The following is a 72089-nucleotide window of genomic DNA, read 5'->3' as shown; positions in this document are numbered from 1 at the left end:
CCCCCCCCCCCCCTCCCTTAATGCCAACGTAGAAAAATGTCACTCACTACCTTCTCCCAAATTTCGTGCCAATCGGTATGGCCGTTTCTGAGGAAAGTTCGTATGACAGACAGATAGACAGTCACATATTGAACCGATTTTAATAAGGTTTTGTTTCCCCCAAGCGTGCCACTCCTGTGCATGTATAGTATATACATTCATGCGTGCTCTCGGGTATATGAACGTACTCAATGCGAGGAAAAGAAAATTCCAAAAGATCAGCTGCAGTTTAATTAATTGCAAAGTATTAGTTCAGGGTCTTGGAGAAAATGCCAGACCCCTTGCTAGACGGAATTCGACGGAAAGAGTTTCACTTAACCGCTGTAGACATTGAAGTCGATTTTTTTGTTTTTATATGAATTGGTATTGATTGACTCTTTCATTTCGTGAGGATCCTCTGCATCCTTCCGAGAGGTCATCATAGACGGAAGAGACCCGTTTAACTTCGTCCGGAAATGCAAGAATCTTAAAAGTAAGGTTAGTGCAAAAGTTGTGACTGCTCACTACCGGCATCCGCTAATCCTACCATCTCACCGAAAAGCAAAAAAGAGAAAATTCCAGCCATAACGGGGTACAATCTGAATGTGCCCCATTTTCTAAAATTACTTAAGATCAAGGGACTGAAAGCATCCCTTAAAAATACGAGCGCTGATAGGACCCTCCGAGACGGCGGAAGAACACGCCAAGGTCTTCGGGCTCAAAAAAGAGCAAGGGCCTAACGCCACAACAAGGACCCCCCCCCCCCCTTCTCTTCCTAACAAGTCCATTATAATCCGAGGTCTCCACAGAGAAACAGACCCTACGGACATTCGTCAAGAACTCCAAGCTGACCATCCCAAGTTCAAACTCAACACCTCACCTCACCCGCAGAGATAAAGCTCTGCATAAAGAAGTTTCTACCCTCCCGATGAAATCACAATCGGGACTTTTTATTGCCAGTTTCGAGCCCTCTCAAGAGCTCGCCGAGGTGATGAAGGTTAGGTACATCCTTCATCAAAAAAAAAAAACTTCGCAAAAATTTAAGAGCTTCGAAGAAGTGCAGTGTTTTAACTGCTAAAACTTCGGACACAGCCCAAAACTGCACCATTGTGCACAGATGTGTCAAGTGCACAAAAACGCACCCTCGTGGGGAATGCACGAGAACTGCAGCCGAAGGGCCGCTCCGCTGCAACTGCGGTCAAGCAGGCCACCCAGCGAGTTATCGCGGGTGCCCAGCTTACAAAGAAATGGTAGCTAGAAAAGAAGCTGCCAAACAAAGAAGAGCTAATGAAAGCTCCCGGGCCAAAAACGCAGTCACACAGCTATCACAAAGCTTTTCCAATCCCAACGTATCGTACACGCAAGCTGCCAGAAACTCTCTATCAAGAGTGGCAGCACAACTTGCTCCCATCTCCGCACGAAACGCCTTCCGCGAATTGGTGTAATCCCTCGTGTGGGCCTCCACTAATGAGCAGCGGCAATTCGCTGCAATCAAACTCATTATGAACTTATGGAGTTAAATATCGTCACCTTTAACTCCACGTCCCTAATCTCACACGCCCAACGTGCCGCTATCCAAGTGTTGATCGACAGTCTGAAAGCAGACTTCTATTGTGTTTCAGAAACTAAGCCAAATAGCAGGCATAACGTGCAATTTACCGGGTATAATATAATATTATGCGGAATGACAACAACACTGGCGCTGCCCTTTTAGTTAGAAAAGACTATCGATTTGAGGAAGTCGTTATAGAAAACCTGCTGACCTCTTCCGCCGCGGCGGCAGTTGTGATAACCACTGATGGTAGACGGATTTTGGTAGTTTCCGTCTACATCAAATGCAACTCTCTAACTGAGCAACTGAGACAAGATCTTACGATCTTAGGCAATCTCCAGTTAAAATTCCAGTACCTCATTTTCGGTGGCGACTTCAACTCGAGGCACACCTCCTGGGGCGATACGGCAGTCAACGGCCTATTTTGATTTGGTCTTGCCAGATTCCAGTCAATCAACCATTGACTACTTCCTCCTATCGGAGGAAACTTTCCTGAACTTTCAAGTAATATTTTTATGAGAATTGTGGGGTCCTAAGTTCGCATCAACTTAATGCTGGACCGGACCAAATGGGAAGTAACTTACTCTCTCTTTTTTTGGTCCACGAACCCCTCGTTTAGGGCTTAGCACCGAATTCTCAAAAACATATTTTCAGCTCTGATCAATAAGGCGGATTTGGGCTCAATATAATTCGTAGACATATCGTGTTTTGCAAATTATATAAAGGAGCACTCAACATCTGCGAACCGCTTCGGTCACGCTGCTCCCAGGGCAGAGGTGAGGCAGTGTCTGACGATTTGCCTCTGCCCTGGTAAGAAACCTTAAAGCCGTCATCGCCTGACATTTTTCAAGTATATCTTGCAACACTCTACCAGGCGTGTCTGACCATTTCGCAGTACAACTCAAACTTTCCTCGTGCTCCCAACTGCGAAAGCGAATGATGACCACCGTAAGGTCTTTCATCCACACTGACTGGGACAAATTCAAGTCAGACCTTGCACCAAGGCTGAACTTGAAAAAACTCACAACTGACCGCAATCTATCAGACATGGAGATCGACGAAGCCATAACCTTGGCCACAGATGCCATTAATACTGCTACATGGAGAAACACAAAGTTTATCAAAGTCAACGAGTTACAATATAACTCAGCCCCTCACGATATCATGCTCCACGGATTTTCCACAAATACGGAAATAAAGTTAATGCTGAGTTTAAAGTATGGCTTTCCCGGATTAATTGTCTGAGTACAATAATTCGGGAAAGAGTGGCGATTTTCCGCAACAAAGAACTCACAAGGAAACTAGCAAATATTAAGCCCGGGCCAGATATATTTCAGCATATCAATAGGCTAACCAGCAAACATAAATCCGGTAATATCGCTCTTTCCAAGAACGGGAAGCACATCTGCAGTGCCACCAAGAAAGCACAAATTCTCGCGGAATCTTTTGAGACTCAGCTCAACTCCCCTCCGCCTCAAAACAACCCGGCTATATCGTCGATTGTTGATTCAACGGTCAAGGCCTTTGCCTCTCAGAACTCCAAGAAACTTACAAAATTCACCACAACCAACACCTCAGTTAAGCCATCGGACCCGCAACATTTTCTGAGTTTACCTCAACTCACCGACTTAACCACAAACCTTAACGGTAGAAGGTCAACCGGGCCTGATGAAATCCCGAACTTCGTAATTAAGAACCTCCCCAGAGTCTCCTTGAAATTTTTATTAGCAGTTTTCAGTAACTGCATTAATAATGGCTACTTTCCATCTGCGTGGAAAGTTGTAAAAATTATTGCGATCCGGGAAAAAGACATCTCCAACTAGCCAAACAATTTCAAGCCACAACACAGTAACCTCAACAACATTATCCCTGACCACCAGTTCGGATTCCGCTCTAAACACGGACCGACAGTAGCATGTGCGTTAGATTTAGAAAAGGCCTTTGACTCCGTGTGAGTAAATTCCCAGTTCCGATAATTAGAATTGCGTTAAGTTTCTTTGAAGATAGGCATTTTTTTGTCAGCATGGGGAATTCTCCACTCTTTTGCCGGTGACGTCGGGAATACCGCAAAGATCCATTTCTGGGCTAACCTTTTACAATATCTTCAGGGCTGACGTTCCGATCCCCGATGATGGCGTTCATCTGATCCAATTCGCCGATGACACGCTTATCTTCGCATCGAACCTCCACCCCAACAGGGCAACCGAAGTGGTTTAGAACTACTTTGTAGATCTCTGCAGGTACCACCGTAGTTGGGGAATCAAGAAAAACGAGTGAAAAACGCAAATCTGCACTTTTAGGAGAAAATCTAGATAGATACGACCCGTCTTGTCAACAAACAGCACATTAGGCTTGTTGTGTAGTGTACGACGACCAGTTAAAACTTGCCGGTCCCAACACATTCTGTAAGCAGAAGTGCTCATATCTGTAAACCGCACATTTTACTATTGATAGGTAATTACTACATTTTGTACTTTATTGAAGTAGTTACGACTAATATTGTCACTGGACTTTACGGACTTACAAAGAACACGGTTTTTCGCTCTGATCAGTGAATTGTTGTCAACACATTATCTTTACACTAATAGGGGAAAAAAGGTTCCAGCATAACATAGAACTAACCTAAAGCTAAATAACCACTTGTGCAAATTAGATTCATGGAGAAGAACGTATGTTGAAATAATTATTCCCACCAGTGTAAATTATCAATGCTATTCGCACAAACACTTGATTCTTCACAGTTTTTTATCTCCTCAAAGCTACAATTTCTCAGATTCACTATTATCGCCTAGTCCCGACGTTGTAATTACAATAAATTTGATGCAAGATGGTACCTACGTTCTTATCTTCGGTCAACTTTCATATGCACAGCCCAATGTATCTTTCTTTCCTCATAATTTCACCGCCGTAAAGATCCACAACAATCTACCGAGAAACAGACAATTTTTGGTTGAATAGCCTCAGCACAACGCCAGCACGACACTCCTCGCACTTTGGTCTACAATTCGGAATAATTGAGCGAGTTATCTGAGATCTGTACAGATACTTGGATCGATAGCTAAAAGCAAAATGTCCGCTAGTTGCGTTGTAGTTGTGAGGAGCAATTACATCTTTTTTCAGATACTGTAGTTGTGTGTAGTTGAGAACGCAATTTTGCGATTGCGCAGTAGCAAGTATAGTTGTGTGGGTCTATTTTTGACGGTAGTCGTAAGTATACTGACGGACTTTGTGTATAGATATAGTCGGGGTGCGACTAGTTGTGACTGTAACTACAAATACCCTCAGCTTGTGGAAGCAAATTGTCCATCTTAATATTTCTGAAGCGAAATATATATCTAAATCACGTAAACAAGTACTTACAACAGAGTTAAATATTCAACTTAATTACAATCGATATCTGCCAGATTGCAATTATTATAATTTGCATCGAGTTGCTAACTACATAGAACTATAGTATTATAATTAGAGAGGGTATAGTTGTTGTTCACAGTTGTAAATTACTCAGAGTGTGTTGAGAGAGTGTTGAACTTCATTTGTCTCGCTCTAGTTTCACTTTGGCTTGCATTGCAACCAAAAGCACAGCAAACACGCTCCGATGAGAGAAACAAAAGCACAATCAGCTGTGCATGGACGCTATCGGTGAATATATGAAAGCTCTTGCTGGTGCTCTAGTGCCAGAAAAGCAAAATTTCGTTGAACGATGAGAAAATATCATTAAAAAAGTTGCCGCAAAGAGCCGTTAAACCTGTTGCATTTTAGTAAATCAGTGTAAAGTATAACAATCTGCCAAGATTGAAATATTTACAGATAAATTTGGAAATGAAAATGTAATCTACTTTCCATTACTGAATCTATGAGACATTTCAGATGAGTTGCACTTAATTGCTGGCGAACCTGTAAGATCAGTCTAGTAACAATAGGGGGTCAAAATATGGTCTCTGGAACAGCCCATGAAAGGAAGGAAAAGGGGGCAATTCCCACAGACTCCGAGTTTTCTCAGGATCAAGTAGAAAAAAAAATTCAGATTTGGATTTTTGGTATAATTTTCTATCTGAATTTTCTTTTCGCAGCTCTGCGTAGATGATATCCTCGTTGCATTTGAAGAGCAGTTCGACATTATTGGTTTGCAATAAAGCACCAAAAAGGGCATGATTAAGACGTATAGAGGGAAAACACTACTATTGGACTGAACAGGGGAGGGTAAGGAGAAGAAAGAAAGGAAACATATTTAAAGAGATGGTTTATATTCCTGAAATTTGACCAATTTGCAGAATCGTAACAGTACACCACAGGACTACGGTACCGTGTAGGAGACAATGTGGTCAGCATTGTGCTCGTCCGTGTCTATTATCCCGATTTGACTCAAAAATTCACAACTGAGTCGAGTTGTATCCGACATCCAGTCACGATACAAATTCCATTGCCCCCAAATGAGATTTTGCGCGACCGTCCGTGCGGCAACCTAGTCCTCTAAACACTAAGCCGCTCAGGCTGCCTTTTGAAGGTTTTGTTTACAAAACAAGGCCTTATTAAAATCGGTATAAAGTCTATCTGTCTGCCACACACATTTTTCTTAGAAACATACCCATTGACACGAAGTTTGGTGACAAGGAATGTATGTATATGTATATTTACCATACCAAACAACTCACCACATAGCCGTGGCCATACCACCATCATGGTTTGGATTTAGCTAACTCTAGCTTGGTCACTTTTCTTCTCTTCGCTGTTTTCCCTGGATAAGTGCAATCATGCAGTTGATCGCCTCCCAGTCCTTCTCACATGCTAGCATTCTTCACAACAGATTTTCTGGTACCAGCATTTCTCCCAGAGCTTCCTCTAGATTCTTCATTTCTTCTACGAATCTTGGATAGCAGAAGAATACGTGCTCCGGGTCCTCTGGAACTCCATCGCAGTTTGGAAAATCGATGGGATATCCAGTTTAAACCAGTGTAGGTACTGGCGATATCCTCCATGTGGAAAACTGGATAAGACTATATTGGACCTCACCTTGTTGTCTCTCCAAACACTCCTTCATAGGAGGGATCAACCTGTGAACTCTCCTTTTCGGCGTTCTTCGTCTGCGATAAGGAACAGATCGGCTTCACATTGTATATCTTTCTCATCTCATCTGCCACGATGTCAATCGGCATCATTCCCGAGATGACGAACGTTGCATCATCTGAGATAGCCCTGAAGGCAGAACACACCTTCAGGCTGTCCTCGTGTAGACTGCATTCAAATTATGAGCGTTAGCTGAAATCTACAACGACTGTTTCCAAATTGGTGTCGCATAGAGCATTATCGAGCTCACCACCCTGGCTATAAGCAACCTAGGGGTACACCCTGGCCCTTCCACGTTCGGCATTATCCTTGCCAGTGCCACACCTGCAGTGGATGCTTTGTCGCAAACATGCTGTACGTGTTGTCTATAACTGAGCTCCGTGTCTTTCATCACTCCCAGGTATTTGATAGTAATCTTGGAAATGATAATATGATTTCCAATTCCGCTTCGAACAACTCAACGAACATGTCTGGTATGAATTTCACGGCAAGCTTACGACCCTTATTCGGTACTCCGTCCAGGCCCGGGGCTTTAATGAGATATGATATGATATGATATGATATGATATGATATGATATGAAATGATATGATATGATATGATATGATATGATATGATATGATATGATATGATATGATATGATATGATATGATATGATATGATATGATATGAAACTTTTACTCAAAAACCACCTCCTTCTCCTTCGCTTACTCCGCAGGGTGCCATTTCAGATTACGTCGCGGGTAATACTGCGATTCTTGCCGTTATTTGCTATTTTCCTCTAAAGCACCTTCCTCTTCAATAGATTGTGGATCGTCTTCATTAATCAATGATGCTAGATTTATGCACAACCCCGCCTTCCTGCACAAGTTACTAGTAATTCATAGTCCAGCTTCGATTCTGTCACAGAAGATATCCTCATATTTGCCCCTAAAGATGAAAATAGTATCATTAACATAACCATGGACCTGTATTTCAGTGTTTGCTAGCTCTTCTAGGAGTTCATCAACTACCATGATCCACATTAATGGTGATAATACCAGTCTTGTCCGCTTTCATACTCTTGGTTTATATCCCAAGGCTACGCTGCCTCTTACCACTCTTAGAAGGGATCCTAAGATGATTTCTAGGCTCTTCGGAGTATTGCTGCAAAATTGCCAACTACTCCGGGTGACTTCAGTGGTTCAAACATCCCCACTGGAATCAGGATTGTCTCGTTTAGACGGCCAAATTTCAGCAGCACCTGATTACAACTCCACATCAGCTATCTTGATATGTCATTGCTGTTTAGTGCTGATAATGCTGCCCGACTATCGGAAAAGATTCGAATGGTGCGACTCCTCCACTTTGCCCCAAACATTCTTTTGCTGCCAATAAAATGGCTTATATCTCCGCCTGTTCGCCATTTTTCCGAGAGGTCGAGCCAGTTGCATAATCGGATTTCCCGAGAGCACCGCTTCGCGCAATCCGTTTTCCACGACTGACCCGACGGTGAAGATTATTAAGTCTGTAATCCCAAAAGGTTCGTGGACAGTTGTGGACCATTCTTCTCTTTTGGTGATTACGACGAAATATGTCTTTTCAAAAACGAATCTGGAAACCATAGGATCCATGGGCATCAGAGCCACCTGATGTTTGCAAAGAAATTTCCAGATGGACGCATAACCGTGTGATTGGCCGCCTTTCCAAGCGCCAATGGTATCAAGCCTATATGCGTCGTTAGCTGCTTTCCGTTTTATCTCCAAATGGATTGGGGGTAACCGAACCTCTAAATCTGCGTCAGCAGCTTCCTGCTGTTAGCAAAGTTCACTCTCGACCACCAGACAAACATAATAATAATAATATAATAATCGTTGGCGCAACAATCCATGTTGGATCAGGGCCTTGAAGTGTGTTAGAGCACTTCATTCAAGACCGCAACGGTACACTAGGAGGCAATGTGGTCAGCATTGCGCTCGCCCGAGATTATTACCCTGATTTGACTCAGGTACTCATTCACAGCTGAGTCGACTGGTATCCGACGTTAAATCACGATACAAATACCTTCCGTACGACAGCCTTGTGCTCTAACCCCTCAGCTATCCGATCTTAGTGGTCTGCAATAAAACACCATACAGAAAATGATTAAGACGTTTATTCTCGCTTTTCCGGCAGAATCAGCGCTTAAACTGAATGCAAGGGGTAAGGTGAAGATAGACTGGGTAATGTACAGGCAAACATCTTTAAAGAGATGCTTTATATTCCAGAAATTTGACCAATTTACAGAAGAATGCACCAGCGGCAACAGGTCGAAAAGGCGAGTTAATTTTCGACCTGGGCATATATGTTTGAGGGTGGGGAGAAGCATAGCCTCTGAGCGCTTATTCAGTAGCGATTCAAAGTATTCGAGTGACCTATTTTCTTCAGGGTGAAACATAGGTATGGGACAGCGAATCAATGCCTGACGATTTGCAACGAGGCATTATCTGTCTCAGACATAAAAAGGGAGATATCACACAGTGCAGCAATTATAGAGGTATCTCGTTGCTGAGTACCATCTATAAGATATTCTCCACTATCTTGCTAGGCCCGATAGCCCCATACGCCCAGAACATCATTGGCCCATACCAAAGAGACTTCACTCCAGGCAAATCAGTAACAGATCAGATTTTCTCTCTGCGGCAAACGATGGAAAAACTATTGGAATATGGACAACAGTTGCACCATCTGTTCATCGACTTTAAAGCCGCCTATAGCATAGCCAGGGTAAAACTGTACACGGCCATGGGAGAATTCGGTATCCCGACGAAATTAATAAGACTGACTAGGCTGACCCTGACCAATGTGCGAGGCTAGATAAAACCAGCAGGATCACTCTCAAGACCATTCGACATCAACAGCGGTCTACGACAAGGGGATGCGCTATCATGCGTCCTCTTTAACCTGGCCCTCGAGAAAGTGATCCGTGATGCTGAGGTAAATGCAAGAGGTACGATCCTCTTCAAGTCCACCCAACTACTGGCCTATGCTGACGATATCGACATCATGGGAAGAACCACCCGAGACGTACAAACTGCCTTCATCCAGATCGAGCAGGCGGCAATCGGGGCGAGATCTTGGGCTGCACATCAATGAAGGCAAGACAAAATATATGGTGGCAACGTCAGCACCGAAGACGAATCAACCAACAACATCAAACCGCACTGGTCAAACACAAGCACGAAGAAGAATAAGGATAGGAGAATACAACTTTGAGACCGTTGACAATTTCTCCTATCTAGGGTCGAAAGTCACAACTGATAACAACTACGATGATGAAATCCGCGCACGGTTGTTGTCAGCCAACAGAGCCTATTTCAGCTTACAAAGACTGTTCCGCTCGAAACGTCTCACCATAGGGTCAAAGCTCTTACTGTACAAGACTATGATCTTGCCAGTCCTCATGTATTCCTCGGAAACTTGGGTTCTTAGCAAGAAAAATTGCGAACTCTTGGCCGCGTTCGAGAGAAGAATCCTCCGAAGAATTTTTGGCCCCCTACATGAGGATGGACGATTCCGTAGCCTACACAATGACGAAATCTATGAGCGATACCATGACCGTCCGGTTGTGGCTAAAATCCGGCTCAATAGGTTACGGTGGGCGGGTCACTAAATCCGTATGGATAAAGATGATCCCACCCGGAAAGTCTATAAGGGCAATATCTATGGTAGGAAAAGAAGACGAGGCAGACCCTGCCTAAGATGGAGCGATGGCGTGGGCCAGGACGCCAGACAGCTTTTAGGGATATCGAATTGGTGGACCTCGGCGCAAAACCGGGATGTCTGGAGTTCCTTATTAAGGCAGGCCTAGACCGGATACCGGTTGTTGCGCCGTTGATGATGATGATGATGTTGAATTCTGAGCATTTTTCTAGCACCGATTTGACCGTGAATAACTGGTCAATGGTCAATCTCTCAGTCCAAAAAGCTCCTTGGTATTCATAAATTATCTTGTCGCCATACAGTCAAATTTTGTGAAGATTTTATAGGACGTACAAAGTAGTGAGATGCCCATTTAATTGTCGCCACCTTGCATGCGGATAGGGCATATAGCATTTTTTTCCACTCTTGCGAGATCTTTCTATGGTTCTAGAGTCCGGATGACTCAGGTGGTTAGAGCGTTGAGCTGTCGTAGCGGACAGTGCAAATGTCGCTAGTGGTGAAGAGATTTGTTATCGTGACTGGATGTCGGATATCAGTCGACTCAGCTGTGAATAAGTATCTGAGTAAAATCAGGGTAATCATCTCGGGCGAGGGCAATGCAGACCACTTTGCCTCTTACAGTGTAGTACACGGTACACTCCGTTACAATCTTGAATGAAGTGCTCTAATACACTTCAAGGCCCTGATCTAATATGGATGGTTGCGCCAACGATTAATATTATTATTCCACAGTCCATGGACCGCCTGATTTGATGAGCTCAGCAGGAATGTCATCTATTTTTTTTCATCATCATCAACGGCGGAACAACCGGTATCCGGTCTAGGCCTGCCTTAATGAGGAACTCCAGACACCCAAGTTTTACGCCGAAGTCCACCAATTCGATATCTCTAAAAGCTGTTTAGCGTCCTGAACTACCGCATCGCTCCATCTCAGGTAGGGTCTACCTTCTACTTTTTCTACCATAGTTATTGCCCTTATAGACTTTCCCACCTGGATCATCCTCATCCATACGGATTAAGTACCCCCCCCCTTCTCCCACCGCAACCTGTTGAGTCGGATTGCATCCATAACCAGACGGTCGTGGTATCGCTCATAGATTTCGTCGTTATGTAGGCTACGGAATCGTCCATCCTCAGGTGGGGGGCCAAAAATTCTTCGGAGGATTCTTCAAAAATTCGCAGTTTTTTTGCGAAGAACCCAAGTCTCTGAGGAATATATAAAGACTGGCAAAATCATCGTTTTCTACAAGAAGTGCTTTGACTCTATGATGAGACGTTTCGAGCGGAACAGTCTTTGCAAGCTGAAATAGGCTCTGTTGGCTGACAACAACCGTGCGCAGATTTCATCGTCATAGCTGTTATCGGTTGCAATTTTCGACCCTAGATAGTAGAAATTTTCAACGGTCTCAAAGTTGTAGTCTCCTATCTTCATTGTTTTCGTTTGACCAGTGTGACTCGATCTTGTTCGTTCTTTTGGTTCATCATCCTTGCCAACGCCATACTTGCAGTGGATGTATTGTCACAAACATACTGCACCTGTTGCCTATAATTGAGCTTCACGTCTATCATCACTCCAAAGTATTTGATGGCCGGCTTGGAGCTAATGACATGATTTTCAATTTGAATGCAGGCATAATTTGGCTTCCGTTTTTGCCTCCACACACAAGAACTCTTCCCCCAACCCTTAATAGCACTGATTGTTTTGCCTGAATATAACACAGCATGAAGATGTTTTGCGACTACAATCAGTACAATGTCGTCGGCGTAACCCACCACCGTGGCTTCCTCCGGAAGGAGAAGATTAAGTATATCATTGCGCATGATGTTCCATAGCAATGGACCCAATACGGAGTCATGTGGGACACCCGCGGACATTACGTACTCCTGCGGTCTGTCATCGGTATCACATCAGAGCCTGCTTTCCGTTAATAACAATCGACAGTGATTGCCGACAGGCGGGAATACCAATCACCGCCACAGATTTCCGTATTCGATTTCAATTGGCCGAATTGAATACATTCAGGGTCACCACCACGCAATATTTGCTGGTACTATCCTTTTCGCGGATTGCATCTACAGGCAAGCCTGTAACCAATTTGGTGGGATCAATGGTTGATCTGGCTTTACGGAACTCATACTGCCGATCTGGAAGGCCTCCTTGGCTCTCAATAACCGGGGGTAATCTATTATAGATTACCCGTTCTAACATTTACCCCACAGTCTCTAGAAGACATATGGGTCTGTATGAGGATGGTTCACCTGGAGGTTTACCAGACTTAATCAGGAGGACCAGCTTCTCGCGTTTCCATGCCGCAGGAAATATCCCCTCGGACATGCACGCTTGGAACAACTCAGTGGACATATCCGGTATGAATTTCACGGCGAGCTTAACAGCCTTATTCGGTACTCCGTCCAGACCCGGGGTTTTACTGTCGCCTATTCTGCTTCAGATCTCCAGCAACTCGTCTCTGGTGACTGGTAGAATTGCCGTCACGTTTAGAGGTAACTGGAAGCTATCAGCACCGATCTCTTGCTGGGGGAATAACCTCTGGATGATTTTCCGCAAGAGGGTAGAGCACGTGATCTGCAGAGATCTACAACCTCTGAACCATCCCATCACGATTCTATACGTACGCCCCCATGAATTTACGCTTCTGAGCATTAAAGCATTTTCTCTTGCTTCGCTGGATGGCTAGCTTGAGGGTTTTACTAGGCTTACTTATAAGCGTGCTGCTTTTACCCCTAATCGATTCTACCTACCGCCCTCTGAGCCACTCTTCTGGCTCAGTGGCAGGCTGGTCCAAGGCTGGCCAGTACACTATTTTACCAGTAGCACTTCCTAGGTATGGTTGCGTCACACGCTTTGGCGATTCATTGGTTCGAAATCTACTGCAGGCTATGAGATGATATGATATATGATATGATATGATATGATATGATATGATATGATATGATATGATATGATATGATATGATATGATATGATATGATATGATATGATATGATATGATATGATATGATATGATATGATACTTTTACTCAAAAACCACCTCCTTTTCCTTCGCTTACCCCGCAGGGGTGCCATTTTAGTATTATGTCGCGGTGTATGTTCAGTTACGAACTGCGATTCTTGCCGTTATTTACTGTTTTCTTCTGAAGAACCTCCCTCCTCAACAGATTGTGAATCGTCTTCATTAACTTTTCCACCGCCCTCCAAGTTTTTTCAGAGGCTAAGATGTGGTCCACGATATTCTTGGGTGGCAACCGCGCCCCGACATCAATTTCCAGCTCCATACTGTGTGCGGTGTGCGAGGCATTCGCGAAATCCTAGAAAAACAAAGTCTCCGTCTTTCAGAGTAGAATTTGATCTTGTGTGATTCCCAAATATTTGTCTTCTGTTACTTCATTTCTTGTGATCTAATGGCTCTCAAGTGATCAAAATTGCGCTAACTAGTCAATGATGCTAGATTTATGTGTAACCTTGCCTTCCTGCACAAGTTACTAGTGATTTATAGTCCAGTTTCGATTCTGTCACAGAAGGTATCTTCATATTTGCCTCTGAAGAAATCGGTTCCTACTAGATACTTCAGTAGTCTCAATCCTTTTGCATTGATGTTGGAACTTCCCCAGCATATGTGGTGAGCGTTAACATTACACTTCTTTGAAGGAGGAGAAGTACTGTCTAAGCCACTCGTTCGTGCTTTCCTCAGCACAGTGTATCCGTAACATTTTACTGTATATACGTACCGACTCAAAGCGTAGTACAATCCCTTGCAAGGATGTAGCCTTTACAGTTAGGAGCAGTTTCCTCCTAAGTTCCTCACACTGCTCTGTATCGTAACCAGAAGGATTGGTGCCGTCATACAAGACCCATACATCGGCGTCAATAGCCTTGGCTGCAAATGAAGACTTAGCCGTTGCCGGTCGAGCCTTCTTTGCAGCCATTTGAGTCGAAGGTTTAGGATCGTCAGAAGACCGCTTCCGCTTTGGTTTATCCTAAGCCCCAGATGCCCCAGAGGATCCTTACCCTTAAACATTGGCACAACCCGAAGATTGTGTTTTGCCCGAAGACGGTCTGTCCAGTGGCGGTTTGCCCGAGCGCTTTTTTTTCGGAGGCATTGTTTTGCCTGAAGGACGTTCGCCTGGAGGCTGTTTGCTGCCCAAAGACAGATGCTTACCCGTAGGTAAGACTTCAGCCTCAGCAGGTAGCGCCGATTCAAGCCCAGGGTCAGGAATGCTGACAGAAGGTGACTGGTCCGTTAAGGACTGGGTCCCAATAGGGTTGAATAAATAGCGAATTTGAGTCTAGACTCAGGTTCTTCATCGAAGAGCTCAGGGTTGCTCCTTCGCTCAAGGTTGGATCGTCATGATTAAAGTGCTTTTGAATTTTTTATTTTGGTTTTTTAAGTTTTTAGTCTCTTAACAGTTGGCTGTCATAGCCTTTATTTTACCGGAGAAAGTAAGTCGATCTCGGCAGAGCCTCTCTTTGCCGAAACAAGGTTAGTTGAAACTGGGGGCCGCCTGGTACACAGAGTTCACCGTTCACGGCCGCACCTTAACCCCTGTGATCATTCAGCTCTTGGTACGGTAGGCACACCTTGGTTTAGGGTTTTGATTACCGCTTAACCTTCAGGTGTCACTTCTGGTTTCCCGAAGGATCCTCCTTACCGAGCTCCCTTACCACGCCAAGGTGGGTAATAATCGAGGGAGAGCTATTGGAGTATCAGTAGTATTGGTGGTTAAAGCTGTCTCCAAAAATTGGGAACAAATTTCCTATAATGATAAATGGCAGAGTTTTTCCTGTCAGAACCTGCCGAAAAGCGGTAAGACTTGCAGAACTGTTGTGGGTATTCTGGCTGGCCATAATTCACTAGCTAGGGATATGTTCAGCATAGGAGTCATCCAAGATGATATGTGCCCATCCTATAATGAGGAAGCGGGATCCATGGAATATTTGCTATGTGAGTGCCCCGCCTATGGACGCATCAGATATCAGATCTTTTTTGCTAATGTGCTTCAGTTGGAACGGGTAGCATTACATCCACTAACGGAAATCTTGCGATACATAAACGGGATATTCCTTTAGACAGAGGAGTCGAGTGCAATGGGCCGGCTTGAATGTCATGAAGAGGCTATACTTTCTCCCATCATGAAAAAAACATCATCCCCAGTACCTGTCGACAATTTCCTTCCGTCTTAGCAATTTGGGGACAATGGTCCCAAGTTAGTCCACCGTGTCCTCCGTCGCGCAGTCTATCAGTATAATGGCTGGTCGAAAGCGTATGGCGGTAAAGATGAGATTCTTATTCCGACCCTCACACATCTCCATGACGATGAGGTCTTCCTTCTCCTCATGAGTGGGTATTTGCTCTGGAAATGATTTCGGCACTAGGACCAGTCGAATGCTCTTTACCGAATTAGTATAGCTAACGGCGGGTCTGCTGGCACCTGACTTGAACCCCGACTTTCCGGGCCTCGACGGTTTGAATTCCTTGGAAGTATTCTCTTTTTGTGGGCTGATCTCTTCTGCTCCTTGCTTTCTTGGCTCCGAGACTGAAGGCTTAGATCTGTTCTGAGCCTTTTTAAGGTTTCTGCTAGTTTCAGGTCTTTCTTCAGATAGCGTAGATACCATTGCTTACTCTTTTCGAATACAGTCAGTTACCCCCGAGCGCAAACTATCTAATGAGCACGGTTCGCATAACACCTTGAATTGGGGAAGGGATTTTTCGATTCCTCGATGTAGATCCATGGCGTTTTGTTAATAGTAGGGTCATCTCGTACAGAGTGTCGCTATCACCATCCACTAACGGACCTGGTAAACGGGAGGCTTGGCTCCTGAAGAGCTACATATCAACCCCAGCTTCGTTGCACTGTCCAATTCAGAAGGGTTAAGTTACCGTAAATACATCTATGGTTCGTGTCTCCACTAAACAAAGAAGTTCAGTGAATATTCTTTTTCATATTTCAGGTGAATCACAAAGGTTGCAAGAAGTTGCAAAAACAAAGGACCATTAAATAAACGTAAACTTTCCTCTCATTAAATAAAATTTTAATTCATGACTCGTTTCGTCTCAGTTTAAAAAAATCACGTAACAGCTGTTCATGACACCTCCGTCAGCTATCAAAGCACTATCAATTGGCATCTGCCAAATGTGTGTAATCAGTGGGCAGTTGCAGTGGCAAGGGAGTAACATTTACGACGGTCTGAGGTGTTGCAGATAAGGTGTTCGATCGCTTCAGGCAATCTTCCAATCGCCAAGTTCACAGATAAAACGTACAAAACCAATCGAGATAACGCGCGACGAACATGAACGAACTGAAAGCGCCATCGCTCCAGTCACTGCTGGAATCGGACCGAGGCTCGAACGACAGCCTCCTCGCGGAGTCCCTACAGCTCGACATCGAAGATGTACGGGGAACAGTTGATAGTATATCATTTCTTGGGCTGGTCTTGTTCGGAATGTGTTTAATGGATTATCTTGGGTTTGTTTTCAGCTGGACGATGACGAGTACTCGATTCCCGCGCTCGATACTCTGCCCACCCTGGAGAGTGTCCTGAGTGAGCTGGAGGGCGATTCGGACATTGCGTCCGAGGTTCAATTCACTTCTGCAACGCCGACACCGTCTGTGGATGAAAGCAGTCGGGGAGGCTCGATCCTAAGGCATGTTATCCTGCAAGGAATTTCGTCGCAAATATCGTCGGCAGCGGTGAGTTCCATTTTTCTTCATAATTTTTCTTCCGCGGATAATGTACTCTCCTTTTTGACAGGATCGCATCAATGCAGGCTCAGCCACTGCCGTTGCTATTTCTCAAATGATTGCACTCGGTACCTCGCATGGTCACATCCTAAACTTCGACAGTTCACAAACCCTGCGCTGGGCCCATCAGGATCAAACCTCACAAGGTGCCGTCTCGGCACTTGCCTTCAACGAGGATGTCACTCGACTATTAGCCGGTTTCGCCCGCGGTCTGGTTATCATGATTGACACCGCCAGCGGGGACGTCTTGCGCAGCATGACTGACGTGATTACGCCAAATACAGGCGTGTTGAGCATAAAATGGACTGGACGTCCAGCGCTGGCGCTCTGTTCGGACTCCGGTGGCTCTGTGTGGTCGCTGAGCTTCACTAGGAAACTAGGAATTCGAGGGTGCGCCTCTCGGTGCTTGTTCAGTGGTGCTAGAGGAGAAGTCTGTGCGATGGAACCTCTGATTCTCGAGGATGATGGACACGAGCTGCAAAACTATTCCATCATTGCCTTGGCGACTTTGTCCAAGTATCTTGTCGTCACTATCAGGCCTAGATTGCGAGTTGCGAAATTTAATGTCTTGGACGGACCGCGTGATTGCTTACCACTGCTTGCCTGGCAAATGGTTTTGATACAAGCAGCCGACACCAGTCGAACGGTCGATCCTGTGCTTGCCGTGGCTAGGGGGAATCAATTGTTTTTCCATCAGGTAGGAAATTGGTTCACAAACATCATAAATTCGTCAAAATATTCTCAACGTCTCCATTCAGATATTCATCAACAACGGCCGCATCGACTTGCTGTTCCTCCGTAAAGTCCATCTCGGCTACAATTTGCTCGCACTCCATTGGCTCGGATCCAAATCGATAGCTTGCTTGGATACCTCAGAGATGCTTCATCTGGTGGACGTTCGCTCGAGCAAGGAAGTCGAATGCGTCGATATGGCGAACGCTGGTCTAGTCTACAGCTCAGCGCAATTCAAGGGACTCGCGACCGGTGGAAATGTGTCTCCAGCTCTTGCCTTAGCAGGAACCCACGCTTGCTACAATTCAGTCGCCTCGAAAGGCACACAACTCTACATCTTGGGGGCGCGAAGCTTGAATGTTGTTAGTGTGCGCCACTGGAATGAGCGAATATCCTATCTAGTCCACAATCACCGCTGGGCTGAAGCTTGTGAGCTGGCTCTCGACGGGTACAGAGCCGCAGGGGACCGGCCTAGAAGAAAACAGCAAGCACACGACAGAATCGTTGAATTGTTCCATGAATACGTTTCATCCACGAACAGAACTCCTGAATTTTGTCTGGGACCGATAATGAAGTGTCTGATCGAAATCGGTGAATTGGATCTACTATGGCAAGAGCTTTGGGACCGTCTGACGTCTCCTGGACTATTCCTGCAACTCATCACAGAGCACATCGAAAACGACGAGATAAAGCGCATCAATCCGAACATCGCTCAAGCTCTGGTTGACTACTGGGCGAACCTATCTCCCGCAAGACTAGAGGACATCATCCTGAAGCTAGACTGGACTTGTCTGGATCTACATCAAGTTTTGACCGTTGCCAAGGCGAAGAAACTCTACAAAGCGCAAATCTATCTGAACACCCACGCCCTTAGTGATTACACGATTTCTCTGATGGAGTTCATTCCGTTGGTCGAGTCTGAAAGTCGTGATTTGGGAAATTGCCTGTTGGTTTACATTTCAAGTTGTTTGGCCGGCAGAGGGTATCCGGCAGGCGAGATTCCACCCGATCAAGTGCCGAACGTCAAGCATGATGTCTTGCGCTGTTTGACGTCAATTCATTCTATTCGGAGTGACGAGAATGAATTTCATTATCCTTATCTACGCGCGCTGCTTCGGTTTGATACGCGAGAAACGCTGAATGTGATATCGTTGGCATTTCAGGAGAAGGAGTTCAGTGGTGAGCTGGGAATGTCGCACAGGCAGCGGATTGTGAATATCTTGTTGGAGATTATGACATCGGAGAATGCCACGGTAAGTTCGGTTTTGATGTATTTTCCAAATATTTAACCACAACAAAGGAGTGGGTCGCCCCAAGGTCACTTGGCGCAGAACAGTATAGCAGGAGGGCGAGTGTCTCGGCAAGTCGTGGGGGGTGCTGAAGGGCATTTCAGGCGCGTTGGGGTGGTTGACGCGCTCTACCCGACCAAGAGTTAAGAGATATATGGTTTCCTGTGGGATTTTTACTGTTTCCGGGTCAATTCTAGTATGCCTGCTATGTCTGTTACTCTGTTATTGTCTGTTTGAAGAAATCTGCTCCCAGAATAGGCTGCTTCATATCTGCAACAATAAATTTTCACGTGAATTGACGACAAAGGCTGTATTAACCGCGGAAAGTTCCAGCTCCGCTTTTTGAACTGGTTTCGTTGTGGAGGAAATACTGAAAAGTCGGTACTTATACCGACCAAGTAGCTGAGTCCGGTTTTTCTGCACAAAGCAACCAGACGGCTTTTTGTGAAAGGAACGCTCCCGACCGTCTGAATTCGGAGCGATCCAGCTAGTTTCCTTGCTCTTGGATGTTGAACCCTTTGCATGGTTGCCCACATTTTTAGCTCTCTCGCGATATCTATAATTGAAGGAAAAGAATGGAAAGAAAGAAAGGCGTACATTCTTACGATATGTAAGGGAATTTGAGCCCCGTCGCTCACGACATTTGTGTCGGGACTGGGGCGATGTATACTGCTTACATTGGAGCTGACCGAATCGCGGAAATTCTGGAGATAGCGCCATAATTACTTTCTACCGATGTTCTTTCCAACAAGCGTCTCAATTGACTTTGTTTTCTAATTTCGCAAAGGCCTCTCCGTGCCTCGTGGGGATCTGCCTTTGGCGAGCCGTCGGCATTGAGTAGATCTCATTTGCACAGATTCTCTTGCGTGACAGTCACAATTATGGTAATTAAGGACGCGTATTCAATCATATAACCCAGAAATGCTAGGGCGTCCACCTTAATCGACGCGACAGGACGGCTCCCGGTCCTATCGAGAAATACGTAAGGGTTCTTGATGCATTGACGGCGTCAGGACGTAACTAAGTTAATCCGAACAAAACAAATACGTGTCTGCACGCTAAATGGTGGCACCCTCACTCGAAAGACTCAGGAACTCGCAAGCGCCCTTCGGAAAAGGTGCATTGATATCTCTGCTCTTCAAGAAACCCGATGGTCTGGTGCCAAAAGCTGCGAAATAGTCTCGTGTCAGTCCGTCAGCTGTTTCTACGACCATTGAATGCAGCGGTGGAGGCGAACTCATTTTAGCGCTTTGGTTCGCGTCTCCGATGTGCCGCCACATCACTCCGACCCCAGGTGAAACCGCGCGAATCTGACGCTTCGCGGGCGCTTTTTCGAAGCGGCCGCCGGCTCGTCGAAGGTCTCCAGCCTCGACAAGGACATCCACTTGAGCTCACCTTGGACGTCGGGTTTGAACGAGTGCTCGCTTCGTTCCAGTACATTTAAAGGGCCCTCGGTATGGTGGTTGCAGCGACTTCCGAGGGGCGTCCACTCTGATAAGGAACTGGTCACACGTCTCGAGATCCCTGGGGGTGTTGACCTCCAATGTCGCATGTCTGGATGGTGAAGTCGGCCGCATCTTCGAAATCGCGTCCCTTGGCAGACGCAGCATTCCCGAATCGTTTAACCCTGCTCTGATGTTCAGAACAAGTTCGGCGGGAAGACGTAGATTCTCCCCGTAAATCATCTTCGCTGGGCTGGCCGCGAACTCCTCTCGCTGGGTTGTGTGGAGGCCGAGGACGACGAAAGGCAAGGATCGCGACCACGACGGATCGTCGCGGGCCATTAGAGCGGCCTTCAGCGTCCGGTGCCAATGTTCCAGCATACCATTGGACTGTGGATGGTATGCAGCAGTCCTATGCCGTTTAAAGCCAAGGAGCTTTCCTTCGCGTGGAATATTTCCCTGTGAAAATCGGCCGGAATGAATAGCCGGGTCCCTTATTTGAGGTTTCGCAGAATAAGTAAGAGTTTGAGCCGAAAATAGGAAACTATTTTGGAATTTACCTTGAGGCTCTGAAGCTCTGCGTCGTCTTTTTGTGCCTCGGCGGTTGACGTATAATCGACCGAGGCGGGGACTGTGACCTTCGTAATTCGAGACAAAGCGTCTGCAAGAACATTGTCTTTACCAGATATATGTTGGATATCAGAAGTAAACTGGCTGATATAACTCAAGTGCCTAAGTCGGCGAGGGGAGGCTTTGTCGGGCTTTTGTCTAAGCGCGAATGTAAGGGGCTTGTGGTCCGTGAACATGGTGAACGGCCTGCCCTCAAGGGCGAAACGGAAGTATTTTATCGCGAGGTACGCGGGGAGTAGTTCACGATCGTAGGCGCTGTAATTGCGTTGAGCTGAATTGAGCTGTTTTGAAAAGAAGCTCAACGTTTGCCAGATTTGATTCACCCGTGGGTGCAGAGTGGCGCCTACCGCAGTATCTGAGGCATCGACCAACACAGCTAGGGGAGCATCTGGCCGAGGAAATGCCAGCAGTGTTGCCTCAACAAGCTGTTGTTTGACTGTCTTAAACGCATGGGCGGCTCCAGTTGACGACGCAACCTCGCGGGAGTCTTTGGTTTTGGGCCCAGACAAGTAAGCGTTGAGGATCGTTTGGTGATAAACGGTCCTTGGCAAGAAACGACGGTAGAAGTTTAACATGCCCAAAAACCTTCGCAGATCCTTCACCGTGGCTGGTAGTGGAAAACTCTTAATCGTCTCAACCTTGCCTGGGTCAGGTTGCATACCGTCAGGGGTAACTAAGTGGCCGGGAAATTTCATCTGCTTCTGTAGGAATTTGCGTTTTTCTCGTTTAAAACGAGCCTACCCTCAAGGTGACGTTGAAAAATGCACTCGAGGTTTAAAGGCTCAGATTCGGAAGAAGAGGCGACCAAAACATCATCCATGTAACCGAAACAGAAGTTTAAGTTTCGTAGGACAGAGTAGATGAATATCTAAAAAAAAGCCGTCCTTCGAAGAGTCCGAAAGGTTGGCGGCTGACTTGTCTGGAGGATATAAGCAAGGCTCTGACTCAAAGTCCTCATTGCTGGTGTGAAAGTTTGTCTGAACCAGCAGGTTCAAGATTTCACCCGAAGATTTAGTCCTTCTGAGTTTTTAAGAAAGGATGGGCTCTTATGTTCCTTGGGCAGAATTTTACTGAGCCATGCGGATTCGCTGGTGCTTTCAATGTTCTGACAATAGTCCAACCAGGACGCCTCTTGGCCATCTTGATGGTCGACTTGTACTTCTTTAGGCAGTCCTTGTATGGCTGTCAATATTTATACCCGTAGCAGATGTTGAAGATTGGTCAGCTTCCGGAGACCGGAGAGATCTTCCTTCCACCACCGTGCCAGCGTCTTCTTGCTGTATTTAGCAGCACACGAAACTTTAAAGGCGATATCGAATGCCTTTCCCAGAGCCCCGACGACTGACCCCAGTTTGTCTGTCGTGCCAATCTTACCAATTTGCGCACTGAAAAGTTTACGGCCAGATCTAGACTGAAAAGTATCCAACTTTAATAATAGAATCAAAGACCGACTCGCCTCTCTCGTTAATTTCCGAGCTGCGCCAAACCGTATGCTTTGCATTGGCGTCGCAGCCTATCAACAAGTTGGCCTTCTTTGTTGCTATGGTGGGCGTCAAGTTTTGCAGTTCTTATTTTGGAGCTGATCGGTCGTGAACCATGTGAGTCGAGGAAATATACACGTTCTCTGCTTCCGCCTGCTCCAGTTTGATCACAACTGGGTCGCTGGAACTCAGGTCTGGATACAGAAAAGTTTACAGACTCTTCCTCCCGAGGATATATGCTTCTGTTCTGTCCTGATCAGCGTATCCTATGCTGTGGAATAAATTATAATATTGGCTTTGGAGCCCTTTGGTGGTTCGGTCGCCTCTGATTGAATGCTGAAGATTTATCTGCGTTACCTTCAGCATTATCTATCTACTTGGGGGTTCGCCGGTCACCGTCAGGCTGTTGATCCTCATCTCTCCCAGCAGCTTGTTGACGGCGTTAATCGGGTCCAGGTCGTCGTCCAGTTCTGCAAAGTGCAACACTTTTATCTTTGTATTTTATAGTCTATCTTTTCCAGTGCTTCCAGGCACTCTCCTTTTATATGAAGCTCCTCCTTAATAACTACCCAGTCGTCATGAGGATCCTGGAGTTTTCATGGAGCAGGGATTGGACGTGCTTGTCTTTATCCATGCGGATCTTCGGCAACCAGATGCGAGCGACCGGTCTCCTGGGAATCTCGTCGTAGGGGATAACTTTGAGTTTTACGCGCTCCCAGGTGTCGTTGATTTTAGCAGCGCACGAACCGAAAAAATACCTCGAGAATTGGTTCATGGAAGCTATAACGTGGAATCCACGAACCACCTGAGAGGAATCAAAGCAGGGGATGGATCCAATGTGTTCGCCTTAGGGTCCAGAAGATGTGTTATGATCATCTCGGACAGTCTGGCCTCAACGCTGGTTTACACCTTCGGCGCTAGTTTGCCGCTAGCGGAATTGTCATCCGTCACCGCCACACGTAAGTGACTCCTGGTCACGTCGCTGAAGGATTCCGCAGTTCGTAACTCGTTGGCTGGCTGTTGCTGCCTATCTGTCTACAGAGGTTGCTTAGCGACCGAACTCTTGCACACTCTACTCCGTTTTTGTTTTGGTTCGACCTAGGTTTAGTTCCACGAGTAGTCCGGGAAGAATGTTCACCCTGGCTAGCTTCCCCACCAGGGAATGGACCTTATTTGAAACTGAAGATGCCCAGAGTATTCAAAGTTCGCATACTCAAAACCAAGCTGCCCATTGGGCACGAAACCTTCGGCATATGCTGTTCAACCATGGCTTGGGGTCCTTTTAGCACCTTCTCCAGTGCAGGGAGGACGATCCCGGGCTGTTACTTCAACTCATCTCCCCGCCAGAGGCACTTACATCTAACACATGACCACCAGGCAAACAGATCCTTGACAGTTGAATGAGCCTCCTCAAGCCTACTTCCAGCCCGGCCCTACACATTCTTGGCCCGTCTGAAGACGGTTTCCAGCAGCCACCGCGAGGAGGTGATGTGAGGATTTGCCGAATTATGCAACTTTAACCTGAAACATAATCAATGTTGATGGTTCGTTGATGACCTTAAACTATTTGCTTTTTCTTCGTCCCCAATGAACATTAGATACCTTACTCGTTCCAAACCTTACCAACTCTCTTCTCTCATTCTCTCCCCCCTTTCTCTCAATTCCTACAATTATAGTCATGATAACAAATTCATTCTACTTTCAGTGGTCTCAAATCGGTTGCCTTCTAAACTTCATTAGCCAACAAGTATCTGCTCATTGCCTTCCTGACGATGCGTCACTCGTTGAAAGAATCACTGACTACCTCGTTAAAGAAAACATTGACGGCGAAAGTCCTAGAGAACATTCCGAACGTGAACAAGCTTGGCTGGAACTGATCAGTTCCAATCATCTCTCGCACATTCCCTTAGAACAACAGTTGGTCCTGGCAAGCCGCGCTAAATGCTATTGTGTTCGGGAATATCTCCTCGAAAAACTCAATGAATACGATGAAATCCTGGAATGTTATCTGAATAATCCTTACCGTCACTTGGAAGTGTTCATGTACATTGAACAACATGCTGCAAACCCGGAGCGAAAAATCTACTTACAAGTCTTGAAAAATTTCCCTGCGCTCATGCGTATTGACTACGATAGAATGACGAAAATTGTTGTGGATCATTTCAGTGAAAAAGTACCGGAGTTTGTTAGAGCCTTGTCGAATGAGCCGAAGCTTTTATATTTATTTCTTGGGCAACTGTCCAGATACGGGCTAGCGTTGGACGTGGCGCAGAACGAGAAGTATTTGGAGCTTATGTGCCAAGAGAACCCGGAGCAAGTTAAAGAGTTCCTGACAAGTAGCGAGAACTACCGACTGGAGAACGCCTTGGAAATCGTCACAAAATTTCATTTGACCCAGTGCTGCATTTATCTCTATGAAAAACAAGGTGATTATCAAGTTGCATTTAATCTTTCGATGGAATTACTGCGGGAAGCGCCTGAGAGTACTGCCGAAACTTACGCGCATCAGATCATGCTATTGTGTTCGAGAGCTTCCCAGGTGCTATCTGAGAAGCAACGGGAAGATTTCTGGTTCCCTCTCTTAACTCTGGTGCTATCACGCCCAGACCTCTCCTCAATAACTCGCAGTGCACTCCACCTTGCCGGCCAGCATGTTGACCTTTCTAAACTAGTCCAACTTGTCCTACAATGTGGAACGCAATCAGGAAGCTTCGGTGATATAAAGGACCTTCTCGTTGGAATGCTCTCGAATTCGCGATACGAAAACTTACTCCTGGAAACAACAGCTCGAATCCTCGGTCGGGATCTTCACAATAAATTTGCGGTGGAGCGGAAAGCTGCCAATCGGGGACTATGGGTAACTGTGATTAAATGTGTTGTATGTCGGCAACGATTGTACAACCAAATGGATGTGCTGGTGTTCGGTGCGTGTGGGCATTCCATTCATCAGGCGTGTTGCAGCGATCGAATAAGCAAATCGAGTTGCCCCCGTTGCGGGGCTAAGATGGCCAGCGACGAACCTATCGAGCTGGCTAAACCTAAGCTAAGAATTGTTGATATTGATAGTCGCCATAGTGATAGTATTAGTAGCACTAATAATTCCGAAATGCTAAATGTTAAAGCTCCTCCTAGACAATTTCATTGTTAAAATGTTTAGTATTTAGATGTATGTATTTATAGGATTCATATACATATATTTATTAAAAGTATGCATGACTTAGGAGCTGCGTTTCATTTATTTTAGGGGTTTGCTTGGGAGAACTTGCTGTGTAGACATAATCCTTCGGATAAGGATTAGTTTGGCGACCCAATCAGAGCCCCGCCATGACTGGCACAGTAGTATTGATTTATACTTAGTGCTGACTCAGCATTCATATCAGTGGGTGCTAGCCCTATCTAACACATTTGCCGGATTGAGTTCTGCTCGCGATATAGGTGCAATCCAAACTACCTACTTTCTCTTTGACTCCTTTTCTAAAAAAATATATGCTCCTCATACTGCCAAACTGATTATTAGGTGAAACCGCACCGGTGCGGAAAAGTAAAGGGACGACCCTTCTCTCCTTGTGACTCGCGCCGATAATTGTTTTGCCTATAAGCCTGACTTCTTGAGGGGTTGTTACGAGTTTTTGGTGATCCTAGAAAGAAGAGATTTTCTTGTTTCTCCGGCGCACTTTTTTTACCGCTCTGCCTACGTAGTTGATGTTGACGAATCGAAGTTGGCCATAATGATATACACACCCCAACCCCCTCATTTGGAAGTGCCATAAATGTTTAATGCGGGATGATCGTCACGAGATATCAACGGGGTTGGAAAGAAAGGTCCCCCGCTTTTTCCTGCATGTCCTTTATATCTCGCCGGGAGTGGGATTCAGAATTAAATCTTACCGTCAAAATAACCCAATTTTAAGGTGTCATAACCTTATAATGGTCAGATGTTTGCACTATTCGGTAATGGGATTAGAGAGACCTTGCTCTTCCTCCTACATTCCTTCCGCATCCACTCTTGCTCTGGAGATAGGGTTGAAAATTCAGGAGGATCTGAGCTTCGAAATGGTATATAGGTTTGGGGGTCTGAGTGCAGGAAAATTGCTGAGTTTTGGAGGAATCTTGGGAAAAACTTTAAACGCTTATATCTCCGTTAATATTGAGAATTTCGCTAAAAGGAGCTTAATTCGTGATCACTACTATTGGGGGAGGATCTGAGCTTCAAAATGATATCGTAAAAAATCCTACTTTGAGGTGTCATATTCAAAGGAATAACGGCCACAAGTTTTTACGGAAGTTGAAGTGGGGGACACCATCATTGAAGCGCTGCCTGGAATCTTAAGTTGCTCTGGTCCCTTTCAAGACATTTTGAGAAGCTTGCACGCCTGCTACGCTTTTCTGTGCGACGCCTTTCTTCTTTTGTAGACAACAATTGAATTTTTACCATTTATACCTCCTAATCAAAAAGACCACGAGTATCTGGCCCATGTGGTAAGAGTGCATGGAAAAGAGAAATGCCATAGGCTCTTTAACCTTTCACATGCCTAGTCGACAATTTGAAGAATAGGTTGGATAACGAGAAAAAATCGTGCTGGTGATGGAGTGCAGCTTTGATGTACTAAAGGACTTCCCATTACTGCAGTTTACATGCCGATTTTAAGTGGAAGAAAGTGATTTCGACCATTGTTATCCGTGGACTGCACCGACGGCGAATAATGGCGAGGAGCCACAGTCTTCAGTGGCCGTTCGTCATCGTCGACGTTCACACAGCTATTTTGGAAGTAGACGCATTCAATCATCACGGCCTAACCATTGACTTCCGAACTCGACCTCTTCGGGATAACAGCACCAGCTACATTCTCGGCTGTTCCAGGTGTTCATTCATTTAGCGCTCAGTTATCTCCTGCAATCGCAGAGCGTCTCATGGACATCATCTACAAGCAGCTACCCGCCAGATTCTTTAAAACCATCTTCTCATCTCCCCGGTCCAGTCTTTTCACAGACTCGCCCGTGAACGACTCTTCGAGGCAAAGAGGATAAGAGATGATACACGACACATGGTACTCAAGGAAAACGGCGGCTGGTACGCCAATGAGGATTATCGCCAGCTCGTTATCCGCCACCAATAATTGAAGATCTACTCTAAGATGCCAACAGCTCAGTGTGCTCCGTCATCGACCATCAGTGGGCAGTTTATCAAATACTGGTCGCTTCCGAAAAGGCATGCAAGACTGCAGTCACCACGCCTTTCGGTCTGTTCGAGTTTTTGGGCATGCCGCTCAGGCTCCGTAATGCAGCCAAAATGATACAACGTACTCTGAACAATCTGCTGGACAAGCTGCCGTTTGTCTGTCTACCAGGACGATATTTTCTTGTTCTCGAGAAATCACGACCACTATCTACCACATCTCCAGCAGCTTCTGAAGATATTTCATGCATCCATGCTTTGACCACCAGCGCCAAAAACACAAGTCATCTTAGAGGTTCCTAAGCCCGTGGACTCTTCACAGCTTAATCGCTTTCTTGGAATTCTTAACCTTTATCGTCATTGACACTCAGGCTGGATTTTAACGCTGCAAGCGGGCATTCTTACGGCCGCCACTTTGGCTTTCTTGTCACCAACGCTTTCTTTGGTATTTCGCTTCCCACATCCCCATTGGCACGGCTTTGGACCAACAGCGACCCAATGGAATGTGGGTTTCTTCTCATTTGTATTTGCATTAACGCAACGTTCGGATAGACCTCGCTGCGTCAGAGCAAGCAATTCGACTTTATTAGCCGGTTCGCCAATGCTCTCTTTCGTATGAAAACAGTCACTATGCCCACTACTATCAGGTCTCAAGCTACTAGCCAGGCCCAAGTTGAAGGCGACGATCTCAATCATCGACTCTTCGATCGAGATCACCACCGACCATTGGAAACTGTTTAAGTTGGGCCTCATCGATCAGCTGGCTCAACTCGTAAGGCCTCAGCATACCAGCACAGCGTCGTACCACCCTCAGGGAAAGACTATGGTTGAAGGCATGCACTGGACACTTAAAGGCGCCTTTAGGTACAATACGAAGATATTTTGACTCCGGGCACTATCTACTCGGCACGCGTACCACCTTCAAGGAAGACCTCTAAGCTTCACTGGTCGAGATGGTCTTCAGAACTTCGCTGCGTTTCGAGGGTGAATTCTTTGTGAAAAATAATATTATACATTTGCCAATCCACGGGCCTTCACAGCAAACTTAAGTCAGCCATTCAAAGCGATCCGCCTTGTATCGTCGGCCATGAGTGCAACGGGCCACCCATTCCTTTTTTGAAGATCTAGCCACCTACGATTACAGTACGGTAAGAAGTCTTTAGAGAAGTTGCACTTTGGTCCACAGCCTGTGTTTAAAAAAGTCGACTATCGCATCTTCGCATCGACGCCAAAGGGGTTGCTAGAACCCTCTGAACGAATCATCCAAAGCCGGCATGTTTAGAGCCAATGTCAAGTGTCTCTCCAGTACTCGCCGCCTCAGCCTTTGGAGCCATGCAAGAACCAGTCGCCTCGATAGTCACATTAAGGGCAACCAGATTTGCAGGCCGATAACAGACACCCAGGCACTACCTTCTGGTCCCTTAGAACAAGATGTACAACGACATCCGCTCAACGCCTCCACCAAGAGAGTCAGAGAGTCATATTTTCACTTCCCTCGCTATGTGGGATTTCATTCGGTATCGGTCGCCGGTCCTGGAATCTGAGATATTTCCCAGTGAGTGGAAGAAGGTAATGATTATCAAAGTTTCCCCATGTCGGTAGAGGACGGAAATGCTCCGACATTGGAGAAGAGCTCCAAACACTAACGGAGCTGACGACCAGCACTAAAATAGCCAAGAAAAACTTCCACTATGCAAAAGCTGCATCTGCAGTAATTGCCTGCAAGTTCCCAGGATAACGAATAGTGCTGGCGCAAGAACCCTGGGTATACCGGGGCAGATTCGCAGTCTGTAAGGAGGAAACTTGCAAGTAATTTGGGATTTCTCTTGTGAAAAACCAAGAACTTGCATCATTCTCAAAAGAAACTTAAAATACATATGCCTCACAGAGTTTCTAATTGAAGACCACAAGGCTGTCCAATCTCACTGGAAGCCAGTGGAAGAAGTCGAGACACAGTCATTAGGAGATGAACCCGGCTCAAATCGGAATTAGCCATTAGACTGGCGAAGTTCTGCGAGAGGAAGGTGCTACCACTCCTTCTCGGCTGTGATACTAACGACCACCATGAGGTCTGGGAAAGCAGCAACATTAATCGATTCATGCTCAGTAATAAGCTATAAAATGCATAATGTTGGATACACACTAACATTTGTGATCAGCACCAAACAAGAGGTACTAGACATAATTCTAGAGAACACTCTGATGAGTGACTTAGTAAAAAAATGGATCTTAGGCACGGATGGATAGATCCTGGTCGAGGGTGACTTCAATATCAAGGCACTTGAATGGGGCATGCCTCTCTCAGACTCCAAAGGGAAAAAAATTCTCTAAATGGCGGCGAGAACAGAACTGGTAGTTCTAAACACCGGACCCACCCCAACGTTTCGGCCCAGGCCGCGAGGGAAGCATTCTAGACGTAACCTTCGCGTCGAAATCACTGGTGTCACTGGTGTACGGGTGGCGAGTTCTGGAAGACTTCTCGGCAAGCGACCACAACCATCAATACATTGCCTTCGAAGTGGTGTACACAAACTTTCGGTGTGCGCCACCCCAGCGATTTTTCTGTGCATGGAACGTTGCGAAAGTGAGCACCGGGAGGTTTATCGAAATTCTTGGAAGAGGTGGAGCCGCGCTGGAGGGTACTGCTGGGGTTGGTGGCGCTGCAGCTGACACTGTCGTCGTAAATTCAGTTATGAACCTGATAATGACACCTGCAGAGCTTCCATGCCCAGGAGAGTGCATTGGTGGACGGCAGAAATTGCAGAGCTCTGGAAGGAGTGTAACAGGCTCTGTCGCTTAACACAATGTCTAAGCGACCGGAGGAGGCATTTACCATAATGACGGAGGACAAATCAGCTAAAAAGAGACGCCGCAACGCAATAAACAGGAGCAAAGCTTGCTACTAGCAGGATCTGGTCGACGAGGTGAATGGGGAGCCGTGGGGAGTCAATTATAAACTGGTAATCCAACACCGGCCAAAACTACTGCTCGGCGCTTTCAACACTTGCATGAAAGAGGGCATTTTCTCTGCTCATTGGAAGGTGACGAGGCTTGCGCTGATCAGCAAAGCGAAAAGCGACCCCGAGTTGCCCTCTTCATACCGCCAACTTTGTATGCTTGGCATTGCTGGAAAAGTGCTCGAAAAGCTCTTCAGAACTAGACTCGCTGAAGCGATTCTCACTGTCGGAGACTTATTTCCAAGGCAGTTTGGTGTTAGAGTAGAGAGATCCACAGCTGATGCTGTCATGCAAGTCATGGATGCTGTTCGACGAACGGAGGCACAGCTCCTCGTAACATTTAACGTCAGAAACACCTTTAATTCCGTAAGATGGACAGACCTTCTAGGCACACTACACAATACTTTCCACGTGCCGAACTATCTCTTACGGATATTGAGGGACTATCTGAAGAACCGCCCCCTGCTCTATGAAACGCTAGAGGGTCAGAGTAGGATGGAGGTCACGCCGGGGGTAGCACAGGGATCCACCCTAGGGCCGGACCTCTGGAACGAAGAATCGCGCCTGGTCGGTCTAGGCTTGCCTTAATAAGGAACTCCAGACATCTCGGTTTTACGCTGAGGACCACCAATTCGATATCCCTAAAAGCTGTCTGGCGTCCTGACCTACGCTATCGCTCTATCTCAGGCAGAGTCTGTCTCGTCTTCCTTTTTCTACCATAGATATTGCCCTTATAGACTTTCCGGGCTGGATCATCCTCATCCATACGGATTAAGTGACCCGGCCACCGTAACCGGATTTTATCCACAACCGGACGGTCATGGTATCGCTCATAGATGTCGTCGTTATGTAGGCTACGGAATCGTCCATCCTCATGTAGGAGTTTCAACCTTGCATATCGTTCCATATCGTTGGGCGAGTCGATAATCGAGTCAAAACCAGTAGTAAAGTACCTTGGACTGACTCTTGACTCAAAGATGAGCTTTTTTGAGCAACTCAAAGCAGCAGGGAACAAGGTTTTAGCTGGAGTTTCGGCGTTAAGCAGGATAATGGCAAATATTGGGGGTCCTACGTCTAGCAGGCGAGGTCTCCTGATAAGTTTAACGCAGTCTGTCCTTCTCTATGGTGCAGAGGTATGGGTTGATGCTCTTGGAAAGGAGGAATATCGTAAGCGTCTCGCGCAAGTACAGAGACGGGGAGCTTTGCGGGTGACGTCTGCGTACCGCACTGTTTCTGAACTGGCTGTGATGGTAATCACGGGAGTGATCCCCGTTGCCCTTCTTGCTAAGGAGCCATATAAGCCATATACAAGCGCAAGGGATGTGGTTGCTCGTGAGGAACGGGAACGCACTCTAGACGAGTGGCAATTGTCTTGACTGAATCGGAAGCATGACAAGAGACTTTTTTTCTTGAGAAAGGTGGGATGGCAACATAGGGGATCTCTCTCCAGACAACATTGTCGAGAAGAGGCTAAGGGGTACTGACAGGTGGAGCCGTGTTGGCCATTACGTTCAGGTCCTTCTCGTTGCAAAGAAGATAGAGCTCGGTGAAGTAGCCGGATGGAAGAGGGTTCCCTTCCTCCTCTCCCCTCTTGATTTGAAGACTCCGCAAGGCGGGAGAGTTTAGGGATTAGCCCGAAGTAAACGGTTCCACGTTAGTTCTTTGACGATGGGGAGGTGTTTGGAAGTGTTTGGTTAGTTGCGGGAGTCGAAACTCTATGGGTAAATGCATTCACCTGATCCAGGATCCAGTGCCGTGGAGAGAAAATACCGGCCCGGGTGAAAATTATGCGGGAAAAGCGAAACCCGGAGTAAAGATGATTCACGTTTGGGGTGGAAATTATCCTCCTTTTCATTGAAATCTTCTTTTGTGGAACTTGTGATGAAGGATAGAATTTAGTTTTCACTCGAAGGGCCCCAACTCACCAGCTATAATGTTGCAGAAAACCCACTGTTCAGCCTATTTTCTGAGCTGCTTTACATTGCTCAGGGCATACCAATGTGAGGGTGAGAGACTATTTTTTTTAATGGCATGAAGCACGAAAGCATCATAAAATTGGTATCCTTCATTGACGATTCAAGCGTTGACGTCTATATTTAATGTCCGTAAATGGATCTTAAAAAAGTTACGTCCACCACCAAGATAGCGTGGTATCCGTTAAGTTGTTAAGATAAACAACATCAGTAGATTTTTAACGGGCTCGAACATTCAGTTGATTTTCAGTAAAGGATTGCCGTTTTCCGAACGCACTCCAAAGAGTGTCTTCAACAATTGCTTTAATTTTCGATTTCTAAGTAAACTTGTTTTGAGGTACATTTCGGCGTTTCCTTTTACTATAAGGACTGTTCACTCCGTCATTTTATTTCATCCCAACCATTAAAAGGAATTTTGTTTGACAATTTTCCGTTCACAAATTTCAAATTCCATATGATTCCCAGTTGGAAATCCAACTCCAATAAGAAAAATCAATCAGCTGTCACGTACCATCTGACATTTGCACTGTCGTGGTTTTTTGCTAACAAACGTCACAAGTGCTCGTTGCGTTCCGTCATTCTCTTCATATTTCACTTGAAATATCGAATTAGATTGTTGCCGGCATACATTCGCCGTTGTCTCAGAAATACCTTAAGAAAATACGTAATCCATGAATTGCATTTTCGTCGTGTACACGCGCTTCTAACGTTTAATTCGTACGCAATCCGCGGTTACAGGCGAGTTGAATCATCGGCTCGTTCGCGTTGCGCGCAGTGTTTTGTCCCGCGAAACGTCCGGTTTCGCTGTGAATTTCAGTGAAAAATGACAATTTCGCGAGTGTAATTTGTTCTAAATTGGAGTTGTGCAGTCTGTGTATATGATTGTGTGAAAATTCAGGTTCGTATGCAAAATGGAAGTGCATAGTTCGGAATCGAAATCAAACGCAACGGCGGTGGCTGGGTCGACAACAACAGGAACCGGGGAGGCGACGAAGCAGAAGGAAAATGAGAACGGCAATGGAGCTACGACGGCCGTGGTGGCTGCAAATTCCACCGTCGATGATTCAAAAGGTAAGAGAACTGCCGCCTGTTTCCCATGCATTCTTATTCGCAACACTTTGCTAGTAAGTAGGGCTTGCATCCGCAGATTTTTGCCCTCTCAGATCACTCGCAAGCGATTGGAAATTTCTGGCTCGCTCGGGATATCTGACTTCTAACGTTTTATCTTTTCTGTGTGTTTTTGATAAGATAAAGACTTCCAAAGTCAACTGCAGTAGATTTGTTAAGTATTTCGGTGTTAATTTTGAGTTGTTTGTGAAAACATAAAAATCGCTGGCTTGATATCAACCGCGGGAACCACAACCGGTCGCCGGAGGGGCGCGTCCCGGAGAAACGGCGACCGTATGCTAATCAACAGGTGGTTGTTGACAATGTTGCGGTTGAGTTTGAAAAACATCCGAAAAGGAAATTCCACGAGGCTCTGCCCCAGGTCCGTTCTTTCGCAATGGTCCCAAGGAGGCGAGAGTTTTCTAAGGTTTGGGCGGGGAGTACAGGTTTGCCCTTCTAATTCTGAGTCGTGCGTTTATGACGCTATGCCGTTGACTCACCTGGCGAATTAATAGCCTCATTGAGATTGCTGATCGCTCGAATTCTGATCGAGTTTCTTACTTTTAAGGTCATAGTCGCAGCACTAGCAGAGTCACAGAGACTTTGAAAAGCGGTTTTGTTGCTTATGGGTCGTTATGACGACGTTATTGACACAACGTTGAATTAGTTTAGTCGCGATTGAATAGAAACTGTCGATCTGAACGATGTTCTCCTTGAATAATGTACTTCACGTTAATATAGTCCAAGCGAATTTCCTGAAAGTGAAGTTAGAAATCTACACCGCTTAGAAAAGATAAGCGTAATTGTTTTTTTGCGACAAATTTAAATGTAAATCAACAAAAATAATTTGTAATTTTTCTGTGATGCTTCTTTAGTGCTCAATTAGGCTCATACAAAGCTTATGGTATTTGGGCAGCTTTAAAAGACTTCAATTTAAAAATGTGGTTTTTAGCCGTTGAGAGACAACAGAGATATTTGTAAATTTGACCATTTGATCAACAAAAAAAAATATATAATCGTCAATGCCTCTAAGCTCGCACTTACTACTCCCACGTGCCATAGTTCCGTACGATGGAATGCGCTTGAACTCTCTTGCCTCTTACCTTACTCTGACCTCCAACAACTCTCTCTCACTTTTCCCTTCTACTCTCTCTTTCCATCAATTCTCCTGACTCCACTGCCAACTCCCCCTAACAGTCCTGGGACCTTCTCTGTTTTTATTTCTCTTCCGTGTTTACTCCCTCGATTGGATGCATACTGTTCCGAATTTCTGGCCATTCCTCTTCTTACGCATCCCTGAGTTGAGTTCCAGATTGGCAGTCTTGACACCATTGTCTGACCTGGGCCCAATGGATTTCCTAGTCTCTTCCTTGTTAACTGTAAACAATACATTTCCCCATCTTCTGCGTATAATCTTTAACAAAAGTCTTGAACAATGCTACTTTCCTCATCTTTGGAAAGGGTCCTTTATCATCCTTATCTTCAAAAGCGGAGACCTTTCTCTAGCTGTGAACTACCGTCCCATCTTTTTAAGGTTTTGTGTAAACACAAAGCCTTATTAAAATCGGTTTACTGTCTGTCTGTCTGTCCGTCTGTCTTTTTTTTTTTTCTTGGCGTTGGAAGGTGGAAAGGTTCAAAACCTACTGCTGGCTCCTGCCACGCAGTTATGTGAGACTTCTACTCACTAAAACCACCTCCTTCTCATTCCACTCTCCCCACGGAACTCCTATCAAGTATTGCATCGCGGGGCTGGATCAGCTTTTAATTGCGGCTCATTATGGTTCTCTCCCTTCCTTGTTTTCGTCGTAGTTCTTCCTGCCTAAGCTGTTGGTGAATAGCTAGCAGTTCCTTTACAATCTGGTTCCAGGCATCCGTTGACTCCAGCATAAACTCCACAATGTTTTCGGGTGTTAAACGCCTGTCTGCGACCGCTTCCATTCTTGTTCGGTGCGCGGTGAACCTGGGGCAATCAAATATGACATGCTCCGCATTCTCAGCCACGTTACCACATCTTGGGCAGCATGGTGATTCGTCGTGACCAAATCGATGTAAATAAGCACGATAACCTCCATGTCCACTCAAGAATTGTGTTAACTCGTAGCTTAATTCCCCATAGTTTTGTTCAAACCATCTCCGAATATCCGGAATGATGCGGTATGTCCAACGACCAGTTTGGGACTCGTCTCATCGCTGTTGCCACCGTTCGATAGATTCCCACCGTGCCAGCTGCCGTCGAAATGCGCTAGACTCTCCAGCTGCATACGTTTTGTCGTAGAGTCGCCGACTTTCCTTCGCCAAGATGTCTATGGGGAGCATCCCTGCTAGTACATATGCCGCTTCTCCTGATGTTGTCCAATATGCACTGCATACCCGGAGTGCACTTAACCGATACGCCATTCCCAATTTTAGGCAGTTCACTTTGTTATTCAGAGCAGTTGCCCAAACTGGAGCTGCGTAGGGTAGCACGGAGCTGACTACCCTGGAGAGCAGAAGACGCCGACTTTGTCTTGGCCCCCCAATGTTCGGTAGTATCCTCGAGATCGTTGTAGCGATGGAAGACGCTTTAGTTGCGGCGTACTCAATGTGTCTTTTGAAGTTGAGTCTTCTGTCAATAATTACTCCCAAGTATTTGAGCGATGGTTGGGAGTAAATTGTTTTTCCGCCAACTTTGATTTTCACAGTTGTGTTCTTTCTTCTCTTGCTAATGAGAACTACTTCTGTTTTATGCTCGGCAAGTGAAAGGCCAGAATTTCTCAACCAGGAATTGATCTCCCATATCGCTTCATTTGCATAGATCTCGATCTCGTCTTGGTGCTTTGCGACCACCGTTATTCCGATATCATCGGCGAAGCCAATAGTTGTCACGTTGTCTGGTAGGCGTAGCGTCAACACTCCATCGGACATAACTAGCCACAGCAAGGGACCCAGGACAGAACCCTGTGGCACTCCGCAAGTTGTCGGGAATATTTTTAGCCCATCGTCCGAGTCGCAGTAAAGTCTTCTCCCAAGGAGAAACTCGACCACAATGCGTACAATGTACTTCGGGGCTTGTATCTTGTCGAGTGCCTCGATGATTTTTTTCCATTTTGCACTATTGAACGCATTTTTTACGTCGAGGGTTATTACTGCACAGCATTTTCCTTCTTCTATTGCAGCCTGAGCCAAGCCAGTTAGCATGCTGATTGCGTCGACAGTTGATTTTGCCTTACGAAATCCGAATTGTTTGTCGGAAAGGCCTCCTTCCTTTTCCGCAACAGCGAGCAGTCTGTTATATATTACTCATTCAAATAGTTTGCCAATGGTATTGACCAGACATATCGGCCTATATGAGGAGGGGTCACCCAATGGTTTACCTGCCTTCGGAATGAGTATTAGCTTTTGTACCTTCCATTGCTCGGGGAATTCTCCTTCCCTAAGGCATGCCGTGAAAACTTGGGCAAACGTACCTGGTGCTGTCCTGGCGGCTACCTTCAGGGCAATGTTAGGGATTCCATCCGGTCCTGGAGTCTTTTTTTCAATCAATCTTTTTGCTGCGTCTAGAACCTCCTCATTTACCACTATCGGAACTTCGTCGGGATTTAACTGTACTGCAGGCAGACTTGTACCATTCAGATCCACTGGGAATAGAGTGTTCACTATATTCTGCAACAACTCTGGGCAAGTAATCGGTGGGGAGCGCTCGCCTTTTAGTGATAACATCACCGACCTATATGCGTCACCCCATGGGTCAGAATCAGCTTCAGTACACATCCGCTTGAAATGTTCGGATTTGCTCCTTGCGATAGCTACTTGCAATTTTTTCCTTGCATTTTTATATTGCACGTGTAGCTCCTCGAACTCAGGTCGGTTTCTTCTGTGCTGAGAGTGTCTCCTAGCTTTGAGACACTTTTTCAGGCATTCCTCAATTTCGGAATTCCACCAAAAATTAGGATTTCGTCTTCGGAAAGTGCTACGTCGAGGCATAGTGGCATCGCATGCCCGCTGCAATTTTTCCACGACCTGTGAAACTTTGTTTTGTGCGCTTCCCGATAGCAATGTATCTTCCAGAAGTACCTCCTTGAACATTTCTGCGTCGAATTTCTTAGTTACCTAGCTCATCGTTATTCGTGTTAATGGCTTCAAATTATTCCTTTGCGAGGTTTAAAAGATGATAGCCTGATGATCGCTGTGTGTGTACTCCTCGCTGACACGCCACTCCAAGTCCCTGATTAGGGTATCACTGACGAAGGTGAGGTCTACCACCGATTGCAATTCTCCCCTCCGGAATGTGTTGGCTCCCCCAGAGTTGGCAAGTACAACGTTCAAGCGCGAGAATCTCTCCAGCAATATTCGTCCGCTTGCGTTGGTTTCTCTGCTACCCCATTCTTCTGCTCATGCGTTGAAGTCGCCGGCTATTACTTTGGGGTTGTAGCGACTTGCATTGAAGGATAGTTTCCCCAGCAATGACGTGAATTCCTCTAATGTGAGGCTCGGTGCTGCGTAACAGCTATAGATATATATCCCTCCAATCTTGGCACGGGTGAACCCGTCTTCTGGATGTCTTTTCGCATCTACTATAGCTTGGCTTCCGCAGCTCCATATCGCCGCCTTACTGGTTTTGTCTGCTATCCATACTCCGCTATGCAGATTTTCGTATTGTTCAGATACAATCGCAACGTCGACGTTGTTCTCGAATACGCTTTGGGAAAGTAGGTCTTGGGCCGCTCGACAGTGATTCAGATTGAGTTGCAGAAACTTCATTTGGCTTTATTTATGAACGTCTTTCTGAACACTGGGCATTTACTGCTTCCTGCAATGTGGGCACTGTCATTACTTTTTGCTTCCACACAGAATACGCACTTGGGCATTCCGTTGCAGTCCGTTGCCAAATGCTGTCCGTCTGTCTATCTGTCTGTCCGTCACACGCATTTTTCTCGGAGACGGTTATAGCGATTGACACCAAATTTGGTAGAAAGGTGGGAACTGTGAACGCTCACGTATATAGTGAGTTACATCCTTTTACGATGAATTTAAGGGGGGGTCCCCATACATGCAAAAGGGGGGTGTAAATTTTTTTTTCATCAAATATAGTCATGTGGGGTATCAAATTAAAGGTATCGGTTAGTCCTTTTTGAAGCCGGTCTTAGTTTTGACTTTTGTTGAAAAGGTGGGTAGTGCGGGGGTTTGAAAGTGGTAATTTTTTAACGAACCCATTCTCAGCAACTACCAAACCGAAAAATCTGAAAAAAATCAGGAGGCTGCCACTAGGCTCCGAAATACCCTCCATACCGATACCTGTTCAAATAAAGTTAATAATAGTATATTACTATAATTTTTAGTAATTGACAGGAAAACCCCCTTAAGTTCACCCTAGAACCACAAAATTTTGCAGCAATATAGGCTACAGTATAGAGCATAATCTTGCCAAACTTGGTAAAAATCGCACTGTTACTAACAAAGTTATACTAGGTCAAAACTGTCGCTTCTCTGCAAATTCGAGACTATGAATGTCAATATCACTTGAAAGTGGCTATTTTCACATAATATATGCATATTTTACGTGCTACATGCTAATGGGACAAATGCACACTCAAATCTTGTTATAAAAGAAATACACAAAACCTTTCATACCTGAAGCGTCTAGCTTTCGGTTTCCCGACTTGTTTTTCTTCTTGTTTCAAAATCATTGAGAGATACGTCATTTCATTGTGAAAAACCAGCATGGTTTCGTGAAACACAGATCGACTGCTTCAGCCTTTCTGATTTTTAAACTTCTTTGCTAAATGCCTTAATTCACCACACAGGCTATTTACACCGACTTCTCTAAAGCATTTGATATAGTTCACCACAATAATCTCCTCTCTAAACTCTCTGTACACAACTTCCTTTATCATACGGTTCCTGCAGAGTTTTTGTTCCTGATTACTCATCCTGTTCCTTCTCTCATTGCTCTTTTGTTCGTCAAGGCTCTATACTTGGCGTCCTACTATTCCTGTTTTTTATTAGTAATCTTCCTTCCTTCTAGATCTGCCTGTGTTTGTTTTACACAGACGGCCTGTTCTCTGCTTTGTCTCATCATCAATCAACGTTGGACTGTGCTGTCATGCAGTCCAACGTTGAAACTGTGGTATGTGCCTTACACTTACACTACTTTCAAGACCTGAGTGTAATCTTCGATGACAAACTTCGTTTCAATGCCAACTTCCCTGATATTATTAATCGCGCTTCCAAAATGTCTAATTTTATTCGTATCCCTCACCTGTACAACGTAAATTCATCTGGGCCGTCTTTTTCAAAAGAACCTTCTCCGTGTGGGCTATCCCTCATCGCTCCGCACCTCCTTTGATATATGTACCTTCTTCAAACTATGTATTATTTTCCGCATTGACTGTGGTAGTACATGTAGTGCGGACATTTTAGGACTTAGCGAAGCTCGACATCTTCTTTTACTCCTATCGGATGGATCGGCCCAAACAACAATCCGAAACAATCCGAACAACAAACAAACCATTAGTTTGGTTCAGATATGTCGATGACCACATATACACGAGAAGCGCCATGAATTCCTGGTATACTCAAACGGGACACATTCAGATATTCGATTTTCCATGGAGAACGGACAACATGGAAAGCCACCCTTGAAATTAGTTTGGCAAATTCTGAATTTAACTTGCAAAACCTATATACAGATAACCAATGCACGCCAGTAGATCTACATGCAACTTCACATCACGTTTCATCGATCATAAACGCCCCCATCCATAGGACTATGAACATTGCAAGCAAGGCGCAGTTGCATCAGGAATTAAAAATGGTAAGACAAGTGCTCATTCTCAATGGATACATATCTAGGTAAATCAATCAATATTAGTTAGTTAATTTAGTATGCTGGGGGGAGCCGCAGCTCCGAACACTCACACCTTTGTTAGACCCATTGTATTATCCCCGTAAATCGGCTATTCAATGGCTTCCCGCCTACGGTGCCCGTGAGCTTTAGTGAATCTGAGAACATTCTCCATAGGCAGAGAGCGTGCAAATTGCTCACTGAAGATAACCTTATCAAAGTGTTTTCGTATGAGGTCTGAGGAGGCCGGGCAACTGCATATGAAGTGCAGTGCCGTCTCTCTCTCCTCCTCACATTGGTTGCATATAACTGAAATGACCACCCCGATCTTTTCCATATGGTAGTTTAAGGAACAGTGTTATAAGCCCTACTAGGGTTTTCATGTCCTACTTCTTGAGGTACAACAAAAATGCCGCTCTAGAGGCCCAAGGTTCTTTCACAAGGATTTTCCCCTACCGGCAAGAGTTAAAATTTCTCCGCTCGGTTGCGTGAATCCTAGCAATTTCATCCTTCAGAGTAGAATTGACAATGGATGGCCGGATGCCCAAAGTTAAGGCATTATTGTGCCAGTATGTCAGCCTCCTCAATACCAACGTTGAGTGCCCTGGCACTCACATCAGGAATGCTTCGTTCAGTCAGCCAAGTTTCAGCAGTATCTCATTACAACTCCACACCACCACTGGCTTGATATGTCGATGCTGTTTAGTGCTGATAATACTGCTCGACTGTCGGAATACATTCGATTTAGGATAGCTCCGAGTGCCGCAGTCGGCGTAGTACTCATTGCTCCAGTAATATTTAGGCAACTGGGCCCAAAATCTGTGTCAGCAGCTTCCTGTTGTTAGCAAATTTCAGTCTCGGCCGCCAGACGACGTATGCATACAGCAAAATGGGTTTTATTTTGGATGTGTGCATCCAGTGAATCTGTTGGAGTGACAGTCCCCAGGTCTTACCTATCACAGCCTTGAAGCATCAGAGCAATCTGCAGGATTTCTGATATTGTTCCTGGATATGGCGCTTCCGCGTTAGCTTGGAGTCGAAGTGTACTCCTAAATACTTGACGGTTTGTACCAGCAATATTTCCACCTTTGTTAAGGTGGGTAGCGTATAGTTACCCCACCTGACGTTTCTAGTGAACATAACTAGTCCAGTCTTCTTAACGTTCACCATAAGTCTATACACTAACTGTGGATTTGATGCAGAGTTGCATTCAAGCGGTCACATACTGTGTCCGCAAACTTGCCGGTAGTTATTACAGCTAGATTGGTATCCATTACCAGGAGCCATAACAGAGGGAAGCGAACCCCTTTCTCTGAGCAGCGTCTAAGACATCCTGCTTCAATAGACTTCTGGTCGGCCCCTACATGAATTTTTCTCCACTCCAAGATGTGAAGGATCCAACTGATCAACAGCGGATCGATTCCATGCTGTCTTGTTGTGTCACAAGTCGCCGCGAAAGAGTCATATAAGCGTGTGCTATGCAAGCGCAGCAGTTATTCCGAATATATAGATCCCAGCCATCCAGTCCCTCTATTACTAGAACAGGAGTGATGCCATCTGTACCTGCAGACTTGTATCTATGGAACGAGTTAAATGCCTATTTTCCTGGATGCCAGATTTTGGTCTCTCGGTTAAGGGCTGTATGCACCTGTCGGCCCCGAGATGCGATTTTGGATGCTGTCTGGGAAGTGCATTTCAAGTAAATGGTTAGCCGTTTCTTCATCGCTTGCTGTGTACCTTCTTTAACAAGGATCCACTGCTTTAAGAGAGCTCCTTCGCAAAAGCGTCTCTTTGCAAACAGTTCGATAGTAAGGAAAGTTTACGGCCTATCGGCTCTCGTTCCTGTTTTGCTGCTTAGCAGCATCCATTTGGAGGTGTTGAGGTTATTCTGGACACCAAATTGTTCCAGAACCTCAGCACCATTACACTCTTCTTCTGGAAGGAGAGGAGAGACCCTTTTCAGGGTTACCGGGCGAAGTCTCTTTGCTGCTTTTTGTGTCGAAGAGTTGGGATCATCCGAGGATCGCTGCAGCTTCGATTTTGCCTTAGCCGCAGGTCCTCCGGATGTTCTTTTCCCCTTAACCTTGGCACGGCCCGTGGGTTGTGATTTACCCGGGGGCGGTTTGCCTGTGGGCGTTTTGCCTGAAGGCACTACTACTCGGGGTTGAATCGTCATGATCGAGATTTAATGTTGGTTTTTTTAAAGCGTTTTTTGTTTTTTAGTTTCTCATAATTGGCTGCCATGACCACAGTTTTATCTGGGAAAGTAAGTTGATCTTGGCAGGGACCCTTTTTGTCAAAAGAAGGCTAGTTGAAACTGGGGGTCACCTGGTACCCAAAGTTTACCATTCAAGGCCACATCTAAATCCCTGTGATCATTCAGCTCTCGGCATGGTAGTCACATCTTGTCTTGGGGTTTTGATTACTGCTTAGCTTTGGGTGTCACCTCTTCTTTCCTAGAGGATCTTACTGAGCTGCCTCGCCACGTCGAGGGAAGCAATTGTGCTGTTAAAATAACCGACTCCAAAAAACAACACACCTTATATAAAAGGTACAAAATCTACAGATAGGTTGACCCTGTGCTGAGAAAGGCAATTTCTAGCAACTAGTAGACTGAAAGACTTACCGATGACTGTATAGTGATCTTCAGTATTATGTTGGCAAAAAGGAAGACGATTACTGGCCCCGCGAGGGTAAATACTGTTTCACACGCAATGAGAGTGACGAGCGTTTATACACATATTTATCTAAGACGTGCTTTTGCTTTCAGAGATGTGCCTCCGCCTGATTAACCATTTCGTGTGCGGTACGGGGTCCCGCTTATTTGGTGGTAGTTTTTTTTTATTTTAATACGGGTTCTCATTTGATTCCCACGAGTATGGGGGTTAGGAGGTGCTCCATGTCATAGCCCCCCCGTAGCACGATAAGGTCAAACTTCCTCTGAAGCGACCAGGTATTAATGAGGTTCCGTTCGAATACAGTCAGTTACCCCGACTGGAAACTATTCAATGGACACGGTTCGCATGACACCCTAAATTGGGGGAGGTGTTTTTTGACTTTTGTTAATAGTAGGGTCACCTCGTACAGGGTGTGGCTATCACCATTCACTAACGGTCTTGGTAGACGAGAGGCTTGGCCCCTGAAAAGGCATACACCCTCCCAGAGGAGAGACAGCTCACACAAGAGAAATACGATGGCCTCAGGCAGCTATATTCCGCATCAGTCTATCCTGCAGTGCACTCGGGTCTGTTTACTCGAGGTGTGAAGTGAGACTTCAGAGGAATTTGAAGTCAAAGGCGAAGTAAGCCAGCGTTGCATTCTGTCATCAATCCTACGTTATTAATCCTTCATATTTTTGTTTTCGCTGGAGGACGGGGTGGGACCAACAAAACCAAGGTTTTCATATTAATGGGGAGGACACTGAAGACCTCGATGAGCCATGTTACTCGATACAATTTTAAACGAATAACTACATCAGCGTATGGGCCAGGTACTTGTAGACGTCTTCGTTAGGAGGCGAAAGTGACAGTAGTTAGGTCACCTAGAGGCAAATGAAGCACAACTCCGATACCTGATTACGATAGCACGTAGATATGGTTGGCGCCCATATTCCAATTTAGGAGATAATGGCAACCTTATGTACTTGCAGAAACGCTGCTGTTTTTTCAGTCGCCAATGTTGAAAATATACTGATGGCCCCTGTAGGTGTACTGTTCATAGACCAGTCAGATAGTCCTCCCAACAAAGCTATTCCACTCCATGCCCACCTGTTGCATTGTTGAAATCAGGACCGGGGATTTTCCAACACCAAACGTTAAGTCAATTCCTTAAAAAATCGGCCCCTAGGAGTGGGTGCTTCCTTGAAATGCATGTTTCATGTTACGTCCTCCTATATACGGGACATTTGTCGCTAGCTACAATCCTGTCTTCAAGTCCACCCAACTACTGGCCTATGCTGACGATATCGACATCATTGGAAGAACCACTCGAGACGTACAAACTGCCTTCATCCAGATCGAGCAGGCAGCGCGAGATCAATGAAGGCAAGACAAAATATATGGTGGCAACGTCAGCACCGAAGACGAATTAACCAACAACATCAAACCGCACTGGTCAAACACGAAGAAGAATAAGGATAGGAGAATACAACTTTGAGACCGTTGACAATTTCTCCTATCTAGGGTTGAAAATCACAACCGATAACAGTTACGATGATGAAACCCGGGCACGGTTGTTGTCAGCCAACAGAGCCTATTTCAGCTTACAAAGACTGTTCCGCTCGAAACGCCTCACCATAGGGTCAAAGCTCTTACTCTTACTTACACTATGATCTTGCCAGTCCTCATGTATTCCTCGGAAACTTGAAGAAGAAAAATTGCGAACTCTTGGCCGCATTCGGTAGAATCCTCCGAAGAATTTTTGGCCCCCTACATGAGGATGGACGATTCCGTAGCCTACACAATGACGAAATCTATGAGCGATACCATGACCGTCCGGTTGTGGATAAAATCCGGCTTAATAGGTTACGGTGGGCGGGTCACTTAATCCGTATGGATGAGGATGATCCCACCCGGAAAGTCTATAAAGGCAATATCTATGGTAGAAAAATAAAACGAGGCAGACCTTGCCTAAGATCAAGCGATGGCGTAGGTTAGGACGCCAGACAGCTTTTGGGGATATCGAATTGGTGGACCTCGGCGCAAAACCGGGATGTCTGGAGTTCCTTATTAAGGCAGGCCTAGACCGGATACCGGTTGTTGCGCCGTTGATGATGATGAATCTCATCTTCATAGAATTTGCGTTGCACTTCGGCTCGATTCAGTGTGTGAGTGTGTGTTTTTGGTTGCGTCCTGTGTTTTTGAGCCATGCGTTCGGCAGCTGTATATTGCTGACAAACATCACATAAATCATCAGTTGGCTGGTTCGTTCCATGTTTTTAAAAATGTTTTCTTGTTCAGGGGGATTTCCAAAATCTCCTCTTGGCACGCTTCCACGTACTTAGGGTGGATATCCGCCTTGGAGAAGGTTGACGGCAATTTCATGACTCGAAAATCTTTACAGCGAGCGATTCTGCGAATGAATGAAGAAATTTGACAGCACACACATCAGCTTGGGTGTATACTCGGGAAGTGTGATAGAGAGTACGCCCAGTCAGTTCGTGCATTCGCGGTTTCCAGGCTTTCTTGATCAAAATTTTTCACGACATTCTTAAAGCGCGTTACAACTACGTCATGCAAAAACAAAAGCATGGCGTGACAGACTCTAATATGGCGAAATAGAAATGTAGTTATCAGCAAGTGCTTGGAGTAACTTTTTTCCGCTTTGCATCTTGCTTTGTACTTTCACTTTCGTACTCTGATTCTAATGCTGCATTTTGGTGACATGCATCAAAGTGGCTTTTTAAAATCAGGTCTTGCTCTTCTTTTGTCAGCTCCATGAATGGTCGTCCCCTTTCTTTTACCAATTCTCGGGGTATTTTCGTGTTACTTTTTTCTCCTTTGTTACATCTTCACTGGATGATCTAAGTAAAACAGAAGGTTGTGCAGAGGTTGTACTCGCAGTCGGTTGCGGACTAGAACTTGGAATAGACACATCCATAGGCTGTGTGGAAGTATCAGCTGCTTTATTTTTTAGAGACACGTGCTGAAGTAGCTGCAATTATTTCTTCATCGCCACTACTTGCATCGCTCGATACACTCTCACTGTCACTTTCCTTCGTCACCTTCATATTACACTTACTTAGCTAACTGACCTGTCTGGCATCAGTCAACCGACTATACCACGCGTACTTTCATACAGCCTAAACGGCGCCAATCAGACGTACAACGTATGTCGTGTAACAGCCTTACTCAACTTTAAACGCGTTTTTCTCGAAAAGTACTTTTTAGCCATGAGGCCCCTTTCTTTCGAACCCGTCAAATATATTCCTGATGTGGCATTAACATTCGTTAGGTCAACAAATGAACTTAGTCTGTGTCCGTGGAACTTAGACTTATATTAGCCAGTACCAAGTCATTTGTCAACAAATGCTTCTAGTAGGTTTGGTCGCAATATATTTATCAACTGGCTACCCCACTCCATGGACCACGTTAGCAATTATTTTAGGACTGGCGTCCAACGCCAAAATGTCAAGTATCTCGTATTGTGATGTTTTTTCACTAAGAGAATCGTGACACCAGTGGAAGTGGACTCCATTGATTTTTGACCTGACGTTCTCTCGGATCATCAACGGCGCAAAAATCAGTATCCGGTCTAGGCCTGCCTTAATAAGGAACTCCAGACATCCCGGTTTTGCGCCGTAAACTGTAATAGGCTCTGTTGGCCGCGTGCGGATTTCATCATCGTAGCTGTTATCGGTAGTGATTTTCGACCCTAGATAGGAGAAATTGTCAACGGTCTCAAAGTTGTATTCTCCAATCCTTGTTCTTCCCGTTTGACCAGTGCGGTTTGATGTTTTTGGTCGATTCGTCTTCGGTGCTGACGTTGCCACCATATATTTTGTCTTGCCTTTATTGATGTGCAGCCCAAGATCTCACGCCGCCTGCTCGATCTGGATGAAGGCAGTTTGTACGTCTCGGGTGGTTCTTCCCATGATGTCGATGTCGTCAGCATAGGCCAATAGTTGGGTGGACTTGAAGAGGATCGTACCTCTTGCATTTACCTCAGCATCACGGATCACTTTCTCGAGGGCCAGGTTAAAGAGGACGCATGATAGGGCATCCCCTTGTCATAGATCGTTGTTGATGTCCAATGGTCTTGAGAGTGATCCTGCTGCTTTTATCTGACCTCGCACATTGGTCAGGGTCAGCCTAGTCAGTCTTATTAATTTCGTCCGTGGCCGTGTACAGTTTTACCTTGGCTATGCTATCATAGGCCGCTTTAAAGTCGATGAAAAGATGGTGCAATTGTTGTCCATACTCCAACAGTTTTTCCATCGCTTACCGCAGAGAGAAAATCTGATCTGTTGCTGATTTGCCTGGAGTGAAGTCTCTTTGGTATAGACCAATGATGTTCTCGACGTATGGGGCTATCCGGCCTAGCAAGATAGCGGAGAATATCTTATAGATGGTACTCAGCGACGTGATACCTCTATAATTGCTGCACTGTGTGATATCTCCCTTTTTATGTATGAGACAGAGACCTTGAGCACAAGTTGATAAACCACTAGGTGTAACTGGTCGCCTCCATATTTAACCAATTCGGCTGTAATTCTATCGGCTCCTGGCATCTTATGATTTTTAAACCGATGAATTGCACGGACTGTTTTTTCTATGCTTGGTGGTGGGAGTATTTGTCTGTCGTCTTCAGTTGGCGGGACCTCCAACTCCCCGATATTTTGGTTGTTGAGCAATTCATCAAAATAATCAACCCATCGCTCCAATATGTCCATTCTGTCGGAAATCAGATTTCCCTCTTTGTCTCGGCAGGATGAACATCGAGGTGTGTAAGGCTTCATCCTACTGCATTGTTGGTAAAACTTCCGCGCCTGGTGCGGTTGCTCCCTGTACTTTTCTAGTTCACAGACTTCTTGGTTCTCCCAAGCTTCCTTTTTCCGTCTGTGAAGTCGCTCCTCCGCTCGACGAAGTTCGTGATAAGCGTCTGCGCGTGCCCGCGTTCTTTGAGAATGCAACATTATTCGGTATGCGGCATTCTCCCGTTTCGTTGCTAGCTTACATTCCTTGTCAAACCAGCCGTTCCGACTCCTTTTGCGGCTGAGGCCAAGTATGTTTGTGGCCGTATCCATGATAACGTTCTTCAGGTGATTGTGAAGATCATTTGTTGATGCTTCATCTCCAGGTCCTGTGTTGACTGCGGTTATTGCGGCATCCATTTACCTCTTATAGGTGTCGCGGAGGACTGTGTTGTGGATGGCTTCAGTGTTCACTCTGACCTGATTGTCAGGGGGGGATTCTAGGTGGTATTGTTATTCGAGCTCGGACCACCATGCCTACGAGATAGTGATCCGAGTCTATATTGGCCCCCCTATATGTTCTGACATTTATCAAGGCTGAGAGGTGGCGGTGTTCGATCAACACGTGGTCAATTGGGGGACAATAAGACTTTCAGAGGGATTCTCGATTCGCAGTCGTATGGGGACGAGGTAATTGTAAAAAAAAGAGTCCATTGGTCACGTTTAGAAGCGTATGGGGTCGCGACTATAAAAAAAATAAAGATATTGGATGGAAAGAATAAGGGGAAGTTGACTGATCAACTTATTAGACAGCTCACAAAATTTTATGGACTCGCGATTCACTGCACTGCTCCTCATCGGATGAAAACCCCGAACACTCCAAATGCCTCCCCGCCGCAAAGATAATATGTTAATTGGTACAAGTGACGTCAGACCGAGGCCAAAGGAACTTTGGAGACTTTCAAGCATGACAGATTGCCCATAAATCCCTCAATCGTCAAACTACTGAAACTGCTTTATGAAAGTCTCTCATCAGATAATTTACTGGAAAGATGTTCAGGCGCCCATACCCAAAATAACAATGAGTCACTCAACGGCTGCATTTGGAGCTTGTGTCCCGAACATTTTCATTCGGGGAGGCTTGGAAACGAGGTTACGATTTTTTTGGCGGTGACGATCTTGAACGAAGAATTTTCATCGGTTCTACAAACCATGGCAGTCATGAGGATCACCTTGGCATCTCACGCTAAAACGTACGCCGCTCGACTCGACGAAAACTGTTTAAACCGCTCGAAACGCAAAGTCAGTGACGCGGCAAACGGGGTACTGGGGGAGTTGGGAGTGGTTTTGGTGGGTAAAAATTCCAATTTCGGGTGTGCCAGAGTCATTTGAAGATTTCCACCTCCTTACAGGAAAGACAGATAGGATTGAAGGAATCGGTCCTTCAAGTTAAGTGGAGTCAGTCCGCAGTCTACCTTACAGACAGCCGCATGCAAGGGACTCGCCTGCTCTTTGCTGTAAAAATAAGTGCGCAGCGAGTCGACTTGGCGATGATGTTGTGCCGCCACGTCAACCACGCCCCTACCTCCGATGTCACGAGGCAGGTTGATCCGCTCCACGGCAGACTTTGGGTGATGCATTCGGAATTTGGACATAGTTGTCCGTATCCGCCGCTGGACTTTTTCCAGATCGGTCTTCGTCCACGGCAATATTCCGAATGCATAAGCCAGTGAAGGGATAGCGAATACATCCAACGCGCTTATTTTATTCTTCTCCGAGAGATGCGATTTCAGCACCAGCTTTATACGTCGCAGGAATTCGGACAGCAGAGCATCCTTCAGATCACCAACTCGAGCATGGGTTCCTTGCAGAATTCCTAAGTATTTGTAGAAGTCGGTCTCAGTCATAGCTTCGATGCGGAGGTCACCAATGCTATGTCCGGCATGCGGCTCGTGATGACCTTTGCGGATGGCTTGGATTCGACACTTGTCTAATCCAAACTCCATCCGAATATCACGGCTGAACATGTCGATTATTCGCAACAGACTTCTAAGATGGTTGTCAGTACCAGCATACAGCTTGATGTCATCTAGGTACATCAAGTGTGTCAGTTCGCATTTAGCACGTAAGCCATATTTTATTGCAAAACTATGCCCTCTAGCATCATTCAGTAGCCATGAAAGGGGGTTTAGTGCCATACAAAACCAAAGAGGACTTAACGAATCCCCCTGGAAGATGCCCCTCCGTATACGGATAGGCTCTGAGGTATTAGCACCCTCAGATGTACGCACCGATAAGGTGGTATGCCACCCTTCCATGACTGTCGCCAAAAACTTTATTAGTTTCGGATCAATGCGATACAGATGTAGGATGTCGATTAGCCAGGTATGCGGAACGCTTTGGCATAATCGATATAGCAACTGAAGAGGTTTCTTTGGCCTCTAGTTGCTTGTCCTATAACTACCGAGTCGATAATGAGTTGCTCTTTGCAACCCCTTGACCCAACTCGGCAGCCCTTCTGCTCTTCGGACAGAATGTTGTTGGTCTCGAGGTGCGCATTGATCCTTCCACTAATAATGGACGTGATGAATTTGTAGAGGGTTGGTAAGCAAGTGATCGGTCTTGTGTCTGCGGGTTCCTGCACCGTGTCCTTCTTAGGAATAAGGTAGGTAATCCCCGCAGTGAGGAAAGGTGGAAATTCCTCCGGCCGACTCATGACCTCATATATACTGCGTGCCAACCGACTGTGTACGCTGGTAAATTTCTTATACCAGAAATTCTGTACCCGATCCAGACCTGGGCTTCTCCAGTTCTTCGAGCTGTTTATGGCTCGTCGAACTTCCTTTTCGGTAACATCCGCAAAATTCATACCAGGTGTATTGGCATGGCGGGTGCCTTCGGCGGTGATCCACTCAGCATGCTGGGCAAGTAACCTCCAAAGTCCACCCCAATACTCTTTCGCTTCCGTTATCGAGAATTGTATTGTCTGGGCGCTCTGTTGGGATTCGTTGAGAGATCTGAAAAAGCTCCGCTGGTTCCTCGCGTATGTTGCATTCTGGACACGTCTGGAATAACTTTCGCCATACCGCCATACGTGCATATGACAGAAAGTTTCTGTTTTAGTGTGTCCAGAATTTCAACAACGGGTGTCTCACAGGGGATGGCATAATTCCGGTAAACCCTCTGCACTTTATTTCTCACCCGTCGGCTGGCACTGCCAGTGCTGATCTGAATCAGTCTAGCAATGTCCTGCCTTAGTGAGTCCCGCCGACGTTCCAGACGAATTTTCCATGGTGGATCTCTTTTGTCACTCAAACCAATAACGCGAAAGCGAATCTTCTGACCGTGCACTCTGATAGCCGCAACTGCACCACAATACACAAGTGATTGTAGTTGCAGCAGCGACTTATCAGCACACAGTCGAGATGCAATCTCATCATTGATTTGAGATAGAATTCTCGGAGTTGCTGGAGATGCATAGAGCCTGGGAATACCTGGTCTATGCAAAGGATCCATATCCGAGAATTCTATACACGCTCTTTGGAATTCGTCCCGAACCTCAGCGGAAACCTCAGCTGGACGGTGGAGAAGAGTGCTTCGGCGAGTACTGAACCTGTTGCCTGCAATGCGGCGTGGTGTTGTTGATGCCACCGCCTCTGCCCCCATCGACTCTCGGTCACCAGTTGCCCCGATGACTTCAAGTCGAACACGCTCCCTGATGGTGGCCGGGATTGTGTCGCTGCGAGTAATAAAGCGGTACTGGTCTGCGACTCGCTGCACAGTCACGTGTGCGAATTACGGGAAACGCTCGATGAATCTCTGGTGCAACAAGGGGCGGTAAGATGTTGTACCCACCCCCGCCGTTATTTCGTAGTAGGAGCGGATGATGAAGAGGTTCATTTCTTCAGTCCATTTCATCCGCTTCCTACGCGAACCTGCTGAAGTGGTCGCCACAGATTGTGGCGAAACAGCTGCAGCAGGCGGAGCTGTGCTCCTGGTCGTCGTGGCGCCTAGACGTCGAACCGCCCCACGACTAGCGGTTTCGACGCCGTGCTGTCCATTACGAGAGCCGATCCAGTCACCAAGTCAGACGACTTCCGCCGGTTATCCGTACCGGACCTCAAATTTCTCCTTCTTCTCATTGTTGGTGGTGCATTTTATTCCTAGCTGCCAGGTATTGAGATAGCTTCCTTAGTGAGTAATCTGCAAGACTGCAAAGTTCCTGTACTTTCCTCACCTACCCCCTGAGACGCTGCGGTGGCGTACAGCCATTCAGACTGAAGCTATCCATCCCTCCTCCTTTCACAACCGGGCTTGGGACCGGCTTCGGCGGAGTTTTTTATTATTATTATTCTGTTAAGGGAAAATCGCGCCGCGTTCTTAAAGAATTATGGTGCTCCTTTTACTGGTTATAGTGTACCTATTAATCATAGTATCTCAAGCAAGCCTATAACCGTTAAAATTTTAGTATATTCCCTACTTCCAGATCTTTCAGCTTTGCATCTGGTATCAAGTGTTCTCCCAGATGCCTCGACCTACTTTGCACAAGTGCCGGACACTGTCCCAGGACGTGTATAAAGGCTTCCCTAGGTGATAGTTTAGCCGGCAGTGACCAGTGGGAATTCCCACTATGATTTGGAGGTTCTTTTTGGTGAGGTTTAAGCAATCCTTTGTGCGCATTGGTTTGTATCTCTCAATAAGCACCCTGGACTGCTCCATCCCTGGTAGGTCCACTCAGTATAGTTCCCTCAACCGTTCCTCTTCATTTCTTAGAGTCATAGCCCTGAAACCGTTTCCGATTTCACAGAAGGGTTCTGGCCCGTGTAAAGGCTGCTCCCTTCTTGGCTAGTTCGTCCGCTGCCTCGTTGCCTCCCAACCCATCATGGCCTGGAACCCAGAGTGTCCAGACCTTGTTGGGCGAGCCGAGTGTATTCAGTCTTTCAAAGATCATTATTAACTCGTCAGCTTTTGGGGTCGCACTACTGGGGTCCTACATGCAATTTTGCCAAACGGGCGAGTAGATGTGTCCTTTTGTAATATTTAGGACCCCGCCTAAGAAATTTCGAGAATAGTACGATGTTTTCATCAAATTAGCCCAACTTTCGCCTGGCTTTGTTTTTGAATTTACAGATGCATTTCTCATGTTTCCATTTAGGTCCACGATTTCATTTTTATTAGTACATAAGCCTTTTACCAGTTTGTACAGGACATGAAGTTTCTCCATATTTTATCAATTTATCGCTAATTAGTTTGCACGACAAGTTTCGGTTTTCTTTTTCGTTATTTCGTTTTTCTTTTGCAAACAATGTGAATAATGAATTTGGACGATTTTTGTTTTGTGTTGATTTGATTTTACCCATTCATATGCAACCACTTGGTGTTATCTACTTAAATGTGTTAATTAACATGATTTTATTGCTTCTGCAAGAGATTCGTTTAACATTCGTAAGTAATCAGCATGCAAATACGCATCGTGCACATACACACACGTTGAACTTTTCGTAACTAGTTCCAAATGCAAATATATGCAATCAACATGTTGTACTTCTTCTTCACTTTCAGTTCGCACAGTTGGAGCCAAAGCTTCCTTTCAAGGTTCCAGTTTCGCAGAATCGTCTCCATCAGGAGCGGGTATGTTGCTCCTGGAAGAGTCAACGATGGAGACTATGCCGCAATATTGTCACCAACTATTCGCCTCAATCGCTTCAAGTCAACCATCGCAAATCGATTTATTGATGATTCTAATCTATTCTGTGGCGTTGGAGTCTGGCTTTGCTTTGAGCAGAGTTGTAGCCGAAGCGGACCTCGATTCCACATATTGGGGGTCGATATTCCATGCCAAGAATGTGGACAAACTGTCGAAACTTTCAACTGGTCTGAGCAGCAACACCGAGAACTTCTCACTTAGGCTATCACTTTATAAGTTTCCCGGAGCAGTGGACTCAAGGCTGGTTGGAATACAGAGCGGTGATTCATTCATTGTGACGATAACGCCTGACAACGATTCCCCTGGATATAGCCTGTGCCTGTCACTACCGAGATATGTCCTGTATTCAGTGAAATCACGAAATATTGCCGCCAGATTCCAGAACTTGAAGGAGCTCGCTTTTATTTTGAAGGAATACATATTCTGCCCAGCGCGAATAGATCTACTCGAATTGTGCGAAGTGGATGCCTATGTGGGGCTGGGTGGAATCCCAGAAGAAATAATTTTTTTAATCTTAAGCAAACTTAAAATAAAAGATATTCAGAGTTTATCGAAAACTTCACAGAAGATGAGATATTTTTGTGAAAATTATCGTAGGATATTGTCAATGAACTCTTCGAATAGGAGAGATTCGAGTACGAGTGGAGTTCCCAGTTCAGCTAGCATTGGTTTCTTTCGGCGGATTACTGATGACTATTAAGGGGTTTTGTATTTATTTTGGGATTTGTGAACTGTGTTTTTTATATAAGAATAAATGAATGCATTTTGTAAATTGATGTTTTATTGTAACACTTGGATATTTTTCAGGATTTCTGCTAAATGTATCCAGTATCCATTTGGTAGCTCTTATCACCATTGTAAGGATTCCAGTGGTCGTCCAATGCAAGTAGCCGTTTTGTGCTGTAATACAATTTCATACCCGAACCTCTATTATTTCGATCATTCTTCTTTTTCTTCAGCTTTTGTCCCGTTCACAAGCGGGGTCAGCTTGTCGTGATAGGTTTCGCCATTTGGCTCTATCAAATCCCTGATCTAGAGGCAATCTCGAGGCTTTTAAATCCCCATCCAGCGTATCAAGCCACCGTTGTTTCGGTCGGCCTTTTGGTCGCTTACCATCGACTTCGATGTTCAGACCAATCTTGGCAAGAGAATTCTCGCTGGCGCAAATTACGTGACCATACCATCGAAAAATGGGGCATGCCTCATACAGACCCCAGAGGGAAACGAATTATGGAAATGGCGACGTGAACAGAACTGGTAACCTTCGCGTCAGAATCACTGGTGTCACTGGTGGACTGGTTGCTAGTCCTGGAAGACTTCTCGGCAAGCGACCATCAATACATTGCCTTCGAAATAGTGGACACAAACTCTAGGTGTGCGCTATCCCGGCGCTCTTTCTGTGCATGGAATGTTGCGAAAGTGAACACCGGGGGATTGGTCGAAACTCTTGAAACAGGTGGGGCCGCGCTGGATCGTACTATTGGGGTCAGTGGCACTGCAGTCGACACCGTCGTAAATTCAATTATGGGCCTGATAATGACGGCCTGCGGAGCCTCCTTGCCTAGGAGGGCATCAAGACGTGGCAAACCTTCTATGTATTGGTGGATAGTCTAAATCGCAGAGCTCCGGATGGAGTGTCACAGGCTCCGCCGCTTAACACAACGTCTACGCGACCGGGAGAAGACATGTACCATAGTGACGGAATACAAATCAGCCAAAAGGAGACTCCGCATCGCAATAAACAAGAGCAAAGCTCGCTGCTGGTAGGATCTGGTCGACGAGGTGAATGGGGACCTGTGGGGACTCAGTTACAAACTGCTAACCCGAAAAATCGGGGCTCTGCGGAAACCCTGTACACTTGAGGCCGAGCGGATGGACCGCATTTTAAGGGCATTATTCCTTGTGGACCACGTATGGGATGATGACATCAGCGCGGAGAGCGCAAAAGACTGTCCACTTTTCTCTATAAAAGAGTTGGAACAGGCAGTCCTCTCTATGAAAAGCAAGTAGGCGCCAGGATCCGATGGCATTCCAGCAGAGGTATGCAAACCGGTATTCCAACACCGGCCAGACCTACTGCTCGGCGCATTCAACGCTTTCCTGAAAGAGGGCACTTTCTCTGCTCGTTGGAAGGTGGCGAGGCTTCCGCTGATCCACAAAGGGTAAGGCGACCCCGAGTTGCCGTCTTCATATCGCCCACTATGTATGCTTGACACTGCTGGAAAAGTGCTCGAAAAGCTCATCAGAAGCAGACTCGTTGACTGCAAAGTTCCTGCACCTTCCTCCCCTGAGGCGCTTTCACAACCGGGCTTGCGACCAGCTACGGCGGAGTTTATTTTATTTAATTATTATTTGTTAGGTTCATTTCACTTTCCTTAATTTTCTATCGGCGAAATTATTGACCTCCTGTCGTACGCTCGGGATCAGTACATTTAACTAAGTCTTCTAATGACAAGTGTGATTTGGCGATGGTCATATCAATCCTGAGGGGCCGGAGTTGACGTAGAGGGGAGAGCTATCCTAAAAACCTAAAAATTTGGCGAAATTGATCGTGGTGGGCACCACTAAAGTGCTCCGCTGACACGCGCTTGTTTGCCTCTCCTAACCTGGTTCGGGAATGTGTGGAGGGAGGGGGTTTCTTTGAACAATTCATTGCGTCACGTGTTTTTACACCGATGCGTGGGCCCTCACCGTAACTAAAGCTGTAAAGCACGCGCGAGCCATAAAATTCCGCACCCAATTCGATTAAAATATTCTATGGATTTGTTGGTATTCTCAAATATGAATTTATCAAAGGATTTCCAGTTTCCAGCACATACTTCAAAGAAACTATGAACTGGAATGCTAACGCTGAGGGTTGATCAATGGAGAACAGCCACAGAATGATATGCTGGTTTTATCACATGCAACGTTGTATGTGCAAAAGACTGACAGGAACTTGTTTGCAAACAATGGGAAGTCTGATTTGCCGCATCCCCATACATCCGCGTTTATTCGCTGCCAAACCGAGCCACTCAAGTTAACAGTGCACACACTTCAAGCTTTTATAGTTTATTTAATTAAGGTTTTGTATAAAACAAAACCTTATTAAAGTCGGTTCACTGTCTGTCTGTTCATCGGCCTTTTTTTTCGGCGTTGGAAGGTGGAAAGATTTAAAACCCACTGCTGGCTCCTGCGAGACTCCTGCTCACTAAAACCGTCTCCGTTTCTCCCCACAGATGGATCATTATGGTTCTCTTCCTTTTTTTGGTTTCTTCGTAGTTCTTCCTGCCTAAGGTGTTGGCGAGTAGCTTGCAGTTCCTTTACAACCTGGTTCCAAGTATCCGTTGACTCGAGCATGAACTCCACAATATTTTTGGGTGTTAAGCACCTGTCTGCGATCGCTTCCATTCTTGTTCGGTACGCGGTAAACCTGGGGCAACCAAATATGACATGTTTCGCATTCTCAGCCCATTTACCACATTCTGGGCAGCATGACTCGTCGTGACTAAATCGATGTAAATGAGCACGATAACCTCCATGTCCACTTAAGAATTGCGTTAGTTCGTATATCCGGAATGATGCCGGATGCCCAACGACTACTTTGTGACATGTCCCATTTCTTTTGTCACTTTGCGATAGATTCCCACCGTGCCAGCTGCCGTCGAAATGCGTTAGCCTCCCCAACTGCATACGTTTTGTCGTAGACGTTGACGTAGACTACCCTAGAAAGCAGAAGACGTCGACTTTGTCTTGACCTTCCTCCTTCCGCAACAGCGAGCAGTCTGTTGTATATTACTCGCTGAAATAGTTTGCCAATGATATTGACCAGACATATTGGTCTATATGAGGAGGGGTCACCCAATGGTTTACCTACCTTCGGAGTGAGTATGAGCTTTTGTAGCTTCCATTGCTCGGGGAATTCTTGGGCCAACATATCTGGCGCTGTCCTCGCACCTACTTTCAGGACAATATTAAGAATTCCATCCGGTCCTGGGGCCTTCTTCTCAGCGATTCTTTTTGTTGCATCTAGAATCTTCTTATTCATCACTACCGGAACTTCGTCGGGATTTACATCTACTGTAGGAAGACTTCTGCAATTCACATCTGCTGGGAACAGAGTGTTCACTATATTCTGCAATAACTCAAGACAGGTAATCGGTGGGGAGCACTTGCCTTTTAGTGATAACATTTGTATGCGCCACCGCATAGGTCAAAGTCAGTTTCAGTTCACATCTGCTTGAAGTGTTCGGATTTGCTCTTCGTGATAGCTGCCTGTAATTTTACCCTCGCGTTTTTGTATTACACGTGTAGCTCCTCGAACTCAGGTCGGTTTTTTCTTCTGTCTGGGGTTCTTAATTGAGAAATCAAGCATGACAGGTAGTGTTGCTTCCAATATGACGAAGTATCTGTATACATTATCTAAAGCCTTACCTTCGATATAGATATTATTTTTGTTGTTTTTTTCGTTCTCGACGAATTTTTCTCCGATGTCTGTCTTTATGCAAAGTTTGATCAAAACTGCATGCCGATATCTTACCGAATTGGGGGAGGGGGCGTGGGTCGATGTCCAAGTGAGCGAAGTTAGTTTCGCCTTCGGCATACAAGCAAATGTCTTCAGGAAATATTAAGTGAAAATTCCAGCGGTATAAGCTAGACATTTGGGGCCTAAGCGAAGAAAGGTGGTGAAACTCCGGAAGGTCCCACCTCTCTCTTCTGAAAGTGTGCTTTTGTAATCTGGAAAGCCAAGCGGTAGAAGACGTGAATGTGGTGCCGGATTGTTACTGATCCGGCAAACGCAAGGCATGCCCCCTTGACCAATGAGTCGGTTGCTGATAGGATTTTAACTACAATATTCTGGTCTAGGCTAAAGAGCATCGCAATTGTAGTGCTCTGCACCAGCGGAGAGTTCAGATGTAGTGAAGAAGGATGCTTTCTACGAGGAATTACACATACTTCAAAAGAGGCTTCCCAGCGGTGATATTGTAGCCGTGATCTGAATGCTATGGTGAGCTTTGACAAGTGATGGAGAAGGACGGTGTTGGCGACCGTGGTAATGGATTTCTGCAGCTTCTATTGTCTGGTCATTCGCGGCACTTTGTTCGAGCACAAGGTGAATTGAGTTTCAGCTGACCGATACCGCACGAGCAATCAAATTAACTACTTCGCGATCAACAATAGATTTAAGAGTAGTTTTTGTTTACCTAAAAAAGAGGCATTGACATCGGCCTCAAAAGGAATCACCATCTAATGGTTGCTTGCTGGAGAGCCAGAACCCCCTAAATTAAAAATCAACTGTTCAACAGTAGAGAGCTGCCTTGCTGATCGGACGACAAATACCCTAGTATTCCGCCTAAGAATTTCGGTGTGCATTGGGTCGTTATAAAAAGGAAAATAGCATGCACCTATAGAGGTATTACGTTGCTGAGTAAGATCTATAAGATATTCTCCGCTATCTTGCTAGGTCGGATGGCACTGTACGCCCAGAACATCATCTGTTCATACCAAAAAGGCCTCACTTTAGCCAAATCAACAAATCAGATTTTCTCAATGCGGCAAACGATGAAAAAACTGCTGGAATATGGCCATCGGCCCTGGAAAAGGTAATCCGTGATGTTGAGCTAATTGCAAGAGGCACCATCTTCTTTAAGTCAAGCCAACTACTTCCTTATATTGACGCAATTGACATCATGGGGAGACCAGAGGTGTGCAAATTGCCTTCTTCCACATTGAACCACCGGTACGAGATCTTGGGTTGCACACATTAATCAAGGCAGGACGGAATGGCAGCACTAAAAGTCGAAGAGGCAACAACTTAAAATGGCACTGGTCAAATAAGGACAATAAAAAGAGGCGACTAAAACTTTGAGACCATTGATAATTTCTCCTATCTAGGGTCGAAAATCACAACCGATAACAACTATTACGATGAAATCCGCGTGCGGTTGTTGGCAGCCAAGAGAGCCTATTTCCGGTTACGAAAACGGTCCCGCTTGAAACATCTGATCATACGGTCAAAGTTCTTACTGTACAACACAATTATCTTGCCACTCTTTCTGTATTCCTCGGAGACTTGGGTTCTTAGCAAGAAAAATTGGGAACTCTTGACCGCGTACGAGAGAAGAATCCTCCGAAAAGTGTTTGGTCCCGTACAAGGGAGGAGATGATCAAGCTTGGAAAGTCTATAAGGGTATCTATGGTAGAAAAAGGAGACGTGGCAGACCCTGCCTGAGATGGAGCGATGGCGTAGGTCACCTACTCCCTACTCACCTACTCCGAGCACATGGTTTACTGGATGACCGCTATAATAAATGGTGTAGCGGCTCTTCTCCAGGAAACCGGTCCCTGTCTATCGCATCTCTTGTAACGCTGTTATATCAGCCCTATATTGGGACAGGGTATCGGCTAGCTGCTCATCAGCTTCATCTCTGTACAGGGAGCGCACGTTCCATGAGAAAATGCGCAAATCGTTATTCCGTTGTCGTTGCCGGGTTCGTCGTTGTGTAATCCGTTCAGTCCGAGGCTCCTTTCGTGGCTCCGTAACATCGGTTCTCCGTGTAGGGTTATCAGCCCTACCCAACCCCCAACCTGGAGGACCAGTTAGTACAGTTTGTCCCGTTTTTAGGCGCGGGAGACTCGCCTTCATCCTTCTCTGTCTGCAGCTTCTCGTTACGAAAGAGCTCCCAGCGGTCACCACGTTGAGGTGGAGATAGGGTTTGGTAGTAGAGCTGTTGGTGTTGGTTCAGCAGGCATTACCCAGGTTTTATGCTCCATCGCCATCGGTACCAATCCACGTTTCGCCCTAGGACCTATACTACCCTTTGACCACTTCGAAATTTTATGATGAAGAAAAATAATTGCGCATCTTCGCCCGTCGATGGTAATCGCGGGATAAAAATTCCACGCATAAGGTCTGGTGTTAGTGCTATGTATGTGATGCTGTGCGTTGGTGTGCGCCCACGTGGTTGGGAACATATGGCTGTTTATTGCTTGATACATGGGATGGGCAAATCCACACAAGAAGACCATCTAAGTGCCATCGATATACCAATACATTAACCACATGTGACGCGGACCAGATAACTAGCTCGTACTTACGGGAAATATTGGCAATGACATTCGGCGCCCCTTTGCCATTGGATTCGCTCCTCTTGTATGCAGTCTTCTTGGTTTAGCTCCAAGAGCCAGGGTTGGAACGAAGACGTTTTGTTGACGGAATTCTTATTAGGGGCAGTTACTGTGTCAATTACAAGTTTTTCTTTAGTTTCGCTGCAGCCTTTTGCATATCCTCCGAGCCTCATATCAGGAATGCTAGGACTGGGAATTGATTGTGTGTGTATATATTGCTATATATATATATTCTGTGAATGTAGAAATGGAATTTGGTGGAGGCTTATCTATTGGGTTCATGGATTGCTTCACAGAGCGAGTACCTCTTTTGATTATTAATGATTCCGGATCGAGCTTTAGTGGAAAATTTATTGTCGAATTAGGGGGGTCACTTGATTTGTCATTTGTTCTTGGTTGATAACGGACGATGTAGGCGTCGTGGAGTTGATGTCTGTACTCTGCGAGAGTGTGCTCTGAATATGTGATACGGTAATAGGCGCAATCAAGTTAATTCATCCAAACAATAGGATGTCTACGTCTTCCAAACATGTCTAAAGCGAAGAGCCATTCTGGTGTTGTTGAAGGACTCTCAACCTTGTTGAATCCTGGCTTAATGGTTCTGGAGTACCATTAGAAGAATTTAATTGCATCTCCTCTTCTCGTCCCTTAGGAGTAACAGGGAAACATTCAACTCTACAACAGAGCTCAATGTTATGTAGCGCATCTATTCCTTCTTCCAGGATTCCGGCGATTGGAAACAAGTTTCTAAGAATTGTAGGAACTCTGCCAGCGATTGCAACTGTTTTGGGTTTGCCAGCGACTGCTCCTACAACGCGAGGGTAGTTTTATTCCATTTCTTCAACGCGATATGCCGGAGTTGTGGATACCAGGTGTCCACAAAAACATCCAGATGTTTCAGACCATGAAGACATTCTTGTGGGGTGTCATGCAGTGATTTTAGCGTTGCAGCTGATGTTGGTTGGTCCAAAAATTAAAATCGAGGATTATTGTACCGGTTTTGTAATAATTTCCAAGCTGCCGTGTAGTGCGAATTTGACAAGACTAAATGCCGTATAGGACGCTCCGCTGCGCCCCTCAGATTCATTTTCAAACCCCACATTTTTTCGTATTGTGCGATCTGCTGATTATCTAGCATCTTGCTGTTCTAGTTGGAGATAGGCACCAAAGTTGTATCCAATTGCCTCTGGATCATCAGAAGCCTCAAAAATGGTGTTATGAATCTCTTCAACCTGATCCCAATAGCGCTGAATGGTTGTTTCCCGCAATTCGTAGTGTTGCCGGGATTGTTCCTGGAGAAGTGCATTTTGAAGCACTCATTTCAATGCACCCATCACTGACTGCTGTCGTATGAGCTGCTTTTCAAGCCCAGCTTCTTCGGGACTGTGGATCAACCGTTTTGTGTTTCAGTTGACCCTGCAGCTTTTGAATGATTTCTGCAAACTCCGCTGAATACTTTTGAAAGGTCTCCTTCATGTAATCATAATACTACTTCGTAAAATAGGGATGGGTTTGATTGTCCCCGAACTCCTCCCGTATTTTATTGTGGCCTTGTTCGAACGTCTCCCACAGTTAAACTAGTTTTTGTTGTTTCTCCAGAAAATATAGTATGTTAATGCGTGAGAATGATATTCGTACAGTACACCTAGACATTGATCTGCATAGATTGGAAATTGCAAGTACGTAAAATGATGTGCTCGCAGATTCCCATGCAGGTATCGCCGGTCATTGATTTCTGTGTATTTTTTTTTCTTTTGGAGTGGAATGCATTTACGCACACAGTGTTGGACTCCCGATTCGGTACGTCGCCGGACTACTAACTAAACACCTCCCCATCGTCAGAGAGCTAGCCTGGAACCGTTTGTTACATTACTTCGGGTTAGTTCCCGAAATCTCCCGTCTTGGGGAGCCTTCAAATCAGGGAATTCCTTTCACCAACGGGAGAGGAGAGGAGGAAGGGAACTGTCAGTTCAAGGAACCCCCTGCCATCCGGCTCCTCCACCGATCGAGTTCTATCTTCTTAGCAACGAGAAGGGCCCGAACGTAATGGGCAACACGATTCCACCTGTCAGCAGTCCTCAGCATCTCTTCGACAATGTTGTCTGGAGAGAGATCCCCTGTGTTTAAATAGAGCTGCTGACGAACCCCATCCCACCTTCCACAAGAAAAAAAAGTGTGGTGGGCGTCGTCCACAAATCCATTGCAAATCACACAATCCGGAGAACGCGTCTTTCCAATCTTGTGCAGGTAAAAGTGAATTGAACTGTGTATGTTACCTTTGCACGAAAGTTAACTTTTGGTAAGGTACTCCAAATATCCCGGTCTCCCACTGAAGTCCATTGATTTGATTTCTCCAGTAGTTGCTTGGTTTCCTGGCCTACCGCATCGCCCCACTTGAGGGAGGGTCTGCCGCGTCTTCTTCTTCTACCATACTTGCTAAGCGACCCGCACATCGCAACCTATCGAGCAAACCATCGCACTATTGTGCATAGATTTCCTTGTTACATAGATTACGAAGTAGTCCATCCTTCTGTATTAATCCTGTTCGCTCCTTTGTGGAGCATAGGCCCTTTTTCCATCATCATTACCATCAACGGCGCAACAACCGGTATCCGGTCTAGGCCTGCCTTAATAAGGAACTCCAGACATCCCGGTTTTGCGCCGAGGTCCACCAATTCGATATTCCTAAAAGCTGTCTGGCGTCCTGGCGCACGCCATCGCTCCATCTTAGGCAGGGTCTACCTCGTTTTCTTTTTCTACCATAGATATTGCCCTTATAGACTTTCCGGGTGGGATCATCTTCATCCATACGGATCAAGTGACCCGCCCACCGTAACCTATTGAGCCGGATTTTATCCACAACCGGACGGTCATGGTATCGCTCATAGATTTCGTCATTGTGTAGGCTACGGAATCGTCCATCCTCATGTAGGGGGCCAAAAACTTTTCGGAGGATTCTTCTCTCGAACGCGGCCAAGAGTTCGCAATTTTTCTTGCTAAGAACCCAAGTTTCCGAGGAATACATGAGGACTGGCAAGATCATAGTCTTGTACAGTAAGAGTTTTGACCCTATGGTGAAACGTTTCGAGCGGAACAGTCTTTGTAAGCTGAAATAGGCTCTGTTGGCTGACAACAACCGTGCGCAGATTTCATCATCGTAGTTGTTATCGGTTGTGATTTTCGACCCTAGATAGGAGAAATTGTCAACGGTCTCAAAGTTGTATTCTCCTATCCTGATTCTTGTTCGTGTTTGTGTTTGACCAGTGCGGCTTGATGTTGTTGGTTGATTCGTCTTCGGTGCTGACGTTGCCACCATATATTTTGTCTTGCCTTCATTGATGTGCAGCCCAAGATCTCGCGCCAATCACCGCCTGGTCGATCTGGATGAAGGCAGTTTGTACGTCTCGGGTGGTTCTTCCCATGATGTCGATATCGTCAGCATAGGCCAGTAGTTGGGTGGACTTGAAGAGGATCGTACCTCTTGCATTCACCTCAGTATCACGGATCACTTTCTCGAGGGCCAGGTCTTGAGAGTGATCCTGCTGCTCTTATCTGGCCTCGCACATTGGTCAGGGTCAGCCTAGTCAGTCTTATTAATTTCGTCGGGATACCGAATTCTCTCATGGTCGTGTACAGTTTTACCCTGGCTATGCTATCATAGGCGGCTTTAAAGTCGATGAACAGATGGTGCAACTGTTGTCCATATTCCAACAGTTTTTCCATCGCGTGCCGCAGAGAGAAAATCTGATCTGTTGCTGATTTGCCTGGAGTGAAGCCTCTTTGGTATGGGCCAATGATGTTCTGGGTGTATGGGGCTATCCGGCCTAGCAAGATAGTGGAGATTATCTTATAGTTGGTACTCAGCAACGTGATACCCCTATAATTGCTGCACTGCATTATATCCCCTTTTTTTGTATGGGGCAGATAATGCCGCTTTGCCAGTCATCAGGCATTGATTCGTCAATCCGTATCTTAGGAAGACCGTGGGATTAAGTCTTCACGACAGGTGCCCACGTAAAACACTCAAAGACTCACCGACAGCGCAACTGAAGTCGAGGAGGCAATAAAACGAATGAAATCGGGGAAAGCCACAGGTGTTGTTGGTTGCCTCCATATTTAACCAATTCGGCTGTAATTCCATGGGCTCCTGGTGACTTATGGTTTTAAGTCGGTGGATTTCACGGACTGTTTCTTCTATACTTGGTGGTGGCAGCATTTGTCCGTCGTCTTCAATTGGGGGATCTCCAACTCGCCGATGTTCTGGTTGTTGAGCACTTCGTCAAAGTATTCAACCCATCGCTCCAATATGACCATTCTATCGGAAATCAGATTTCCCTCTTTGTCTCGGGAGGATGAGCATCGAGATGTGTAAGGCTTCATTCTGCTGACTCGTTGGTAAAACTTCCGTGCCTGGTGCGGTTGCTTCCTGTACTTTTCGAATTCGCATACCAGTTGGTTCTGCCAGGCTTCCTCTTTCGGCTTGTAAAGTCGCTTCTCTGCTCGCCGAAGTTTGTGATAAATCTCGGGGCGTGCCCGCGTTCTTTGAGAATGCAACATTACTCGGCATGCAGCAATCTTCTGTTCCATTGCTAGCTCATTCATCATCGAATCAGCCGTTACGACTCCTTTTGTGGCTGGGGCCAAGTATATTTGTGGCTGCATTTATGATAACGTCCTTCAGGTCATTGGGAAGATCATTTGTTGATGCTTCATCTCTGTTGATTGCGGTTATTGCGGCCTTTTAGGTATAACTCTCACCTGATTGTCTGAGGCGATTCTGGGTGGTGTTGTTATTCGAGCTCGGCTTCCTATATGCTCTGGGATTCATAAAGGCTGAGAGGTGGTGGCTTTCGATTATCACGTAGTCAATTCAGTTAAAAGTGGTCTCGTCTGGAGAGGCCCACGTTTTTTTTATGGACCACTTTCCACGCAAACCAGGTACTTCCAACAACCATTTCGTGTGACATCGCTAATTGAATAATCTGCAGTCAGTTATCATTTGTATTGATGTAAGCCATGGGTGTTGCCAGAATACGGGCTCCGCCCCTACTTGGCTCTTAAAATCTGCAAGTGTGATTTTGATATCATAGAACAGGTTTCGGGGGTTCGGTCTACTACCTCGTAGGAGGTATCCTTCTCCAACTCTGCAGTCTCCGCTGCAAAGTGCGTGAATGTTAATATTTCTAAATTTGCCTCGGAAGCGTAAGGTGCATAGCTGTTCGCTTATGTTTTCAAAGCCGATAACAGCATGTGTCATTTTTTGGCTGACTAAGAAACCTACTCCGAGCACATAGTTTGTTTACTGGATAGCCACTATAATATATGATGTAGTGACCCTTCTCCAGGAAACCGGTCCCTATTCAACACATTTCTTGCAACGCTGCAACGTCAGCCTTATATTGTGATAGGGTATCGGCTAGCTGCTTGGCAGTTCAATCTTTGTACAGGGAGCGCACGTTCCATGAGAAAATGCGAAATCGGTATGCCGTTGTCGTTACCGGGTTCGTCGTTTTAAAATCCATCCTATCCGAGGCTCCTTTCGTGGTTTCGTAATTTCGGTTACTGACAACCCTACAGTCAGCCCTATCCAACCCCCAAACTGGAAGGCCAGCTGGTACAATTTGTCTCGTTTTTAGGCGCTGGAGATTCGCCTTCTTCCTTCTCCATCTGCAGCTTTTCGTTAAGAAAGAGCTCTCAGCTGTTGGTGTTGGTTCAGCAGGCGTTTCTCAGGTTTTATGGTCCATCCTAATGGATTGGTAAATCCACGTTTCACCCTGGAACCTATACTACGCTTTGCCCACCTTCTCTTCTTCAGGATTTTAAAAACGCAAGCTGAAGAGGTTGAAGAAGGGAACAACTAATAATATTATTTTTTTTTTGAGAATTGTGTTGTCCTAAGTCCGCATTAATCGCTGGCGCAACAATCCACATTGGATCAGGGCTCTGAAGTGTATTAGAGAACTTCATTCAAGACGGTAATGGTATACTGTAGGAGGCAACGTGGTTAGCAGTGATTATTACCCTGATTGGACTCAAGTTCTGATTCACAGCTGAATCGACTAATATCCGACATCCAGTGACCAGTGATATTTGAACCGCGACCTTCTGCTACGATAGGCCAGCGCTCTAGCCACTTGAGCCATCCGGGACAACTGGTTGCCGAAATATAACATTTGTCTAGTAAAGGAATGAAGAAATACTTTCTATGCCTCAAAAAAATAGGGATTAGTGTATTTTACCTCCTGCCAAAGTACTAAGGAGGGAACTCAGCTCCCGAAATAAACCTTTTTTGGATGACAAGTTACGTGTTTTTATTAAAGCCTTATATTTCCCTTTATTTTTTTTTCGTTTTAATCTGGTATTTGGTGCTAAGTGAATCATTCGGCCTGCAAGGATCTTCGTTTCATTGATGCATTAGAGCGTTTAGAATTTGTATAAACTATTCAGAGAAGAAGCTGTGTTCCAGTTTCAGTGGACGAGTTATCTAATAAAACTTCTTCTAACTTTTCATTTTTTATTATTTAGTTTTTCAATTGTTTTATTTTGTTCCTTTTATTACGTTCTATTGTTATATTTTTTTCAGATACAGACTCTATAGCAGATACAAGCAGTATTATGTCAGACGATTCATCAACAGCAGGTAGGTGCTTTCTGGCTGATTAATCATGTTCAAAATTGCTTTTGTTATTAAAAAGGATCCATTCCTTAATCCTGCGTTAGTTTTTTTGGTTGAGCAAGTCTCCCATCTATTTTTCCTATGATTATCCTATAAGTTCTCTACCTTACAACTACTTATATTTCATTGGGGACCAATAAAGATGAGAAAGCAACTTATTAGCCTTGTGAGGACACAGGTTTCACCTTCCACACTGGCAATTTTACCTGAAAAACTGCTTGTAACTCCCGCAAGAATCATCATCTGCACCACTTCAACCCTTCAATTCGACCTCCAATAAAATGATGGTCCTTGAATTTTCAATCTATTTTAAGACAATTTAAAATCTGTTGCCCGGCGCCAGTCCCGTTTTCACGTTTTCACTCCTACTCGTGACTAAACTGTTGTTGGCCCTCTAAAGCCTTCTGCTGCACGACAAACTCGAACCTTAATTAAATGTCTATCGAAAAGAAATCCCTCACTTTAGCGTTCATCCTACAAGATGATGCCTTGGGAAGCATTTCTCGCTTCATATCCTTCTTTGCTCTCCAACGATCTTCTGTTTTTTTTTTTTTTTATTAAATGTCTCTTGTTTTCTCTCTTCGCCTTCATTCTAATCTGCCTCTTGGAGATTTGCTGGAGAGTGTGATGCTGGTGGTGGACGCACAGGACAAATATTCTTGGGATTTTGTGGATTCGTCGTTGTTTTCGTGGCGCACATCGAATCAAGTATGTACATAACAAGCGTTTTGTTGATAAGGGAAATATAAAAAGCTCGAATGGGAAAACTTTAGTCGAGAGCAAAGCAAGAGACAACCCACGATTTCGTCAACAGTGTGGAAGGAAAAAGAAACATCCTTTTTGATAGTGAATGATTTATGTGTCGATTGGAATGTGTTCCACTATTTCTGGTCAAATAAATCAAAGAATTTGGGTAAACACTTGGGAGTATCTGGCCCTCAGTACTCTCTGTGTTGTCTAGTCGTACAAAACTTTGAGTTCCTATGATATTTGAGGAAGTGTGTTGGAATGTTACTCTGAGCTCCAATCCTATCAAGCGATAAGGTCGTTTCGAATACCTGTCAACAAGGACCTATATAGCAGAATCTGGTAAACCTCCGGAAGGAACCTTTGACCGTAGCTCTGGAACCTTCGGCCCAAGTATGTAATGTCAAAATGGTCTTCCTACAAAGAAAAGGAGGTCCATTTTTTTGCCACGAATTATATTACATCCTAAAGTAATAGATAAGGACATTTTTTCCAGTTGTTGTTGTAGCCGTTAAAGAGATTTGAACATTTCGCAATGGGGATGAGAAATGAGATCGTGGGAAAATTTCATGAAATTTTCTTAGGGGCATGTGGGGAGGTTTGCTGACGCCAATTTCTAGCATATGTACATCAGGACGAATAGTTCCGTACTCGAATCGGGGTAGAGCAGGTCGTGAAAATTGTCTCCTCAGTAAGATTGTGTACCGAATCGGATATCAACACATTTCTGGCGGCTCTAATTACGGGCTTAAGTGTGATTTCGGCTTTCTGCGCTCAGTGAGAGTTATATAATACAATTTCCTGCAAGATTGCCTGCCGTTACTTTGAACGGGTTAGCGTAGGGGTTCTGTGAAAATCGGAAATTACAGGAGTGCGCTAATATATCAAATAGAAATTGGAAGTCAGTTGAAATTTCCACTTTTCATCTACCTCCAGGTGTAGTGCTTTGAAGTCGTACTAGCGTTTAGGAAAAGTTTTACTTCAGTTCCACCAAAGAATGGTCCTTTGTGATTAAGAAAGTGTGAGATAAAATCGTGCAAAGCGTATTAAATCATTTCAAGGCGAAACTTTCCGAAAAGAGAAAGTTTTCGCAAACGAGAGAAATTTTCATTCCTCACACCGTTCCCGATAACAATAGCGAAGCTGGATTCTAATCGTCGCTGCTCATGGAGAAGACGGAATTCGGCACACCACATGGCCAATTTGTCAATGGCTGCTCTATCAGCATCTCAAGAGCAACAACAGCACCAACAACAAAACCACAAACATCACCACCAGCAGCAACAACGAAGTCAACAATATTCCCGATGTCGTAGCCAGAAAACGGTGCTGAGTCACAGTCATAGCGATGGCGAGTTTCCACTTTATAAACAAGGTACGTGGTCGCCGCATTCCCGCATTCGGGAGAGATGATATCACGAGAAGAAAAAAGTAGTGAATGGAAGGAGTGACACGAGCAGTTGAGCGTGTGTCCTTGAAAGTTGGCTATCGTTCTAGGCTAGAGCATCTCTGATGCTGAGGCGCCATTGTGTCTATGACCTCTGTTTGAATATATTACACACTGAGCCGGGGAGATATTAAATGAGACACGTATTTGAGACCATTACATTCCACTTAGAAGGATATTGGCTTTTTTCAGACTATGCAATGTTCGCTGATGAATCCAGGGTAGCAGTTCATGATTTTTCTTCCAAAAGGTCAAGAGATTAGAAGGAGTTGGTTGGGGGTTCGTGTCTGGAAGTATTGAGGCGAGAATTAATGGTTAGTCCTTATCAAGAAATTCCTTTAACAATAACCTCAGTTTTTGAAACCTTATTGCTGTAGTTCCCCAAAGTTCGTCAATGAGTGGAAGTCTTAAGACAGGCGGGAGGATATGAAACTAAATTTCTCAATGTTCCAACGCATTGACATTGATTTTTGGGAATGCTTTAGACTAAGCCTAATTTTTTCTCTTCCCGGAAGTCTTCTTCTTTTTTTCTTCAGCCTTTGTCCCGTTCACAAGCGGGGTCGGCTCGTCGTGATCGGTTTCGCCATTTGGCTCTATCGAATGCCTGATCTGGATGCAATCTCGAGGCTTTCAAATCCCCATCCAGCGTATCAAGCCACCGTTGCTTAGGTCTGCCTTTTGGTCGTTTACCATCGACTTCGATGTTCAGACCAATCTTTGCAAGTGAATTCTCGTTTACACGAATTGCGTGACCATACCATCGAAGACGCCTCTCTCGCAACTTTTCCACTATCGGTGCAACCCCATAACGATCGTGGATATCCTCATTTCGGATGTGATCTAAACGTGTGACGCCACTCGTCCAACGTAGCATCTTCGTCTCCATTACCGCAAGACGCCGTTCATTGTCTTTTATGGTTGGCCAACACTCCGAACCATAGAGAGCAACCGGATGGACGACATTGCGGTAAATTTTAGATTTGAGACGTTCGTTGATACGTCGATCACAAAGGACACCAGTTGTGGAACGCCACTTCATCCAGGTTGCGTTAATGCGTGAAGCAATTTCATAACGCAGTTCTCCATTGGCTGATAGCGTTGACCCGAGGTATTTAAATCGCTCAGTTCTGGACAGATCACTGCCGCTGACAGTGATTGTGCCTGTTTCATGGGGATCGGTCGTCAAAAATTCAGTTTTGTTTAGATTCAATCTGAGACCGTGTTGCATGAGGCGATCATTCCATTTTTGGACAAGTTGTTCGAGATCATTTTTGCTATCAGATGCTAGGAAAACATCATCTGCATAAAGCAATGTGTAGGGCGCTGGACGTTGGATATCCCGTGTGACGGTGTCCATAACAAGGACAAAGAGGAGTGGTGAGAGGGCACTTCCTTGATGAACTCCAACAGAGACACGAAGCGGTTTTGATACACCCGCCATACTTCGAACTTTACTTTTCGGATCGTGGTAGAGCAATTGAACCCAGCGCACGAGTTCTTCTGGCACGAAGTGTTGTCGTAAAGCATACCAGATGAGTTCGTGTGGTACACGGTCAAACGCTTTCTCTAGATCCAGAAAGGGAATGTAAAGAGGGCGATGCCTCTCACGGTGTTTCTCCATGAGTAACCGCGCAGCGTGTATTGCGTCAGTAGTTCCGCAGTTCTTGACAAATCCGGCTTAATTCACGGTTATTTCAACGATTTCGCGAATACGGTTGTCAAGAATGCGTTCAAAAATCTTCATGGTATGGGAAAGTAACCGGATCGGACGGTAATTTGAACATTCTGCTGGGCTACCTTTCTTTTTCCATATTGGAACAGTGGTACTTTCTTGCCAGTCAAATGGTGTTCTTCCTTCCTGAATAACCCGGTTAAAGAATTCACTGAGCCACAGTGTTGGGTCCCAGCTCTTCTCTTTCCAGAGCTCAGATGCGATGTCGTCAGGTCCTGTTGCTTTCCCCGATTTCATTTGTTTTATTGCCTCCTCGACTTCAGTTGCGCTGACTGGTGGAACTGCTCCAAATGTCGGCAATGATTGTGGAAGTGGAGGATGAGCAAATTCTTCAGTTGAAATCTGCTCGAAGTATTCTCGCCATCTATCCGTTGCGGCTCGACGGTTGGTAAGCAAAGTACCGTTCCTGTCATTAACACAACAGAAGTGTTCGATATCCTGTGTGCGTTCATCACGGCTTGTAGCAAGTCGATACAGATCTCTCTCGCCATCCCGAGTGTCCAGTTTATCGTAAAGATTTTTGAAATGGTTCGCTCGGGTGACAGCGACCGCTTTCTTTGCTTCCCGGTTGGCATTCTTA

The 72089-nt window shown here is 45.5% G+C and overlaps 3 protein-coding genes across 3 annotated transcripts in view; 2 read left to right on the top strand and 1 right to left on the bottom strand.

Moving 5' to 3' along the window:
* LOC119649372 overlaps positions 1–4632 on the bottom strand; it is an 11894-nt gene extending 7262 nt beyond the window's left edge. Inside the window, exon 1 of the mRNA XM_038051489.1 lies at positions 4409–4632. The gene's annotated coding sequence lies outside the window, so the exon portion shown is untranslated. The remainder of the gene's footprint in view (positions 1–4408) is intronic.
* Positions 4633–16394: 11762 nt separating this feature from the next.
* Positions 16395–25867, top strand: LOC119648136 (vacuolar protein sorting-associated protein 8 homolog). Its single transcript, XM_038049681.1, has 5 exons — positions 16395–16722; positions 16809–17021; positions 17083–17769; positions 17831–19057; positions 24352–25867. Exons 1-5 carry the CDS (start codon positions 16621–16623, stop codon positions 25792–25794), a joined length of 3672 nt encoding a protein of 1223 aa, XP_037905609.1. The 5' UTR covers positions 16395–16620; the 3' UTR covers positions 25795–25867.
* A 7403-nt stretch (positions 25868–33270) lies between these two features.
* LOC119648999 (protein nutcracker) lies at positions 33271–54572 on the top strand. Its single transcript, XM_038050941.1, has 2 exons — positions 33271–33823; positions 53656–54572. Exons 1-2 carry the CDS (start codon positions 33664–33666, stop codon positions 54498–54500), a joined length of 1005 nt encoding a protein of 334 aa, XP_037906869.1. The 5' UTR covers positions 33271–33663; the 3' UTR covers positions 54501–54572.
* The last annotated feature ends 17517 nt before the right edge of the window (positions 54573–72089 follow it).

The sequence above is a fragment of the Hermetia illucens genome, chromosome 2 (genome assembly GCF_905115235.1).
Source record: "Hermetia illucens chromosome 2, iHerIll2.2.curated.20191125, whole genome shotgun sequence".
Taxonomy (NCBI): domain Eukaryota; kingdom Metazoa; phylum Arthropoda; class Insecta; order Diptera; family Stratiomyidae; genus Hermetia; species Hermetia illucens.
The sequence above is the reverse complement of the archived record's forward strand: the minus strand, read 5'-3'. Positions and strand labels throughout refer to the sequence as shown.

What these genes read in the sequence shown, in the direction of transcription:
- LOC119648136 (XM_038049681.1), top strand. Translation starts at nt 16,621, where the DNA reads ATGAACGAACTGAAAGCGCCATCGCTCCAGTCACTGCTGGAATCGGAC. An exon ending in CGCAAATATCGTCGGCAGCG is followed by an intron (nt 17,022 to 17,082) that starts GTGAGTTCCATT and finishes CCTTTTTGACAG; the next exon opens with GATCGCATCAATGCAGGCTC. An exon ending in ATCAATTGTTTTTCCATCAG is followed by an intron (nt 17,770 to 17,830) that starts GTAGGAAATTGG and finishes GTCTCCATTCAG; the next exon opens with ATATTCATCAACAACGGCCG.
- LOC119648999 (XM_038050941.1), top strand. Translation starts at nt 33,664, where the DNA reads ATGGAAGTGCATAGTTCGGAATCGAAATCAAACGCAACGGCGGTGGCT. An exon ending in CACCGTCGATGATTCAAAAG is followed by an intron (nt 33,824 to 53,655) that starts GTAAGAGAACTG and finishes CTTCACTTTCAG; the next exon opens with TTCGCACAGTTGGAGCCAAA.